At 32.7% G+C, this 60,948-nt stretch overlaps 3 protein-coding genes across 4 annotated transcripts; all 3 read right to left on the reverse strand.

Moving 5' to 3' along the window:
- Positions 1 to 21,434: 21,434 nt before the first annotated feature.
- Positions 21,435 to 24,017, reverse strand: LOC143061793 (uncharacterized). The gene has a single exon (XM_076233777.1). The coding sequence runs from the start codon at positions 24,015 to 24,017 to the stop codon at positions 21,435 to 21,437; it is 2,583 nt and encodes an 860-aa protein (XP_076089892.1).
- Positions 24,018 to 34,430: 10,413 nt separating this feature from the next.
- Positions 34,431 to 41,069, reverse strand: LOC143065057 (uncharacterized). 2 transcript variants are annotated; one of them, XM_076238374.1, is made up of 7 exons: positions 40,993 to 41,069; positions 39,724 to 39,765; positions 39,261 to 39,330; positions 37,757 to 37,891; positions 36,896 to 36,946; positions 35,612 to 35,747; positions 34,431 to 35,041 (listed from the first exon to the last, which is right to left on the reverse strand). In XM_076238374.1, exons 1-7 carry the CDS (start codon positions 41,052 to 41,054, stop codon positions 34,920 to 34,922), a joined length of 618 nt encoding a protein of 205 aa, XP_076094489.1. In that variant the 5' UTR covers positions 41,055 to 41,069; the 3' UTR covers positions 34,431 to 34,919. The 2 variants fall into 2 exon arrangements, with proteins under 2 accessions (XP_076094489.1, XP_076094494.1); XM_076238379.1 differs by lacking the exon at positions 40,993 to 41,069 and adding an exon at positions 40,729 to 40,799.
- An 8,641-nt stretch (positions 41,070 to 49,710) lies between these two features.
- On the reverse strand, positions 49,711 to 56,236 carry LOC143065077 (uncharacterized). The gene is made up of 7 exons (XM_076238416.1): positions 56,166 to 56,236; positions 55,163 to 55,204; positions 54,701 to 54,770; positions 52,978 to 53,112; positions 52,178 to 52,228; positions 50,901 to 51,036; positions 49,711 to 50,305 (listed from the first exon to the last, which is right to left on the reverse strand). The coding sequence occupies exons 1-7, from the start codon at positions 56,219 to 56,221 to the stop codon at positions 50,184 to 50,186; spliced, it is 612 nt and encodes a 203-aa protein (XP_076094531.1). The 5' UTR covers positions 56,222 to 56,236; the 3' UTR covers positions 49,711 to 50,183.
- Positions 56,237 to 60,948: the final 4,712 nt, after the last annotated feature.

A 60,948-nucleotide genomic window follows, 5' to 3' on the forward strand; every position in this document is an offset into this window, starting at 1 on the left:
AAGGAGATGTGGTATTTTATACTTATTGACTAGAAATAAGCCATAATCTCAAAGACTTCAAACTTCAGTTTAGTGTAAATACGTCAAAGAAAGAATTAAAAAGCATGACCTTGTGCAATGCTTGTTGCTGTTAAATATGCATTACTTTTAAATAGACTAGGGGCAGTTGATTTGATATGCTGTGAAGAGACCTGTTTATTATGGAAGACTGTTTGCTGCCATCTGAATGTCTCATGTTATTTTTGTGATTTTATTACATTACCATTGACGTATACCGGACATCTCTTTCTATTCATAATAGAATAGGAGAAACATTTTTATTATTTAGTTTAATTTCATCAATATCAAAACATATCTAACGAAGGCTACCATAAATACCTATCTGCTGAAGAAACTGAAATTTAGAAACATGAATGAGCAACCACCATAAACGAATAATATGTACATAAAGAAAGAAATTACAAGTATTGCATTATTCAGAAACATTCACCTATACATTCATACGTTTTTCTGTTACACAGAGTTGGAGATTCTGAAACCGAAGGCTACATGACTATTTTGGGCGATCTTATTACTGCAACTCATTTTCTTTCTGCTTTATTTAACCACAAAAAGGTTAGAACACAACAACTCACATATTTAAATATGCATATTCAATGTCAGTTGGTCTCCGGCGGAGAGTTGTCTCATTAGCATTCATACGACGTCTTCTTATGTTTACATTCAACTACTATATTTATTCTTTTCAAGTAACGCCATGTTCAAGATTCCCATGTGAACACGGTGGGAATTGTTCGGTAACAGACATTAGTTTTTCCTGTACCTGTTTAAACGGATTCTATACCTACCGTCGGTGATTAACATACGATATAGTGCTATTATATATACCGTCTATCAAGAGTTTTAGTCTATACCTACTGTTGGTAGTTAACATACAATATAGTGCTCCTGTATACCGTTTATCAACAGTATTTGTCTATACCTACTGTCGATAGTTAACATACAATATAGTGCTCCTATATACCGTCTATCAATACTTTTTTTCTCTACCTACCGTCGGTGGTTAACATATAATACAGTGCACCTATATACTGTATATCAACACTATTTTTCTATACATACCGTCGGTGGTTAACATGCCATATAGTACTCCTATATACTGTATATCAACAGTACCTGTCTATAACTACCATCGATGGTTAACAAACAATACAGTACTCCTATATACCGTATATCAACAGTATTTGTCTATACCTACCGTCTGTGGTTAACATATAATACAGTACTCCTATATACCGTATATCCACAGTATTTGTCTATACCTACCGTCGGTGGTTATCATATAATACAGTGCACCTATATACCGTATATCAACAGTACCTGTCTATACCTACCATCGGTGGTTAACAAACAATACAGTACTCCTATATACCGTATATCAACAGTATTTGTCTATACCTACCGTCGGTGATTAACATACAATACAGTACTCCTATATACCGTATATCAACAGTATTTGTCTATACCTACCGTCGGTGGTTATCATATAATACAGTGCACCTATATACCGTATATCAACAGTACCTGTCTATACCTACCATCGGTGGTTAACAAACAATACAGTACTCCTATATACCGTATATCAACAGTATGTGTCTATACCTACCGTCGGTGATTAACATACAATACAGTACTCCTATATACCGTATATCAACAGTATTTGTCTATACCTACCGTCGGTGGGTAACATACAATATAGTCCTCCTTTATACCGTCTATCGACAGTACCTGTCTATAACTACCATCGGTGGTTAACAAGCAATACAGTACTCCTATATACCGTATAACAACAGTATTTGTCTGTACCTACCGTCGGCGGTTAACATACAATACAGTCCTTCTATATACCGTCTATCAATACTATTTTTTTTCTACCTACCGTCGGTGATTAACATATAATACAGTGCACCTATATACCGGATATTAATAGTATTTGTCTATACCTACCGTCTGTGGTTAACTTACAATACAGTACTCCTATAGACCGTCTATCAACACTATTTTTCTATACCTACCGTCGGTAGTTAACATGACATATAGTACTCCGATATACCGTATATTAACAGTACCTGTCTAGACCTACCATCGGTGGTTAGCAAGCAAAACAGTACTTCTATATACCGGCCATCAACAGTATTTTTCTATACCTACCGTCGGTGGTTAACATACAATACAGTCCTCCTATATACTGTCTATCAACACTATTTTTCTCTACCTACCGTCGGTTTTTACATACAATACAGTACTCCTATATACCGTATATCAACAGTATTTTTCTATACCTACCGTCGGTGGTTAACATACAATACAGTACTCCTATATGCCGTATATCAACAGTATTTTTCTATACCTACCGTCGGTGGTTAACATGCAATACAGTACTTCTATATACCGTATATCAACAGTATTTGTCTATACCTACCGTCGGTGGTTAAAATATAATACAGTACTCCTATTTACTGTATATCAACACTATTTTTCTAAACCTGCCGTCGGTGGTTAACATGACATATGGTACTCCTATATACCGTATATCAACAGTACCTGTCTATACCTACCATCGGTGGTTAACAAGCAATACAGTACTCCTACATGTATATACCGTATATCAACAGTATTTGTCTATACCTATCGTCGGTGGTTAACATATAATACAGTACTCCTATATACCGTATATCAACAGTATTTGTCTACACCTACCGTCTTATTTTATAAAGTGCTACTTCAAGTGTGATGTACACAGTTTTAAAACTTTTACAATAAACTTATCCTGCTTTCAATCCCCCTCCTCCTGCCCGTCACGTGTGAGCAAGTGGCAGGTGGCAAAAGGCCAGAAGGAATATGTTTGATATTATATAAATAAATTCTATACATCTTATATGCCTCATGACTTGTGTTTACCTGTTAATTTGTGCAAATGAAGAAAATAAATTTGGCGCAAAGAAATAAAAACAAATAGGCGCTAATTAAGTGCAGATTGGCGCAAATGGAAAAAGCCGAAGCAAATATAATCTTTTCTCGTATCAGATCAAATTGGTGTTTTCTTTCTTTTTTCGTTCAGTTTCATCTAGTCCATTTGTTCATTTGACTCTGTCTCTCCATCACGACTAGGATGCATTTTAATTTATGATGTAAAGTCGTTCAGGTTTTTGTTTTATTATATAAAAAAAAAAGAAGATTAGCATGATTGCCAATGAGACAACTCTCTAAATGAGACAAAGTGACACCGGAATTAACTATAAAAAAACCTGTAACAGATCACGGTACGCTCACGGTACAGATGTCTGTAAATTCAGAAATTAATGCGAGGTTTTTATTATTGCGACATTAATTAAGACTCGCATTTTGAAATATTGCGTTTTTTACTGTATTGTACATATCTCAATTCCATTCCATTCAATTCAATTTTATTTATTTTTTAATTTTCAGCAGAAAACAGTATTTCTAACAATTAAATTGAATTAATTTGATATGACGTTGACACACGGTAATCACTCTCATGTTTTTATTTACATCGCTGTCAACCATCCGGTAAAGATGAATATTCATTACTACCCTCGGTAGTTAACGTCCCTCGATGGTTAACTTTAAGTGCCTACCGTATAGAGTGAACCCCCTAAATAAAATAATACTGTGTTCTTGACGACTTCCCACCGCGATGATCGATAGAAAAGATATTTTGCTATATAGTATGCTGACTATATAGTATGTTAACAACAAATTATCCACTACAAGCATTAGCCTTTCAAAAAGGCTAATCGACTCTCAGCTGATGAAAATGGAAAATGCTCTCGCTTTGTAGATTTATTCATTTACTAGAATAGCCACGTGCATCAATCAACAAATTTTACCACACACGTGAGGTCACACGTTTTGAAGTAGTATAATTATATCGTTTAACGTTGTTGTTTACGAAACTCCAGAAGATTAGACTATTTATCGATAAAAGTTACCTGTGTACCAATATCATGAATATGCATGATTAATGACCAGGCAAAATCTAATTGCTAAAATAGAGAGGACAAATCCGATACTCTACGGGATTGAAGGACATTTACTAGGTTTGGATTGTCCTAACCAATCAATAAACTTTAATTATTCACGTCTCGTAATATCTTCCAATCAGATAGCACTGACTGTCCATCGTTCAATTCTTAATATCGACTCCCAGGAGTCGATAAAAAGAGATTCTGAAGCTTTTTATGTCCCTCTCTGGAACGCGGCGTAGGAGTAGGTCCGGTAAGGACCGATTTTGGCCTCAAATGTCAGGTTTACCTGAAGAAAGATTTCGAGCACTTTTTAAGCACTTAAGTGTCTATTTCATTTGAATCAATTACGTAATGTGAAAGATTTTAACTGATTTAGTCTTTAAAAACGATCCGATTTAAGCTCAAATATGAAAAATCTACCAAATATGCCGAAAAATGTCACTTTTCAGATGTTTTTTGTCAAAAATGAAAGTGGCCGCATCCGTTTTCATCCTAAACCTTTATATATGTTATGTATTATGGTAAAATGGTATATGTTATGTATTATGGTAAAATGGTACCCGATATATGTGCATTGTATTGTCAAAAACAGCCCATATTTATGTAGCAGAAGTATTCTACTGTCCAATAAATAACTAAAATTTTACATTTTAACAATTTTGTAAAACTGCTATATTTTGGGGCCAAAAAGGGGTCTTACTGGCCCTACTCCTTTAAGTTTTACTTTTAAGGACTTATTGAAACATCCTTGGAGACAGTAAACTTTTATATGGATTGTTCATTCTGCTTGAATACTTCAATTACTCATTTATTATAACATTTCTATCATAAATGAGTGAAAGTTACCCGATAATTTTTTATTAATTGGCCTGAAAAGTTGAAATTTTGAGGAAATGAGAGGTATAAATGGACCAAAAGAGACCTTATGAAGACAAAGAGGTCAATTAGTGCTACTTATCATCCTGAAGTCATCTTTTGTATCATTTTCACCTGTTTGTATGCAGATGAGATAAATATTTGATCATTTATTGGTTCATACTATATTCTATCATGATGCGGCTTGGTTTGGATTTTTGGGAGAAATTTTGCTCAAAGCGCTGTAGATGTGGTCTTACATTGTACTATACTTTTCTCAAACTATTGAACTGATTATGGCAAAACTTGACAGGTATGCTTGAAATAACCAGTATTACAAATGAAAACAGTCACATTCAGTTTATTCAACAAAAATGTCTTCTTTAATACAAAAACTGAGTGCGTAAATTTTTGATAAACCCTCAAGTACATTAATGATGAAGTAAATGGTAAATATTCTGATTTTAGTTTTTACATTTACACATGACCTCATCAGATATTAAAGAGAAGATGCAAGGTTTTAAGAATACAATAGTTTTGAATAAGGCATTATTTTTCATAGGTGCTGCACTTGAATTTTATATATAAGCACTGGAAATTGAGATCATCATGGTCATTGAATCTAAATTTTACTTTTTTAATAATGATGGTAAAATACAACAGATTAATAAAGTTCATTACAGATACATTTAGTTGTTGTTACTAAAATACTTTGAAAGCTCATCCCCATCCTTTAATTGATTGATTGATTGTCAAAAATATGTTAGAAGAAAACAAAAGAAAAAAAATCATTAGAAAAACAATTAGGTCTTTCCTCGTGTAGGGGAAAGACCCTTAATTAAATAGACACACTTTTGGATCAGTGCTTTGTATTTACTATTAATTCATTTATGCAACAATTGTCACTTGTGAATCTGGATAACAAAACATGTGGTTCCTGGCAACGAATAAATTTTAATTGGAGTGACAGTTTAATTTGAAGTTATGGTGTTTCCTAAGTGGTGCAGATGATAAGCTCAACATCATTTTGATATGATTTCTCGGGCTTGGATGTACGACTGTATATAATTTTCCTGTTAAACAAACCGCTTATCTTGAAATGAAGTAAAATTTTGAATATTGTACAATATATTATACTTTAGATAATTGTCGAAAATGAAGAAAATTTCAGGTTATTTTAAAAACTTAAAGGTTTCTCACAGTTGACTATCTGAATTTAATACCAACTGGAAATTAAGTCTCCTTGTCACCTACTAAACTTATCCACCATAAATCTAAATGAAAACTATTTGCAATGTGTAAGATCAGTTAATAATGTAGCGTTTGGTTTGATGAAAATCCCAGATGAATTGAAGACATTGTTAATACTAGTATTTGAATTTAATCCCAAATGAAAAGTGTAGTTTTTCTTCACCTTAATTTTTTTTAAAGCGTTACAATTGAAAACAATAAACCTAGTAATTGAAAAAAATCCCATTCCAATTTGAAAATATTAAAAATATTTGGTAATGGATATACTAAAATCAAAGGTCATTTGAAAAGCTAAATACAAATTTTATAGTTGACTATCTGAATTTAATCATACCTATATCTGAATATTCTAATGTTTTCACCTATTTGTTAAGTTGATAACATTTGACAGCAAACAATCTTAATGACAATACGCTTAGCAATTTGTAAGACCAGTATATAATGAAAAAGTCAAGTGTTATGAAAATCCCATATGTTCGAAAAAGTAATGATCATTTTGAAAGATAAGAGGTTGATATTTTGTTTTTCAAATTAGGAAGCATTAATTTTATTTTACGTACTATTTTAAGTATCACCAGTCGGCTAAATCGTTTTTTTTTTTAGGTTTTGTTCTTTTTGCAACATTTTTATTCCAATTATCATCCGCATTTAAACGAAGGCAGGACCCTTGTTTCCCTCCCCTGCACCTGTTCATCCCAAATTTTAAAAAAAAAATCAAAATACAGGATGTTTTGTTATATTTTGGTATACGTAAATACATAAAACAAGCTTTTCTTCTGAGTTTTTTTTTAAACTATCATACTTTTATATATCTACTATTCTACATTCAGATATTTAAAAAATATTCAAACAAAATTACTTATCCATTCAAACTTAAAAGGATTATTTTATAACAGATTTTGAATACATGGGATCATTCATTTTATTTAAGCCCCAGTCTCACTAGACCACGATCGCACCACGCTCACCGCAATCTAAAATAAATTTAAATCGTGGCGAGGTCGCGGTATGAGCGGCATGAAAATGTAAATTTTCGTTGCTTTCACGATGTTACTACGTCCTCTCTACGCTTCTGCAAAGATCCCGCTACGATTATACCACGTTCTCACCTCGCTTATTCTCCGACCTCACTACGCTTATCAAGATCTTTCTACGCTCTTCACGTTCTCACTACGACCATACCACGACTTATCCGATTGCAACACGATCTTGCTGCGATTATAACACGTTCTTACCACGATTATACTACGTTCATTGCGCGATCTCACTACGTTCTCAGCAATAACGTCAACATCGTGTTCCATATCAATACAGTTCAATTCCTTCTGTTTCTGATTAAATCGTAGATTTCTCGGAAACAATACAGTCATGCCACCAAAATCTACCAGAACACGTGGGCATGGTGGTAGGAGTTGATGTAGAGGTAGAGGGAGCAAAGTAACGAATCCTGATCAAGCAGAGATGTCGGACCGACCAATCCAACCTAACTTACAACCTATTGCTGGTCCATATAGCTCAATGACGATATTTTAGTGAACGATAGCAGAGATGACATAGATGTATCTATATATATAGGAAGATGTGGTATGAGTGCCAATGAGACAACTCTCCATCAAAGTAACAATTTATAAAAGTAAACCATTATAGGCCAAGGTACGGCCTTCAACACAGTGCCTTGGCCCACATCAATCAGCACGTTATAAAGGACCCAAAATATTGCTAGTGTTAAACCATTTAAACGGGAAAACCAACGGTCTAATCTATATAAAAACGAGAAGCATGGTTGAGCCGTTAGAGCAAATGGATAGTTTCATTCAAACAAACAAAATCTTGGGAGCTGTTTTTATATATTTTATGAGAAAGATGGTCGTAGTGTGAACGCAGTCAGGTCGTAAGAAGAGCGTGATGAGGACGGCAAGGGCGTGCTAGAATCGTACTAGGGTCGTGAACAGCGTGGTGTAGTCGTAGTGGAAGCGTAGTTGGGTCGCAGTGAGAACGTGATGGTCGTCGTGAGGTCGTGATAACGTCGCTGTGCGATCGTAGCGCAGTCTCTCCGAATAGAATCACGTTTTCGCCACGCTCTCGCTACGATTGTACTACGATATGAGTGCGCTCTAACTACGCTTCTACTACGACCTGATTTCACCACGACCGCACCACGATTGTTTTGAACATGTTCAAAGTTGGCCACCATCTCCACGATCTTGAAGACCTCACCACGACCGTGATACGACCTTACTGCAATCTACACGATCGCACTACGATCATCAAAATTTGCATGTTTTTCACAGATCGTAGTGCGATCGTGGCCTAGTGGGACTAGGGTATAAGATAAAATAAAATTGCATGATACATAGCCCAGTAGTCATCACGTTTGTGGTGACCTGAAATAGTATTGATATGTTCGTTTTCTATAAATTTACCGTTTTTAAAATGTAAAAAATAATCGAAATACTAACTTACAGGATTATCCAAATCCAAACCCAAAGAACAGCCTCCTATCGAAAATCAAAGATATCTACCAATGCCAATTTTTTCATATTATTTTGGGCCTTATATGAAGATGTTTTAAAAAAATTTAATCAGCAAATTTAGGGCACACTCGGTATAAAACCCTAGAGAACACGTGATATATAATGCACAATTGTCTCTGCTATCAAAATGCGATTTTTTTAAATATTGACGAAACACTTAAAAGTCGTCTTTTTTTCCAAAATTAATAATGTTATCTCTATTGACGTTTTAGCTTTATCAATTTCAAGAAAAGAGAAAAAAAAATAATGTTGTGATAATTGTTTGAAAGCTAGTAATCTGAACCAGTGTTTGCAAGATTGTTCTTAGTACTGCTTCCATTTAAGTTTACACAGCCTCCATTACAACGTATACTTAGTATGACATTCAAACCTTAAAGAAAATGCATAAACATATTTTCGTTCCTAACCAATACTCTAATTAAAATTAAGTCTAACCAGATATCTTATGAAATTCATTTAAAAGTCACATCAGTAAGTGATAACCCCCCTACCCACCCCCCCTAAAAAAACCAAAAAAAAACAACAATACGTGGCGGGAGAAGGTTATCATTATTGGTGTGGATATAATAACTTGTTAGGACTAACTACTCGCTTATTTGACATAGGATACTAACTGTTCAACACAAACCCAAATAATTATTTCCGCTTGCTATACCAAGATTTTTTCATAATTATGTATTTTATTTTTATAAACAAAAGTTGTGTGCAGAAGTGATGAAGATAGTGTTGTTTGTCATCATATATTACTATGATTACATCCTAAAACAAAATACTAATTTATTGTTTGCGTTTGTTTCTTAAAATTTGATATATATTTTACAGCTCCATGTGAAAGTGGATGGTTTTATCTTCCAGGTTCAAATTGCTATTTCTTCAGCCCAACAGCCAATGACTGGGAAGATGCCCGGGTAGTACCTTTAGATAAAATATTACTGTTGTCAAATAAAATAAGTAGAATACATAGAAACGTGCTTGTATATTAATATTGCATAGTTCATTTTTACACACATATTTGTATATAGCAACATAAATAATTGCAGAACTAACCGTATTATTGACATTACAATTTATCTTGTATATGTAACGTTACCACTATGTATTAGGCCCTAACATTTATCTGTAATAGTTGATTATTATTTGGAAAGACTCTTTTGAAGAGAATTTATTGCCGTTGTAACATATGTAATCGGAATCGTTAAATTACAACCTGCTTTGTCTATTCGAGTCATAATGAAAGTATAAGAATAAAAATGAGAATGGAAATGGGGAAAGTGTCAAAGAGAGAACAACCCGACCAATTAAAGAGCAGAAAGCAGCACAAGGCCACCAATGGTTCTTCAACACAGCGAGAAAATCCCACACCCGAAGGCGGTCTTTAGCTGTCCATTAAACAATAATGTACATTAGTTCAGCGAAAATGGACGACACACTCAACTCCGAAACATATAAATAAATCAAAATGTAAAAAAACATTCAAGACTATCAACGTTCAGAAGTTCCTGATCTGGGACAGGCGCAAAAGTGCGGTGGGGTTATTTATGTTTTGTGAGATCTCAACCCTCCTCCATTCCTATACCTCGTTTGGTGGTGCGCCTGTCAGATGCGGAAAGTACAGATAAGGTAATAGGTAACAGGTGAATATACTATTGGTATCGGTAGCGGACTAGACCCGGAACTTCTTAATTATTGGCAATATTAATTACGTTGAAAACAAAAGGGCCTGGAGTGGTGTAATTTTTAATCTACACCTTTGTACTATATTAGTTATATATAAAGTTGAATTCTGTGATTCGTCGTTTTTACGTGATGACGGCTGACAAATTGGACCTCGTAATTTTAGTATTATAGATTGATAAACTATTTATCCGTTGCGTTTTTAGTATACGCACTCTTCCAAAATAATACAATATTTAATGAATTTGGCGCGCTTTGTACGTTTCAAAGAAGTACAGACAATGACGTTACGTCATAGTACATTTCATCGCATCAGAGTAGAAAAGACAATGGCTTAAAAGTGGCCCCGTGGCACTGAACGGAGTAAGAAAAAATGGCCCAAAAGTGGCCCATGACACAGAGATGGTTAAAAGAATTTCTTTTTGAATTTGCCAATTGGAAGGATAGAAAATCGGACAAACGACTATCTTCATTTTTAATTAAAACAGAACTTGAATATTTTGAACACAAACGTTAATTTTTGAACACGTCTCTAAGCATGAACATACATACGTTAATAAATAAATTTGGTGTTTTTACTGTCTTCTGATTGGTTAAAATTATTAGTTTTATTTTCAATGTTGTCAATTTTGATGGCGACACGCCCACTCTGACGTTGTGTATTCATACGCCAACATGTGTGTACGTTGTTATTGTTAATATACATAATATAAAAAGTTCGTTGAGCCTTATTTTTGATAGAAATTTATTTATAATGAATGGCAATAATTTATTTTGATTTTATTGAACCATAAAACTAATTTTTGACTCTACACATTTTACATAATCCTCTTCGCGGATTATTCAATGTGAAGAGTCAAAAATTAGTTTTATGGTTCAATAAATTCAAAATAGATAATAGCCATTCATTAAATATATTAAACATTTGGTGTACAAGTTTTGAACGCGTCAGCCGTCCGTTATATTTACAGTGCGCAGTCATTGATTTCAATTTTGATTTCATTCAAAGCTTTTTGGATCGGTGGAACAGACAAAGATGATGAAGGAACTTTCGTATTGGCGAGTGATAATAGAAATGTCACTCTATTTAATTGGGCTGATGGAGAACCAAACGATGCAAATGAGAAAGATTGTGTAAATGTGCATATCAACTTGGAGTTTTGTGGAATGATAGCGCATGTGATGAGCAATCTCGATTTGTCTGCGAAAAACAGTAGGTATAGTGTTAAGAGCAATATATTTTAATGATTAATTGTTGTTTATTGAACGTCCAGTGGCAAATGTTTCATGGATATCAAATTAACAATCAATCTCATTGTCAGATAAAGGGCGGGAATTTCGATAACAAATGAGAAATGAGCATATATGATGGATAGGAGCATTCGTTTTACTTTGCAAGAAGCCATCTATGAACCCCTCAGAGAAAGCAAGGGCTTTTTACCGTGCAGAAGGAGTGTCGTTCTACCTAAAAGACGCATCAGAATTAACTTCCCCATTCCTATCATATGTGGATGCGTAATTATGCATCCTCAACAACCAAACGGACACAGCTCTTAAAAGCCGGTTCGTGAAGTCAATGGACGACCATATTTCTATACCCTGTTTAACCTCTTCGATATGTATGAATGTAATTTTTATAAAAGATCAATTCTATTATATTTTCATATTAATATCTTATGATATGAAGTTAAAGATTTTCTTGACTGATAAATAGATGGTGCTGAGGAGGAGATACAGCAGTCTATTTTCAAAGACTTTTATTTTTGATGAGTATTTTCACCACATTTATAGCACTGCAGATGAACTTTCAATGATCTTTTCCTTAATGATTGTTCACATTTTTCATTCATTTACATTTTCTGATGTTGTAATGCTAAATACAAGGCTAATTCCTTAGCCATTCGTTTGTGTTACATTAGTCTCATTTTATATAGCACACAAACAGTGAAAAAAATGTGATTGTAAACACTCACAAATTGTGTACACTTGAATGCTGGGCGTTATGTCGTATTCCCCGGTTTTCACTAACGTGTCATGGTTTACATCTGAAAATGTGCCTGTTTAAAGTTGAAGCATATTGCTAGCTTCTTTTCATTCTTCTTCAGAAGCCCCAGTATCGCTTAATTAAATTCCTGGTGCTAAACAGTATACTCTAATAATTTTTTTAATACTAGAATATTATTTTGTTGAACCAGAAAATATTGTTGCAAATGGCATACTAGTTCATTGGTTTTTACACAAGGATTTGCCTAAAATTGGCTAATTTCCGCACTGATGGTAAATATTATAGATGTAGCCTACACATATATGTGTCTCGGTGATCACCATTTGCATAAGTGTATAAAGTGCAGTTTAAAAACAATTGAAGATTACTATTTCAAAATTTTCGTTGACGCCAAAACGACGGATGTGTTATTATCATACAAATCAAACGTACAAGAAACAAGTGTTTATTGATAAGTGTCCTGATATAATTTGGGCTTCAAATTTATAATTGGATATTCCTACCCCTTTTTCCATAAAAAACTATTATATTTAAGACGAATTTTCCTAAGGTGGTTCGTTGTTCGGCCGACGCTGAAATATTAATATCAACCAGTATGTAAGCCCAAAAAATTATACATTTTGATAATTACGAAGCTCCACCTTTAGTTCAATAGGAATTTGAGCTCAGAAGCCCAGATGGTCACCAGAAGCATGGATGTTGAGCCAATAAATCCGGATGGTAAGTCAAAAGGTTTAATCAGGTCCAAGGACTCGGATTTAAGCCAACATATCCTTAAACAGATTGAAAAAAGACTTCCTTTCAAACAATTCATGATTTTTAATACGTTTCAATACGTTTTAATGACAACTGTACAAAGCGTCTCAGTTGCAAGAATTGTGTTGTGTGAAAAATCCTAACCAAAGCTACTAGGCTTATAATTTGTTACGACAGACGCGCTATGCGTCTACATGAGACTCATCAGTGGCGCTCAAATCAGTTGGAACAACAAAATCAATGAAAACCAGAAATTTAGAAAAGTTGTGCCAAATACGACTGATGCAATGTCTGGGGTCGAAAAACCTACATGTAAGTTCGTCGCAAAATCAAAATTTAAGAGAAAGAAATTTACAGAATTTTACCGTATCAGTTCATGTCAACACAGATGTACTGACAGGTGACTCCCTAGGCAATTTCTCGTGGGACGATTGATTTTGCAGGAGTTTAACTCCATGCACAACAGTAAACGATACATGTGTCTCTTCGTGAAAGCATTCACCACAGCATAGCATTCCCCAATTTCAAATATTTCATCAGTTGAATAAGAAAATTGCGATTTTAGAAATGAATATACCTTTCGAACCGGCGACAATGACTCCACTCAAGCATAACCGGTAAAAACTCTCAAGGTTTTCTTTGCAGAACCGATTGTTCTGCTTGTATAGATTACTAGCCGTGATTAAGTTACATATGCATATTATATATCATTTATTAGTAACGATCTGATTTTATGTTTCAAGCATGTTTATCCCATCCATATTCTTAATGTTTGTCCAAAGCAAGGAGCCCCTAGTCCAGTGGGTGTCGTTGGTTGCTGTCTACGGTAGTCATTTCACATTTAATGTTATTAGTTTAACTATGGCCGTTGGTTTTCTGTGGTGATTTGTTTCCTTTTTGTTATCCTGGGTATTTTCATACTAACTACAAGTGTATATGGTATGGGTTTTGCTCGATGTTGAAGAATATGTTTGTGTACATTGCTGTATATTAGTGTTTAAATGACTTTATTCTGATGTGTCAGTTATGCCCTTGAGTGTTAGCGCACTTAGGTAGTTAATATAAACTATATCTTTAAATTTATAACTTTAAGAAAGAAGGCTCGGCATTTTTTAAGCTAAGGGACTTGACCAAAACTGTTTAAATATTAGTAAAGACTTGCTGGGAAGTAAAGATACAACCATTTAACTCACTTGTGGTTAATCAACAATTGATCAACGAGTCTGAAACGGTCGAATTGCACGAATAATCATAATTTTATTCAGTACCATTCAATGTAGAAGTAATATATATATAAGTCTGAAAATTACACCAAACAGTGTTAGAGTTCGATTTTATACTGACAAATTTTTGTTCGTCCCTCAGCGGGATTCGAACTCACACCTTTGATACACTACAGCACCAATCGCTTAGCCTCATGTCCAGCGCTCTAGACCATTCGACCACATCCGCTATATTTAAATATAACTTCAATAGTCGTAGTGTTACCTTGTCACGGAAGGTGAATCTAGAGATAGACATGAGACACGTGTTTTATAAGCGTGTGTAGATGTTATATTATTATTTTCATACACAATGCATTTATTATTTGTCAGCAATCTAACTCAACAATTTTTATATATCATATAGGATCATGATTCATTTCATCATACAGTCACTAGAAATAAGTATATTATACAAACAAGTCTAAACAAGTGACAAACCATACAATATACATGTCCACTGGATCTAAGAGTAATATAGATACAAGGTTAATGCAAATATTTATATAAGTCTGAAAATTACACCTTACAGTGTTAGAGTTAGATTTTATACTGACAAAATTTTGTCCATCCCTCAGCGGGATTCGAACTCACACCTTTGATACACTACAGCACCAATCGCTTAGCCTCATGTCCAGCGCTCTAGACCACTCGACCACATCCGCTTTATTTAAATATAACTTCAATAGTCGTAGTGTTACCTTGTCACGGAAAGTGAATCTAGAGATAGACATGAGACACGTGTTTTATAAGCGTATGTAGATGTTATATTATTATTTTCATACACAATGCATTTATACATATATATATGTAGGACTATCAAGTGCGATGGGGACGCTAAAACGCAACGATCACGATAAAGTGCGATGGCATACGCGCTAAAGTGTAATGGTTTGATACGTTAAAGTGCGATGGTCTGTGCTATTTGATGGAACACGCTAAATTCTGATGCCGCGATTTTTCCTCGAAAGTGTGTTTGTTTGCGAAAGTATGGACGTTTGCAACGTTAAAAAAGCAGTATGACGCTACAAGCCGTTTGTACAAACAGTTATTTCCCAAAAATCATCCACAGTAACAGAAATGGAAACCTTTGATCCCGGTGTGTCGGCGGGGACAAACGTGTTTCTGTCAGGATACTGGAAAAAGATATTTCTCATAAACATAGAAACTGACGGATGTAAGGAATAGGTGCAAACCGTAGAATAGAGCGAAAAGGGCAAAAAACACCAAGTGTCAAAGTATTTTAAAATTCGTCCAAATTTATTTTATTATAAACTTTCTTATTGAATTATTTTATAAAACAATTTTTTAACAATATCATCATAATGTTCGTCATGTCTGTGAAAGTGATGTATACTCGTCAACAAGACAGTAACATAACGACCAGAGGTGTAGTGTCATAATATGATTGCCAATGCGACAAGTCTCTATCCAAGGCTAAATATCATTAATGTACTTAACTATAGGTTATCGTATGGCTAACCCCTGCAGATAGTATTCTATAACGACCAAAGCGTATAAAAACGACCAGTGTAAAACAATTCAAATAGAAAAATAACGTACTGATTTATATACAAAACAATAAACAAACAAAAAACAAATAAGAAGATGTGGTGTAATTGTCAACGAAATAACTATCCACTAAAGACCAAATGTCGTTGATGTATACACCTAAAAACATTATGACTTGGCTTACGTCGCATAGCAAGCTATATAGGACCACGAAATGACTAGTGTAAAACAATTCAAAAGAGAAAGACAACGGCATGATTTATAAACAATACAATAACGAAAAACTAATATGAACACAGAAAAAAACAAAAACCATTGCCTGAACCCCATTCTAGTTACACCATCGCACTTTAGCGCGTTAAACCAACGCACGTTAGCGTGTCAGATACCATCGCACTTTAGTGTGTCGTACCATCGCACTTTAGCGTGTCATACCATCGTACTTTAGCGTGTCATACCATTGTACTTTAGCGTAGACCATCGCACTTTATCGTGACCATCGCACTTTAGAGTCCTACATATATAATATTCATATATACCAAGTCTAAAAGGGTACAACATCACCGAAAAAAATAAAATCATGAACAAATGTTAAATATTTCGGATAACTAATATCCTTCACATGTGGTAGTCAAACTGAAATAATACCTTTGATTGTTATACAAATTATACTGTACCGAACATCGGATGACCGCAAGTTCTTGTGGATGGTCACAAGCACTTGTCTCAGAAAAAAAAATCACATCTCTATACCTGAAAGTGAGGTTAATGTACAGATATAAAATAAAATTCTGAGACAAGTTAATGCGTGAATGATAAATAAATAACAGGGAATTCAACCTCACCGTAATAACTATTATATTGCAGTGATACAAATCAGTATACTCTGGTTGGTTGTTATACATTATATTAAGATTTGTATATTACAGTTACATGTATATATAACTTTCATCCATTTGTATATCATTATATTCTACTATATTACTAATAGTGTAGTGCAAATGCATGGTGGACACTCTTCTGTAATAATTCGACTTTTCTAATAGATTGGATTTGAGTAGGCATTCATATTTACGGAAAACGTTCAATCTCCCATGAAGAGTTATCGGCCCTTGAGAGAGAACAAGCACACTCTGCATGGGACATGGCAAACTTTTTTGAGATATTCTTCCGCATGCGTTAACACAATTTTTCTCTACGTGTGCATAGATATTAATGATTTTTTACTTAAATATATATATATCTATATATATGTATATGAATATATAATTTGTCCATCTGATGAGTTAATAGATATAGAAAGATGTGGTGTGAGTGCCAATGAGACAACTCTCCAGCCAAATAACAATTTATAAAAGTAAACCATTATAGGTCAATGTACGGCCTTCAACACGGAACCTTGGCTCACACCGAACAAAAAGCTAAAAAGGACCCCCAAATTACTTGTGTAAAACCATTCAAACGGGAAAACCAACGGTCTAATCTATATAAAAAAAAATTTCAACTGATTTTTATAGTTCGTTCTTATGTTGTACTGTTATACCACTGTCCCAGGTTAGGGGGGAGGTTGGGATCCCGCTAACATGTTTAACCCCGCCACATTATTTAAGTATGTGTCTGTCCCAAGTCAGGAGCCTGTAATTCAGTGGTTGTCGTTTGTTTATGTGTTACATATTTGTTTTTCGTTCATTTTGTTTATATAAATAAGGCGGTTAGTTTTCTCGTTTGAATTGTTTCACATTGCCTTTTATAGCTGACTATGCGATATGGGCTTTGCTCATTGTTGAAGGCCGTACGGTGACCTATAGTTGGTAATGTCTGTGTCATTTTGGTCTCTTGTGGTCAGTTGTCTCATTGGCAATCATTCCACATCTTCTTTTTTATATGTTACAGCCTTGGCCATATAGAGCTACCTACATGGTGTCGGGTTTCCCAGTTTGTTTCAGATCGTGTAGCGACCTATGGGTGTACTTTTCTTCTTTTTTTTTTTGGCTGGTTAACTTCTGAGATGAAATGTTGTATCCTTGACATATACCCAATATTTATTCTTGTTGTCCCCCTCAGCATGACATTGCAGCTGGGGATATATAAATGATGTTCGTTCGTCTGTCCAAGCATCGGTTCGTATTGTAAAATATCTAGTATAAATTATCTAATTTTGATAAAATTTATGCCATTACTTTCTAAAGATAAATGGTCATGGCTGAAAATGAGCCCAGTTCAAACAATTAGAAGTTGGGCGAACATTGAAAATCGGTTGTTTTATTCATATGGCAATTATTTTTGAATTTATAGAAGGTCTCTATAGTCAGTTTGTTAGATTTCCCAAATATAAACTAAGAAAAAAATGAAGATTTGATAAATAAAGGCTTTGTTTTAAAAAACCCAAGAAAAATGTAAAATTTCTTGAAAAAATGAAAAAGAACTTATTATAATACCATATCTTCTTACTTTTATATTGTATGCTTTTTTTACGACTGCAAACAATTTTTGGGATCGTATAATGGTATGATGTCGTCGTCTGCGTCGGTGTCATCGTCCGAACACACATTGGTTTGAGTGAATGGATCTCTATAATTTAAAAAAAAAGGTTCAATACCACAAAAGGAAGGTATGTATTTTAGGGATGATGATCACAACCGTTTAGGAATAAGGGGTCACAAAGGGTCCAAAACAAGTTTCAGGATAATTATTTGTGTAGTAGTATTTCTATTGTACCACAATGTTTAATATCACAAGAAGAAGGTTGGGATTCATTTTAGGGGTTATAGGGCCAACAGTTTGGGAATAAATGGCCAAAAAGGGACCAAAAACAAGCATTTTTCTAGTTGCCAGACAATAACTTGTGTGTTAGTGTATATATCTCTCTGACATTGTACCACAAGGATCCGTATAACATAGGGAAGGCTAGGATTGAGATTGGGGTTAATAACCCAAACATGGAGGAATTAGGTGCTAAAAGAGCAAAAAAAAAGCATTTTTCTGGTTTCTAGACATAACTTCTGTTAAAGTGTATGGATCTCTCTGGAAAGTACTACAAGATTATCTTATTCAATGGAGAGCATAGATGCCAACCATTACGATTTTTGCGTAGTTTTTCCGATTTTGCTATAAAAACTACGCTATTACGGTCAAAGTCGAATAGTTACGGATTACCAATCATCGCCGTTCAATTTTGTAAAACACGGAATTTTATCATTACTTTTCCGTCCTAGTCCGGTATTTAGAAAACGCCAATGTAATGCTTCCGGTTTCTCTGGAGTTATCAACCTATTGTTGAATAACTAACTGACTTCCGAATAGGCAAACTTGCATTTTATGAAGTAGCTTTCCCCCTTTCTCTACTTCTCCTTGACAAAATGAAAATGTTCGAGTCGAGAACATCTGAGCAATTAATTAATGGAATACATACTACAGACCAACATGTTAAACGACAAATTTTAGTGCACATCACCTTGCAACCACTCGTCAGTAATTTTTATTGGTAAGTGCACGTTTATGAATGATTACTGAAAACTTTTCAAAAATACGGAAAATGTCATAGTTTGTTACTGATTGTGTCAAAAGGGGGTTGGCATCTATGGGAGAGGCTGGGATTGTGTTTTGGGGTTTCAAAAAGGTAAATTCACAGAATTGCGCAATAGAATTGTAAGATCTTTGACCACATTTATTTTGTGTCAGAAACCTATATTATGTCAAAAATTTGATTTCAATCCGAATTCAGACAGTATCAAGCTTGAGTGTTGTGTCCAAATTGCCCCAACTGTTCAATGTTCGACATCAGCGATCGTATCAGGCTGTGCTCAGTGAAGCATTTTATATATAAACACAGTGGAAAAAAAAACGAAAAAGACCTTGTTATGATGGCTTTGATAGTCCGTGTCAGTGTAAAAGTGTAATTTTGACATAAAAAATCTATAAAGTATTTTCTAAAGTTTGCTTCAGACATAATCTCTTAACCATAAAAAAAAATAACATTAACAAGCTCTGTCCAAATTTCATAAAATCTTAGTTTTGACAAATTTATTGGTGTCTAAAAAAAAAGAACTATATGTTGACGCCGCTGCAACCAACAAAAGAATATAGGATCGCTATGTCTCACTTTTGCAACATAAATAGTGCGGTATCGATATAAATTATCAGCATGACAAGATATAAAAACAATTCAATGGTTAAACTTGCCAGTTTACTTCCTATTGGTGTTATTGTCCTTCAATGATGATTTTAAACATTTATTTGCGTGTTTGCGTATTATTTTGAAATGGGATAAACTGTGATAGTTTAACATTGTTTAAGATATAGGTGTATAGAAACTATAGGGATAAAAATCAAAGGACTACAAAAAAGTCTGCATGGCTCAAATCGTCAGACGACTTATAGCCTTATAATGAAGATTTTTAACCTTTTTTTTTTAATTTTTGCCTAGTATCTTGAAAACTTCAATCTAAAGATGTCAACTTTAAAAAGTAAGAAAAATGTGTTTTATAGTTATAATATTTCATAAAAAAAAACATTTAAATACATGAGATGGTTTTATAATGATGAGTTAACTCTAGTAAAAATATGACAGCACCCATTAGTTCAGAAGTCTGTTTTTATAATTTTGGATTTCTTTGTATTACCCAATTCGTCATATAAAAATCAATGTTAATTTGATTATTTTTTTTAAGTATTTACACCTTGTTAAATTATTTTTCTTTTCTTCACAAAATAGTCTTTGAAACTATATGGATATACAGATTGTTATTCTATAAATGTTTGTTATCATTTAACAACTGTAAATTTTTACATTTCTAAACAGAATCGTACAAGAAATCCTGATTGTTTTAGTCTAAACATTCTCTTATTACACCTTTGTAGGCTTTGTTTTATATTTATCTTTATGAAAAAAACGGAAGTATTGAAACGCTTAACATTTATCAAGAGCAAAACACTGAATTTGAAGAAAAATCGATTTTTTTCTTCAGATTTTTGAAAATGCATTTTTTCTCAGAATTACCTCCCTTTGTACGATAGATAATCAATATTTATGGCATTATTTATTTTGATTGTTTTGTCTCCATTGTTGGTTTAAAACATTGTTAGATATAATAATGGTTAAGAAAAGAAAAAAAAATACATTCACAAAATTGTCTACGGATTGATATATTAATTTCCTTGATTTCAGAAAAAGGCAAATTTGAATATTATTCAAGGAGAATTTTAGAAAGTACTTAAACAAGAGCCCACCATCTTATATGCTTAAATGCGTTATCAACTATGTCTCCTAATATATCCAAATAGATTACCTTGTAAACATCAAAGAAATGCTAATCCAATTCCATCATCAGGTGGGGTCCTCCTTCCTTGGCTGTTTCGGCGCTATTCCACAACAACCTCCAGAGGTGCGCCGGCTCAGGTGATCAATCTGAACCTGGAACTGGATGGCCTACACGGCTCCGATGTCTCAGCTGATGTCATTGCTGTTCTTCTGTAACTGAATGCTGTTCTGTATATCTAAATCTGTCCATTATCTACACAATAAATGTTCATTGTTCTAACACTTTGTACTTTTCCACACTTCGTCTCTTTTCCTCCAAATCCACTGTGATGCCACTTCTGCTTCTCTACACACTTCTGTAATCAGTTTCTTCCTCTCTGCTCCTACTACTCCCAAGGTCCTAAGTGCCCGCCACATTGACTGTCCTGCAAAGCCCCTGCATCCGACTTCTATTGCCAAACACCACGTCCTCCATCCCCGCTGTTTGCAATCCTCTACTAGCTGCTGGTATTTTGCCATCTTTCTTTCATAAGCTTCCTCTATTCTGTCTTCCCATGGGACTGTCAGTTCCAGCAAGACCGCCTGCCGAGTTCCCTGTGACCAAATGACTATATCTGGTCTTAGCGATGTTGCTGCTATTTCTGCTGGGAAACTCATGCGTTGATGTATGTCTGCTGTCATCTGCCAGTCTGATGCTGTTCCAAGTATCCCTAAACCTTCTGCCTGGTTATCTTTCTTTTCTCCAGCCCTCACAAAATTTACAAATGTGATGTTCTTCTGCATCTTTCTCTTCTTTCTCCTGGTGGTATCCAACTTTGCTGCTATTGTTTTCAATACACTGTCATGCCTCCATGTATATCTTCCATCTTTCAATGCGACTGGACATGCTGACAACACATGCTGTAGAGATGCTGGTTTGTCTTTGCATAATGTGCACGTTGGGTCTTCTATCAACCCCCAGGTATAGAGGTTTGATGGGCTTGGTAAAACATCATACACTGATCTTAGTAGAAAACTCAATCTGTATCCCTCCATACTCCAAATCTCGCTCCAGGTCAAAGCCCTGCTTCTCGCTCCTTGCCAATTCAACCAACTACCCTGCTGTTTCATTCCTACTGCCTTAACATTCCTACTCTCTTCTTCCATCTGTCGTATTTCCTGTTGTACCAGTTCCCTCCGTCCCTTCTCATTTGCTGTATCCCACCTTGGTTTTGTTGTCATACCAAATCCCTGTCTACCAACTGCTGTTACACCAACGATGACACTGTGCTTTAGTCTAGTCTCAGCTTCCTTAACTGCTTCCTCTGCTTTCCATTTTCTTCCTGTCCTGATCTTTACTTTGGCTCCTCTCACTTTAGCATCTTTGCTGTCTCTCAACGTCATAACCTGTCTTGTCTTTGTAACTTTATACTCTTCTGTCAATGCCTTCATTGGTAATTGTAGCTTTGTTCCTGTGCTGTACAATCCAATGCTGCTGAAACTTCTTGGCACACCCAACCATCTTCTTAGGCATGCACTGATCTTTCTCTCTAAGGCCTCAACTTTGGACAATGGGAACTCGTAAACTAGTAATGGCCACAATATCCTTGGTAAGACCCCATGTTGATATATCCAGGCCTTATATCTTCCTGGGAGCCCACTTTTGTCTATCTTCGTCAGCCATTCTACCAATTGCATTTGAACTTCACCCATGTTTACCATATCTGCTAGTGTTGCATCAAACTTTTTACCTAGGCATTTCACTGGTTTCTCTCCAACTGTTGGTATCTTTTCACCTGCTAACTCAAATGTCTCATCTTGCACTTTGCCTTTCCTCACTATCAAACTTCTAGATTTACTTGGTTTGAACTTCATCCTGGCCCACTTAATCATCCTTTCCAATTCCTCTAAAGTCCATCTTCCCTCTATGACTGTTTTTGCTGTCACTGTCATATCATCCATAAAAGCTCTTACTGGTGGTTGCCTGACCCCTGATGACAATAATGGTCCTCTACTTGGTTTTTCTACTGATTTTACAATCAAGTTCATTGCTGCTGCAAACAGGACTACTGATACTGTACACCCCGTTAGTATTCCAACCTCAAGTCTCTGCCAAGCTGTGGTGAAGTCTCCAGCTGTGAACCTCATTTCAATCTTGTCAAAATACTCTCGCAGCATAGTTCTGATAGTTGGTGGAACATGATACCTCTCCAATGTCAGGTCTACTAGTTTGTGAGGTATGGACCCATAAGCATTAGCCAGATCTAGCCAAAACACTGCTAAGTCACTTTTCTTCTCCTTTGCTTCTCTTAAAATCTGTGTAATAACGCTGGTGTGTTCGATGCAACCAGATACTTCAGGCATGCCTCCTTTCTGGACTGCGATGTCTATATATTCGTTGCCAAGCAGGTACCTCGTCGTTCTCCTTGCTAAAACTGCCAGGAATATCTTCCCCTCAATGTTCAATAGGGAGATGGTTCTAAACTGTTCAACTTTCCTGGAGTTCTCTTCTTTTGGTATAAAACATCCTTCTGCCTTGTACCATGACTCTGTCATCTTTCTCCTTCTCCAAATTACTTTTAATAGCTTCCACAACCTTCTGATCAGTCTGGGACAGTTCTTATATACCCTATATGAAATACCATTTGGTCCTGGTGCTGACCCTGCTCTTGCCTTTCTCACTACGTCCTGCACTTCTTGGAACTTCAGGTCTGACTCATCAAACTGTTCTTTTGGCTCCTCTGGTGTTAACAATTTCTCACATTCTTCCAGGTCTTCTCCTCGTCTCTCATCACTGTGGGTTTTCCTGAGATGTTCTTCCACTTCTTCCCTCGAGTTTTCCAGTTTGCCAGATCCTCTCGCTCCAAATAATCGCTTCATATACTGAAATGGGTTTGCTGTAAATGTTGTTCTCTCCTATGCCTTTTTCTTTCTATCTCTTCTATGCGTTTCTGCTCTTGTAAGTGTTTTAAGTTTCTCCCTAGTTTCCTTTCTTAACTGCTGTAATGGTAACCTTTCATTCTCATTGGCGACTTTGTACCTCTTCTTTAACCTTCTCAGGTCTCCTCTCAATTCCTTGATCTTGTTCTGTCTCCGGTTACTATGGCCTAGTTTTGTTGGTTGTTTCCCTTGTGGTACCACTCCAAATCTGTCCTTTCCTACGCTGTAAATAATGGACGTCATTGCTGTTATCTTTCTGTCTACACTGCCTGCTAATGTTGCCTCTAAGATGTTTTCCAAATCTTCGTCAAGCGCTTTCCAAGCTGCTTTGTCTGCATTCGTTGGCCATTTGATCTTCTCTTTGCGTGGCTCATTCTCTTCTCTACGGGTTGTTGGTTCTATCCCGTCTTCTTTACGGACTGTTGTTTCTATCCCGTCTTCTCTATGGACTGTTGGTTCTATCCTCTCTATCTGTTCTGCCTCGTCAAGTTGTTCTACCTCTGTAGGCTGTTCCTCGTGCTCATCCTCACCCTGGGTCACAGGGAGGCTATCATCACTGTGGTTTGCTTCCTGGATGGTCTCCTCCTCCGTCTGACCAGATCTCTCTGTGCGTTGATTGCCAGAATGGGGTTGCACACATTTCATTCTACTTTGATGGATCTTCAAACCTCTAGAATTCTTACAGACTTTACCACAAAAACATTTACATCCGTTGTTCTGGTTCGTTGTCCTATATACTTTTATGTTTAATGTACCGAGAATTGGTAAGTTTGAAAAAAGGTATTTTACGGTTTTTTTAAATCATTTTTACTGGAGTATCTCCCTTTGTACCATATAAATTCAATATATATGGCACCATAGATTGTAATTGAACTATGGTCATTGTTACTTTGAATCAATTTGTCAATTATTATACTGCTTTTGAAAAGGAAACACTTACATTCCCAAAATTATCCATAAAGTACTAGTTTAAATTCATTGATTTATAGAGAGAAAATGTAATTTAGGCATTTTTTTAGAAGAATTCTACAATGTACTTGAAAGAGACCCCAGCAAGTTAATTAGCTAAAATGTCTAATTAAGTATTTCAATTGATAAAACAAAGTGAGTTATCTTAATATTTTAAATGGACCAAAGGCTGGATAGCTTTTAAAATATGTACTTTTTTTTATTTCTGAAAATATTTTTTACTGGATTATCTCCCTTGTAATAATCAACAAACTGTTTCTTGAAAAATGTATGTACTGATGAGTTTCTAAAGCTTTAACACTTGCTTATTCAATAAATCATCATTCTCTAACGCGTTATTTTTCGCTTTTATAAGTTTCAGGGTGTTGAAATTGGTCAATTTCATAGCAAAATGCTGCCTTAAACATGGGGAAAACTGGTTCCCGGTACATTACAGCATCTCCAAGCTGAAAGACATGGGAACCAGATGAAATATTATTGATATGAACTTCTTTCATAATGTTGTTCAAGCACACAAAGTTTCAATCGTATCTGATGACCCTTCTTGTGGACTGTTTTGCTTGGTTTTATGGGAGACTGGATACATATCAGCCAGCCTTCAAAGACTTATGATGCACTGCTATTAAACTCTAACACAATAGATACAAATGCAAAAAAGATTAAAAAATATATATATGTATTTATATATTTAACGTAATTTCTGTACAGATATATATATATATAATCTAACTTTCATATGCTTATGCCATGACGTAGAAGAAATCGTATATCAAAACTGGCCTTTCGATGTAAGTACATTTATATTGTAGGGTGTTCTTGTAACAATTCATTCATTCATTCATTGAACCATAGGCTGGGCATTTGTATCCTTAGGGATAGCGAAGGTTAAAAACGGCTGCCATGGTTTTTTTTTTATTATTATTATAGGAGAAAATACAGCAACTTAGTCAACTGTACGCACAATGCTATTTTGCTGTTCTGTTTTAGAAAATTATCGTTAGATATTTCAAAATATTATCATATTTAATAATACATTCTAAAATAACTCTTAAAAATGCTTAATTTTGAGCCGATTCAATTTCGTTGAAACCCTTTCAGGGTCATTTGCTTACCCTCCTAATGCAAACGAAAACTTGACTTTATAATGTTACCCTACGGAATTTATGAAGTAATGACAAATTAATCATGAATTCAAACGTATAAGAATGCATTAACTCTGTAACAAACAGAAAAATCGGACTACTTTTAACTAAAAGTATAAAATAAATTGTTTAAGAGACCTCAATATTGTACGTGTTGAGTTGCAGTGGTGATATGCAACGATCAAATTGACAGGTTAAAATGTATAAGTCATTAAAAAAAGGTAATTTTTCTATTATTAGGTTTGAGCGTTACCATGTACAGTTTTTTCCAAAGAAAAGAACGAAAACTAATATAATAAGAGAAGCTAGATTTTATAAAATATATTGCCTTTGCTGGATATCTGAAGATTATATCTGCAGCCTAAAATAGTTACCCTCATTTTTCCGTGTTGTAGTACCAGCCAATCAGATCCTTCTGGCTTTCATATTTTAAAGACATGCTGCTATAAAGTTTTGTTCCTGATTCAATACTTAGAACAAATTTAATACATTTCATATTTTATTTACTACAAAAATCATTAAATGGAGAGGAAAAAAATGAAATATGGTTTAGATAAAATCCAGGTTTAACGTAAACTCATTAATATGCAGTATTTAGCAATAAATTACATAATCAATTACATAATAGTTATGCTCGACAAGTGACCATGTAAATACATCACACACAAGAACGGTAACGCCTCTAATCTCTAAAAGATATATATAAAAGTATAGATCAAATGATTATCCAATGCAACGCTTCATTTGAGAGTTAAATGATGTTTGAAAATAGATTTGCAACAACATTTTTAAGAACATCCGTTTATTTCTTCTATCTCTTTTAATGATGCCCTTCTTTCGACCAGTTGGACTATTATTTTAGAATGAACATTTGTTATCAATTTGTATGCCAATACTTTTATTATGAAGCAATTCATTTTTATCCTTATTTCTAACCTAGCTTTCATATGTTTATGCCATGACGTAGAAGATATCGTAAATCAAAACTGGCCTTTCGATCTAAGTACATTTGTATTGTAGGGTGTTCTTGTAACAATTCATTTATTCATTGAACCATAGGTTGGGCATTTTTATCACAAGGGATAGCGAAGGTTAAAATACGATAATAAATGTCTAATTCATTGCTAAATGAAAACAAATCTACGGTTGCCATGGGTTATTTTTGATTATTGTAGGAAAAGTACAGCAATTTAATCAGTACGTACGATGCCATTTAGCTGTTTCGTTTTAATAAAAACGTTAGATATTTTAAGATACTATCTAATTCAATAATAATTTTTAAAAAAACTCACACTCTTTTACCCCCAAAATGTTCTTTTTATCCAATGTTATCACATTCTGAGTCGAACAAGAAGATTGATATCGGCCGGTGTTTGCATTATACACCGAATGCACATATATAAGTATTCCTGTGATTCCTTGTTCATTTTGGGCCTTTTATAGCTGACTAAGCAGTTTTGAATTTCTCATTGTCGAATACATACCGTACCGTTTGACGTCCCTTTATATTGTTGTCAAAGACGAGCACATCATTCCGCGGAATTTTTGCTTAAAAAAGATGAACATCGAATAATAGTTAAATTTGACTGGTTTTTTTTATAGATATGTCATCTACATACCGGAAAAGAGAGTTAAATGAAGCTGCTAATTTGTTTACATTTTTCATTCTGAAATAATAGTCCAACTGGTCGAAAGAAGGGCAACATAATAAGAAATAGAAGAAATAGAAGAAATAAACGTATGTTCTTAAAAATGTTGATGCAAATCTATTTTCAAACATAATTAAACTCTCAAATGAAGCGTTGAATTGGATAATTATTTTATTTAACTTTATACATATCTTTTAGAGATTAGAGGCGTTAACGTTCTTGTGTGTGATGTATTTATATGGTCACTTGTCGAGCATAACTATTATGTAATTGACTATGTAATTTTATTGCAAAATGCTGTACAGTAATGAGTTTACGTTTAACCTGGATTTTATCTAAACCATATTTCATTTTTTTTTCTCCATTTAATAATTTTTGAAGTAAAGAAAATATGAAATGTATTGAGTTTTTTCTAAGTATTTGATCAGGAACAAAAATTCATTGCAGCATTTTTTTTAAAAGATGAAAGCCAGAAGGATCTGATTGGCTGGTACTACAACACGGAAAAATGAGGGTAACTATATTAGGCTGCAGATATAATCTTAAGACATCCAGCTAAGGCAATATATTTTATAAAATCTAGCTTCTCTTATTTTATTTGTTTTCATTCTTTTCTTTGGAAAATAAACTGTACATGGTATAACGCTAAAACCTAATAATAGAAAAATTACCTTTATATTAATGTCTTATACATTTTAACCTGTGAATTTGATCGTTGCATATCACCACTGCAACTCAACACGTACAATATTGAGGTCTCTCAACCAATTTTTTTTTATACTTTTGGTTAAAACTGTAGTCCGATTGTTTTGTTTGATACAGAGTTATTGCATTCTTATACGTTTGAGTTTGATATCACTGGATCGGTATAGCTACAAATGGTATCGAAATAATTTAAAACAAATCTAATTTTGAATTGTTCGAAAGGGTACAAATGCATACTATAATATGCTTGATAATCACTCATCATTTCAATTTCACGAATAAACATATGCGAACACTGTAGTTACATATACGTATAATGTTTGTTTATTTGTCAGCAAAACTGCGTCTGGTCAATTGTATGGCTATTGGTCTTCTTCCATTTATATCTTTAAAAATAATTTTAAAAAGAATTACTCATATCGAAAATTAATATTCATTTCCTTTGTTTTAGGAGTATTCTATCATCAAGTATAACGGAACCTGCAATGTTCAGTTTGAGGTAAATGTGAGTGAATGGCAAAAAATGTTAAGGAAAAATAAATTTAGCAAAAAACAAAAGAGAAAGACAACGCTCCTTGTTTTGAATTTAGCAGCAAAAGATATGAATACTTAGTATAACTATATAATATATAAATATGAATGCATGCTAAATGCCTTTTATATTTAAATCGCAGGATTCAATTCATAATTATTGCATTCAAATCAGTTGCTTATAGAATTGTGCGTGACAATTTTCTTAATTACACATCAAGCAAAATGTGCTCACGTGATTTTCACATGAGATTCACCTCAAATGAGCTTATAAATGAAACTCACGTGATCATTTTCATGTAAATTTCACGTGAATTAAGATTTATATGATTTTTCTTGGCACTCCGATGTGTGTTATATGACCAAAAAAAACTAAAATATGTATGATCTGACTACTTGATCGCAAAAAACTAAATAAAAATATATTGTAAAGGAACTGCTGGGTTTGCGTCTTTTCTTACTGACCCCACACACGTGGTATATTCTGTTCTGATTCGTTTTACTACGCTCTATTGATCATTTGTAAATCATGAAAATTATGAGACACAAGTCTCTAATTAAAATCTAGATATAAACTTTAGAAATCCTTATCTAGTTACAATAAAAATATCACTGTTACTGTATGAAGCAAAGCACAAATTAACTGTTACGTTGTATGAAAAATACAAGTTGCTTTGTAAATAATGTATCGTAGTTACATAGTTTATGAAAGAGGAATGGATGGTACTTTTATGTTGTTGTTTTTTTTTCTATCGAAGAAAGTAGATTATTTTTTCAACAAATATTCAAACGAACTATTAAGAATAACTGTTTTCTCCTTTTTTTTCTTTGACAATAGGTGTGTTTATACTCAGAATCGAGATTAAATCTTCTACCCCAGAATTACAATTGTAAAGTATGTGGTTTCATCTCTATAAAACATAAGATCATTTGGTCATCAGACAGTTGATTGCGGCTTCTTAACTTGATGAAGAATTTCACGTAATTTTAACATCCATAGACCAACGTAGGGTTTCCACTACAGCGTGAATCAATAAGATTATAAAAATCCATCTATCGAATGTCCAGCTTCATAAAAACGTGTTATGAAAGGTTTTGCATTATTCAATTCATCTTTCATAAAAGAGGGAGGAAAGATACCAAAGGGACAGTCAAAATCATCAATCGAAAATAAACTGACAACGCCATGGCTAAAAATGAAAAAGACAAACAGACAAACAATAGTACACATGACACAACATAGAAAATTAAAAAATAAACAACACGAACCCCACCAAAAACTAGGGGTGATCTGTGCCTTTTCAGTAAGACATTATTAACAAGACTTCACATCATTTATGTCGAAAGTTAAAAGTTAAAATGTGCGTCAACGGCAACGTTTATAATTTCAATAAAATAAGCACAGAAAACATTAATGATTGATTTCGATTAAATATATAAAAAAAGCTAGAAATTAAAAACTAGAACCGCATTAAGCAACAACACACGCATTACATGTTGACGTATATTATAGTTTGCATTTAAATCTTGGAAAATTTTGATGTAACACAGGTATCACCAAGGTTGTTTTTTCAAAAGAAAGACCTTAAATCTGAAGAAAAAATGTATATAGGTTGGTTTGGCAAATGTTAAGAAGAAACTTATTTTACAGTTATTTTTCCCCTTACATAAAACATAAAAAAACTTTTAAAAAAAATCTGTAACGCAAATGGCAATTTTAATTTGTATTTACTTTTTACTAGGCTGTTTTAATTGAATACCACGGTTATGTTTTTAAGATGAAATGTACAACACATGCACATAATTCGATATATATTTTTACAGTAATGTTTTGTTTCTTTGACAGCTTTGTATTTATAAATAAATAGTGTATATTCACAAGAAAATGCTAAGTTAAAGATTTTGTGAACATCATTTTCCCTTTTGATGGTAAACCACAATCTTTCAAAACTGCACTTAGTGGGTATCATAAAACAGTAAAGGTTATTTAAATAATATGTGCAAATTTAAATGTTTTTTTTATAATTTTTTCTCTTTTTTTCATATTCATTATGTATTTGAGTGCTTGGCAACTCAATGTAACTGTATGATACCTTAGATAATATACGTATGTAAAATATTATAGGCAGAAAAGTACGAACAGTTATCAATTTTAAACGTATTAGTTAAAATTTGTGAAAACTAAGATGTTTATTCTATGCACTGATAAGGGAACTTTTGAGACAAGAGTAGAATCAAAATGATATTTAAACATAATAAAATAATACAAGGAGATGTTGTATGACTGCAAATTAGTCTAAATAGTGTAGATTTAACCAATATAGGTCATCGTACGGTATAAACATTGATATGGCTTGTGGAGTGCATTTATAGGATTTGCTTTGGTAAAAATTGCGAGAAAGCGACTAGCCCTCTAGTTACTAATATCTTGGAAAGAGGTGTAACTTGATAATGGACTTTCAGATTTGAAATTGATTAGGAGTTTGTTAATTTGTTATTTTACTTTTTAGAGAAAGAAAGTCAATTTAAAAAATCATGAAGTAGCCATATACAATTAGACCCACTATTCGAGAAACAAATTAAAAAAGTATCCATAAAGAATTAGACCCACTGTTCGAAAAAAAACCAGCAAGTATCTATACACCATTATATCCACGAGAATAGGCAACATGATACGAAATGAAAAGGCCGGCAGTACTTACAGTTTTTTGAGCATAATTTTACTATTAAATAAAGAGTTACATCAGGTTTATTTTTAATCTTTATATTTTGTTACAGACGAGAAATAATAACTTCGTAATGCATAAATTATTTACACTGGCAGTTTTCAAACATTACTCACATTATGAATAAATGTAATTTTACTTTTATTGCCAAATATTGCATAGTAGGTTGACATTTATAACGTTTCAAATTTTACTTGTTTACCTAAACCATGTTGCTATCTTTTTTACAATTTAATGCGTGATAAAAAATATGTTTAGTGTATGTGTACTTGATTTTGTTAATATGTCTTTTGATTGAGTTAAGCCATTTTAATTGATTTTGTGTGTATGTGTGTCTTTCTATGTTGTGATTTTACATTCAGGTTATGGTGAACAAGGTGAAGGTTGTCGCCTGTAAAAAACGTTAAGACTCGCTGCATTTGTTTGTTGGTTATCCTGTTTGAATGGTTTACGCTAGCCATTTTGGGGCCCTTTATGATTGCTGTTCGGTATGCATCTAGGCTCTGTGTTGTATACCGTACTTATAATGGTTAACTTTTACGAATTGTTACATGGATACAATTGACACTCCTGCAACATCTTCTTATATCTATATATGCGTTTTAAAAATGAAAAGTTTTATATATTTATAAAGTCAGGCTGGTCACGTATTTAAATCGGCTATTAGATTTCGATGTTACTAGTTGCTCGAAACAGGACGGCTGATATTGATAAAAGATTCAATGTGCATGGATAAAAGATAAATTCATTTAATGTTTTTGGTGGTATGAACGGATACATAATAAACATGCCTCTGGTTTGAATTTTATTGTAATTTCAGCCCTGTTTATGGCTGTATGTTTTGTCTTGATCTTTTTTGTCTGGTGTAATTAGAAGAATTATATGGTAAATTGCAAAATGGTGGTGTATAATGTTAAAGAATAACACGAGTAAAAAAAAAGTAGTGTACGCTGATTGATACAAATAAAGGCAACAGTAGTATACCTCTGTTCGAAATTCATAAATTGAGAAAAAAAAATCTGGGTTACAAACTATAACTGAGGGAAACACATCAAATATTTGAGGAGAACTACAACACAACAGCAGAAAAACAACATTAAAATGTAACACACACAGAAACGAACTATAATATAACAATGGCCATTTTCCTAACTTAAATGGCATGCCAAAATGCTAGCTTTGAGCACATGATGTATCGGTAAGTTGTAATTGGCTTTGAAGGAGGTTGCATTAAGTGTGTGTTCTTTACTGTCCCATGATAGTGAGGTGATTGGAAGCTCTCAATCACTTTTAATCCGGCCATTACATGATTGCTGTCTTGTTTTTCTATTAAATGTCAAGTAAATTTGCATCCTTAACAACAACAAAAAAGACAAGTACTGAAGTAGTACAGATCTGAATCATTTGAGAGTACTAACTAAATGCTAGTTGACTGTTTCATATTTTGTCAAGTGAGGGTCAGTTAACATTGAAAATACGATAAAAGTGTTCCTCATCATTGACGGCTATACGGGGACCTATGGTATTCCTTACATTAACGTCATTTATTCTATGGTGGATAGTTGTTTCATTGTCAATCATACCACCTAGTTTTTTTTGTCAATGAAGTGGTCATTGTCAACTTGGTTGAGGAGTTTGAGCATAAAAGGTGTAATGTATATACATGTGTGAGTAAAATCAGATGCCAACATGAGATAATATGTCAGTTTTCATTTTTATAAATTTCCTGTTAACAAAACTTTGAATTTTTCGAAAAACTAAGGATGTTCTTATCCCAGACATAGAATACCTTAGCCGTATTTGGCACAACTTTTTGGAACTTTGAATCCTTAATGCTCTTCGACTTTGTACTTGTTTGGCTTTATAAATATTTTGATATGAGCGTCAATGATGAGTCTTATGTAGACGAAACGTGCGTCTGGCGTATTAAATTATAATCCTGGTACCTTTGATAACTATTTACACCACTGGGTCGATGCCACTGCTGGTGAACGTTTCGCCCCCGAGGGTATCACCAGCCCAGTAGTCAACACTTCGGTGTTGACATGAATATCAATAATGTGATCATTTTTATAAATTTCCTGTTAACAAAACTTTGAATTTTTCGACATTACTAAGGATGTTCTTATCCCAGGCATAAATTACCTTAGCCGTATTTGGCACAACTTTTTTGAACTATGAATCCTGAATGCTCTTCAACTTTGTACTTGTTTGGCTTGATAAATATTTTGATATGAGCGTCACTGATGAGTCTTATGAAGACGAAAAGCGCGTCTGGCGTACTAAATTATAATCCTGGTACCTTTGATAATTATTCGTCATATAAATTGTCTTGTGTTACATCATTGATAAATTCAATTCGTTGTGATTCACATGAAAATCAACAACAACAAAAAAACAACACTTATGTCTGATTTTTGCGAGCTCAAAAATGTCAAGTGAAATTTGGTTTTTTGGGTGTGATACACTCTGATCTGAACTTTTTGTACTTTATATAGTTCTAGAATCTATCAAACAGTTTTGTTTATCGTGAAATTTGCCAAAAAAAAGTTCACACAGATTTTACATTTTCTGCAAGTTTGAGTACTCCTTCTAACCCGTTGTATTTGTCAAATAAAAATGACCATAATATTATCAGTTTTAAGTATTTATTTATTAATGGTAACAATTACAGTTTGAATTAAACATTCGTCTTAGAAATGAGAGATTCGGCTAGCTATAAAACCAGGTTTAATGCGCCATACAATGAAAGGTTTCGATAGATATGAAACCAAATTTAATCAATCATTTTTACATCATTTGATTTATCACTTTTGTTTTGAATATTCCTCGGAGTTCGGTATTTTTGTTATTGCACTTTTCCTGAGTATGTTTTAAACTTGCTATAACATTTGAATACAAAATAACTTATTCATTTTAAACAAACGCAAATCAAATCTATTTTTTTTTATATAACTACCACTGCAGGCAATGAGAAACACACTGACAACACACTTTCATATATATTGCATAATATACCATACAGAAGTGTCTAAAATATCTTGATGCAAAAATTAAAAAAAGAAAAGTTGCGATGATACAAAAGTACTAAAGTATGAAGAGGCACTTCTATTGTCCAAATCAATAGCATCTAATGGTTCTGTACCAACAGATATAACAGCTGTATTTGTTCCACCATCTCCTTCTGCAACATCGACCAATGTAGTAATAATAATAACATGCTCTTTTTTGGATGCCGTGTTCTGCAAGTATCAGAAAAATGGCTTAAATAGATACTGATCATTCATGTAATATTGTCAATTTAGCAGTATATTTAGTTGCAATAAAGTGCTAGGTTTTGCTAGCCACCAGACCAGACTCACTAAATTTCATCAATATAATCGAACTATTAACAACCGTTATACAAGTTTAGCTAGCTTTATAAATAGGTTAACCTATCAATTTCTGCGAAAATACCTATACCAACTTCGGAAAAGACAGTTGTTTTCAATTGGTTGATAAAGTTTGATTTGTAGCTCCCCTATTTTGGGTTAACCAAGGAGTTGTTTTTGTTATACTTTTTTATAGTTAATTTGTATTTAGCTTTTGCTGATATATTGTATCTAAATAATCCAAGTCCGAAGAACCTAAACGAGTTTTGTATTTTTTTTATTTTAACTTTCTTTGCGGGACTGCACGATTGAGGAGTTGTTTGTTGTTTGCCACACATATTTTGTAAATATTTTATGCATCTTAGGACAATATTTAACACCTTCTTTTCTTGGGAAACTCTTCCATAAAGTTATCATTAAATTGGAACTTAAAAAGCATACCTGTGTTACAATGAACAGCCTTAACATAAGCAATATCTAAATCTCCACACTCTTCTTTGATTTCTGCTTTAGTGTCATTCGGGATGCTTTCGTCATCTTCAAAAGCTTCGTGGCATGTTTTGGAATCTGAAGGGTCCTGTGAAGGAAAATCAATTAACAAGGTTAATGATATATATTTAGTATCGTCTCACATAATATGAAATAAGAATTTCTAAGATAACTAAGTTATTTTTGAAAACTAAATTTGTAGACTTTAGATAGTCTAGAAATATGCATGCTTGCGTCAGTACTATTTTCTTCATTTATAGTCAATAACAATTTTCAATATATGGTTGTGAAAAGCAAGACATTTCTACAAACTCTGAATATTGACACCAAAGCAATCCTTTAGTATTTTAAATGAATTTTAATTTACAATAGTTTCCACACCAGATGCTTGTGTTTTTTTTTATCAACAGTCATTGATTTTAAGGTCTCGTATCAACTTAGTTTAAATACTAAATGTAGTAACCGACACCTTTGCCTCCTTTTCAATTTATTTTTTATTAACGGAGGGCCTGTAAGAGTAGGACGAAAGATACCAGAGGGACAGTCAAACTCATGAATTAAAAATAAACAGACAACGTCTGGCTAAAAATGAAAAAAGACAAATAGACAAACAATACAACACTCGAAACAGCACATGTAGAAAACTAACGAATAAGCAACACGAACCCAACAAAAGACTTATCTAAATGAACCCTAAGCTCATTATCATTTCAATGTTAAAATCCTAACTTTAAATGATTGTATAGTTGTATACTTCTATTCTTATGATTTCATTCATAAGAAATTGACAAACAACTGTACTTATGATTTTATTTTGGCTCTTTTCCCTTTGAAATTGCCTTGAGGATCATACACTTCTATAGAGCAGTTCAAAGCTTTCACTTGCATAAATTCAGCTACAATGTTCGGCCATTCATGGTTAGCATTTTACAGTGCATGGAAAGCCATGTAATTTGAAGTTTTAAATAATGATTTTCCATTAGACGAGAATCGGTGCTTTGGATGAAGAGATGTCTCATTTGAACTCATACAACATCTTCTTATATATAAATTATTTATAACAAAAACTCTGGTTGCAAATATATGGTTCTTATATAAATGTCACAATTGAATCATTAGAGAATTGTCATGCAAAGTTCTGTAAAAACTGGTTTTGAAGGGATTTAATTATGTGAATCCTTGTTTGGTCAGTTTCATTTCCCTTGAAAACATTTGTTGACATTTATTTGCATTTACCTCATAAAACTGAACATTGCAGGTTCCGTTGTACTTGATGATTGAATACTCCTAAAAAAAACCAAAGGAAAATGAATAAGAATGCTCGATATAAGTGACCATTTTAACATTATTACATCAATGAAAGAAGATTATAAGCCATGTCGTCTAAAAGACTCAGTTTTGTTGACACATAAATAATTGTTTTAAGTATATGTAGCTACAGTGTTCACGTATGTTTGTTCATAAAATTGAAATGAAGACTGAGTATTGAGAATATAATCATTTTCATGTGTATGCTTAGTTTTAATATTCCATTACATGATGGTGATGGTAGTAAACTATAAATAGCTTTGATACATTAAGGTTAAGGTACGATAATAGCTGTAATATTGACAATGTGTAAAAAAGCCCGTTGGAATTAAACGAAAGAAATTAAACTTTTTATAAGAGAAGATATAACAGTTAAAAAAATTGGTATAATTCAATTGTATACATCTGGTTCTATGAACTTTAAAAATTTACTAAAGATGCATAATTCAGGATATTTTGAATCTCGTATGCGTGTTTTTACTTACTTGACAGTATGGAGCCTCAATATATTTGTAGATTTTGAAATATAGACATATTCGAATAGAACAGTCGATTGTACGTGCAGTAATTCTGCAGAAAAAACTCAACAGAAAGATAGAAGATTGAATCTGCATCTCTGCCCCTTACCGACAGTTTTGTTGTTTTTAATTAAATCTAAAAAATGGGCAATAATTTCATCGAAAAGAGAAATTGGAGTTTATCATTTCATGTTCGGTCCTGTTTAAATTGATTTTCTTTCTTGAAAACATATAAAACAAAATATATTTGATACATAAATTGTCATCTTACTTTGTCTTTACTGGTAATTTCGTCTGCCAGTATAACACCATCTTTCTTGATTATTGCAATATCTGTGTTCCCTATTTCAACATCAATGACGTCATATTCCCCACCTTTATTGTCTTTCAATACGTTTTCTGATACCTGTTAAAAATTACATCTTAATTAGTTACTGTTCAATTTTTCACAGAGTTTCATTCGTATTCAAACATATACATGAATGTGTCTTACATATGTTTTGACATGCATAATCTATCTTTAATTGTGCATCAATATGAAGGCACAAGTAGTATACCGGTGTTCAAAAGTCATAAATGGATTGATGACAGTTTACGTTCTATAATTGATTTAAACGTAACAATAAAAGATGACAATGTGAATGTTCATTCTCTCAAATCAGTTTTAATTTTCTTCGGAGTTCAGTATTTCTGTGATTTGCCCTTTTTTGTACACACAAGAATTCACATATATGAAATTTGAAATGAAAATTAAGAATGTGTCAAAGAGACAACCATCCGACCAAAAAGTATAAACAGGCCAAGGCCATCACTGGATCTTCGACATAGCGGATGCAGCTTTAGCAAAAACATACTCAAGTTAAGTGACATTTGAAGTCACACTAACTTTGCATCATTTAATGAAGTCAAATATAAAAAACCATAAAAGACTAACACATTCAAGAGGCTCCTGAATTGGGACAGGCGCAAAAATACGGCGGGGTTAAACGTATTCTGTTAGGTTGCAACTCTCTCCTACACCTGAAGCCAATGTAAAATAAACAAACACAAATCAATCTGCACATAAAAACTCAGTTTAAAAGAAATCTGATGTCAGGAAAGGAAACAGAAGAAACAAAACAAAAGACAATGATACATAAATTAACAAAGGACTACTACCAGTTACTGACATGCCAGCTCCAGACCTCTATAAAAATAATTGTATGATATGTATTCATCATATGAAAATGAAGCACACTCCGATCGGTTATAAAATCGTAGAATGTATCAGAGTATTATAACCCGAATCTGCCAACAACTGATGGTTATGTATTATCGTTAATCATTTTAACGAGATGTTTTATCTCGTTTGAGCCGCTACGTTATCGCTATATTGCCTGTGTTAAAGATGATGATTTTGTTGACATCGAAACGTGCTCACTTAGTTTCTAGCTATAATTGTTCATATAACTATACTCTGGTGCGAAAAGAAATTATCAGTCAGTAAGATAAAAGAAAATTTCTTAACATAGCGACAAATGTATTTGTTTCCAATGAAAAAATACTATGAGTGAATCAATGTTAATTCAAAAAAAAAATGCCAGCTTAAATGACCTGACAAAGTATCGTCACTATATCCATATGAAAACGTCTGTTTAAAGGTTTGGTTAACTTTTGAGGAGAATGACGACCTTTTGTGCTTTGTATAGAATATTACGATAAAGTGTGTTTATGTTATCATGGTTATTGCTAGTACTTTTAAATAACATTCAACTACAATACTAAAAACTTATTACCTTCGATGCTTCAAACATACTGGCACTCAACAAAATGAACGATAAAACTATTCCTCTATACATTTTCTCACTACAAAAGACATTTGATCATGAAATAATAAAACCTGTCATGCTTATCAATATTGTCTAAACGTAATTCACCTACAGAATGCTTAACAACTCATTGCGACTTTTGACATATCTATTGCTGGCCATTATTGTGATGTATCTTACAAAATATGTTTTAATTCGATCTACGAATGCACATATTGCATTGAAGTTAAGCCAATTGAACCTTTAGTATATATGGAATTTACAAATAATCTTTGTACTTCAATGTAGGATTGATTGCTTTTGACTAAATAATGTATTTGTTAACATACTTAGTTGTTGTGTAGATACATATGTTATCGAATTATAAACAATATATAAATAAATAAATGTACTTAAATTAAAAAAAAAGTAAAAATAATTACAAACTTACAATTTTGAATTAACAGCTGTTCTTATTTGTGGTTTAAATGACCTGTAAATTTGACAAACTATGTAAAGATGAAACGAGCGTTTAAATGCATAGTACAACAATTTTTGAATAAGGATTTGATAAACTCTGTTCAGTTTACACAAGGACACTTCAAATTCTATTGTATAACTTACTTTACACCAATCGCAAATACTTTTGATATACTAAGCTAGAGTTTATTCGCTTTTTCCAGCTAATAGAATGTTTTGTTCTTTATGAGTGAAAACAAGTTGCTTAAGTTTAAGCCGATACAATTTCGTTAAACCCTTTTCCAGGGTCAGTTGCCTTAATTCCGAATGCACTTTGACTTAATCATGTTACCCTATCACTATGAAGTTATAACTAATTGATAATAAAAAAACAATGCAATAACTCTATTACAAAAGAAATCGGACAACATGTAACCAAAATTAATATATAAGATATTTGATAAAAATACCTAAACATGTGGCGCCATTTTTTGTCTTAATTGCTCCATGTTAGAGCGGTCATGTTGATATGCCAAGATCACAAACTTAATTCTCAATTACTAAGTTATATAACGTTATACTGCTTTGTTTTAATGAAATGAACAAAAAATAATAAAAAAAGAGAAGCTAAATTTGATCAAATAAATTCAGCAAATAGGATACTTATGCATTATTCTTGTATTTTTACACAATAATGCAACTTATAATATTATATATTGTGCTTCGAAAATGTCCTCGTAGTTTCGCTAATTATATAAAGTAAGTACATTTTAATTAAAGTTAAATGAAAATTTTCTGCATTTATGAAGCAATATTTGAGGATTTGGCAAATTGATAGTTGTATTTCATCTTTTTAAAATACTAAACAAATATTTGTATGTCTTTTTTTTCTAATTTTATGAACAAACTAAACTGATCATTTGCGATTCTATAAGGCTGAAAAACAATGCGCTACTTCAGCGAGTCGTACGTATGTCAAGACATTAACAGTACAAACCTTTGTTTGAAACCTGTATTTAAATATGGCGGGAACTTGTCGTCTGCTACATTCATTCAAAAGATCTTTGGCATTGTCAAACAATGTTGTAGTTCACAAAAATTAACAAATACTATCCTATTTAAATGTCGACTAATGAATGATTTCAAAAACTTGAGCATGAATTATACAACGACATTTAAATGAGATAATCGATCAAAAACATCGCTGAAAGAAAAAACTATTTTTTTGATAATTAATCTATATAATTTTGATATAACGTACCTTTTCTTGCCTTTGCTGAATATCTGAAGATTATATGTGCAGCTTAATATAGTCACCTTCATGTGTTCCTTGTTGAAGTACAAGCCAATCAGATCCTTCTGGGTTTTCAATATTTGAAGACATGTCGCAATAGAGCTTTGTTCCTGGTTCGATACTTAGAAAAGAATTTAATAACATTCATGCTATCTTTACTATAAAAATTATTAAATGGGTGGAAAAAAATGAATAAAAGGTTAAGGTTAATACCCATTTTAACCGCAAACTTATGAATAATCATTATTTCGCAATAAAAATACAGTTAATCCTTTTTCTTCACATTGAGATTAATGCTTGACTACTGAAAGTGAAAATTCATCACACACAACGCGTCTCTAACGATAGCTTTACAGAATTATAAATCAAATGATGTGTTAATTTAACGCTTCAGTTAATAGTAAAATCATGTTTCAAAATCGATTGAATTATTTAAGATTTTTTGTTAATTTCTTATTATGTTGCCCTCCTCTCAAACATTGGGTCTCATGTTTTATAATCAACATGGTTATCAATTTGTTCCCCGATACTTTAATAATGTATCAATTTAATTTTATCCTTATTTCTAACCGTAGATTCATATGTTTTAATCATGACGAGAAGATAGTGTATATCTAAACTGGCCATTCGATCTATGCACATTTATATTTTAGGCTGTTTTTGTACATACATAATCAATTGCAACATTCTGAATATTGCGATCTGGAACCAGTCAAACCTCAAATGAATTAAGGAACAAGTCGACAAAAAATAGAATACAGTTACTTTCCATGGAAAAATTCTTATTCCAAAAGTAACAAATATGTTGTCAATCAAGAAATCAAGTCAGTTTCAAATAAACAAATTGTTTTAATCAGATTGATTTGTATTTTACAAAATACGATGTTTTCTTCCCTAAGGCATGGTACTCGTAGGCATAAATCGTGCATTAAAAAACAAACTCAATCCGATTAAAAATAATAACTCTGAAACTGACTTGATTTCTTGATTGACCACATATTTTTACGTATGGAGGACGTGTTTTCAACACACACTCTGTAAACAAATTAGCAGCTTCATTTAACTCTCTTTTTCGGTATGTAGATGACATATCTATATAAAAAAAACAGCCAATTTTAGCTATTATTCGATGTTAATATTTTTGAAGCGAAAATTCCGCGGAATGATGTGCTCGTCTTTGACAATAATACAAAGTGACGTCAAACGTTACGGTATCTTTTCGACAATGAGAAATCCAAAACTGCTTATATAATTAGTCAGCTATAAAAGGCTCAAAATTACCAAGGAATCACATACTTTAAGTATAACTTTAAACCATAATAAGTGTGAGTTTTTTTTTTAACTTTTTATTGAATTAGATAATATATTAAAATATCTAACGTTTTTATTAAAACGAAACATCAAAATAGCATCGTACGTACTGATTAAGTTGCTGTATTTGTCCTACAATAATAAAAAATAACCCATGGCAGCCGTAGGTTTGTTTTCATTTAGCAATGAATTAGACATTTATAATCGTATTTTAACTTTCGCTATCCCTTGTGATAAAAATGCCTAACCTATGGTTCAATGAATGTATGAACCAATTGTTACAAGAACACCCTAAAATATAAATGTACTTAGATCGAAATACCAGTTTTGATTTACGATATCTTCTACGTCATGGCATAAACATATGAAAGTTGGGTTAGAAATGAGGATAAAAATGAATTGCTTCATAATTGTGTGTGATGTATTTACATGGTCACTTGTCGAGCATAACTATTATGTAATTGACTATGTAATTTTATTGCAAAATGCTGCATATTAATGAGTTTACGTTTAACCTGGATTTTATCTAAACCATATTTCATTTTTTTTTCTCTCCATTTAATAATTAGGTACTGAGTGTTTTCTAAGTATTGGATCAGGAACAAAACTTTATTGCAGTATGTCTTTAAAATATGAAAGCCAGAAGGATCTGATTGGCTGTTACTACAACACGGAACAAATGAGGGTAACTAGTATATTAGGCTACAGATATAATCTTCAGACATCCAGCAAAGGCAAAATAGTCTATAAAACCTAGCTCTTCCCATTTTATTAGTTTTCGTTCTTTTTTTTTGGAAAAAAACTGTACATGGTATAACGCTCAAACCTAATAATAGAAAAATTACCTTTATATAAATGGCTTATACATTTTAACCTGTGAATAAAGTTGTTACATCTTTGATCGTTGCATATCACCACTGCAACTCAATACGCAAAATATTGAGGTCTTTTAAACAATTTTTTTTATACTTTTGGTTAAATAAAGGCAACAGTAGTATACCGCTGTTCAAAACTCATAAATCCATGTACAAAAAACACAATCGGGGTAACAAACTAAAACCGAGGGAAACGCATTAAATATAAAACTAGTCCGATTTTTTTGTTTTTTATAGAGCTATAGCATTCTTATACGTTTTAATTCATGATTAATTTGTCATAACTTCATAAATTCCGTAGGGTAGCATTATAAAGTCAAGGTTTCGTCTGCATTAGGATGGTAAGCAAATGAACCTGAAAAGGGTTCAACGAAATTGTATCGGCTCAAAATTAAGCATTTTTAAGAATTTTTTAGAATTTATTATTGCATAAGATAATATTTTAAAATATCTAACGATAATATTTTAAAACAGAACAGCAAAATAGTATCGTAAGTACTGTTGACTAAGTTGCTGAATTTTCTTCTACAATAATAAAAAAGAACCAACCATGGCAGCCGCTTTTAACCTTCGCTATCCCTTAGGATACAAATGTCCAACCTATGGTTCAATGAAACAAATGAATCAATTGTTCATAGAAAACCCTAAAATATAAATGTACTTAGATAGAAAGGCCAGTTTTGATTTGATTTACGATATCATGGCATAAACATATGAAAGTTAAGTAAGAAATAAGGATAAAAATAAAATGCTTCATAATTAAAGTATCGGTATACAAATTGATAAACATGTTCGTCTTTTCGTTTTCTTCACAAGCTTCATACCACGTTTTGGAGTCTGAAGGGTCCTGTGAAGACAATGAACTAGTTAAAAAAATATATATTCGGTAAAGTCTACAATTCTCGTTTAGTTATTTTCATAAAACTTAAAATAACTCACTATTTAAATCTTAGTAAATGCTTCAGAGTATGCTTTGATTTATCACAATGTATACAAAAAATAGTGACTTTAAATCAATCTAACAAGCTTTTTACGAATGATTGTTTAAATTTTTTCTGATGGTGTGACTGTACTGACGAATTGGGTTCGATGTTGGCGACTTTACAGCACTTACAATTGCCCCTTCTGCATGGTTTATAACCTCCGATTGTTGATATTTCCTGTTTCGATACTTTGGATGTTACTAGAATATCTTTGAGGTTTTTGGGTCTGCGGTAAGCCATAACGGGAGGTGATGGAAAAATCTCTTTTAAGGAAGGATCATTTTCAATAAGACGCCAGTGTTTGTGGACAATTGATGAAAGATTTGTCAGGTGAGGATGAAAGCTAACAACAAACGGGATTTTATTTGTCTGGGCCGTCTTTTCTTTGTATTCAAGTAGGTTTGTTCGGTCTTTTTCTTTTGCTTTACCGAAAGCTTTTGAAACATGTTTGTTCTTATAACCTCTTGATTTGAGTTGCTGTCTGAGTTGCCCCAAACGATGGTTTAATTTTGATTCCGATGAACAAATCCGTTTTAACCGGATGGCTTGGCTGTACGGAATGCTCCGGGAGCAGTGTTTCGGGTGACAACTCTTCGGAGAGAGAAATTGGTGTTTATCAGTTTTTTTGGTGTGAAGGTCGGTTGTCAAGACTCCGTTTTCTAAAGTTATGGTGGTGTCGAGAAACGTAATTTTCTCATTTGAAACTTCAGATGTGAACTTTATCGATTGATGAAAGTTGTTACAGAAATCGAGAAATTCTTGCAGACGTTCTGCAGTTTCGTTCCATTTGATGTCGATGTCATCAATGTGACGGAGCCAAGACAAGGGTTTGTATGGTACATTCGAAAGGATACGTTCTTCGAGACTCCCCATGAAAATGTTGGCTGCAAAGTCGCAAACATCGAAACCCAATTCGTCAGTACAGTCACAAAGAAAAAATACAACATATTTATAACATCAAATTGCAAAACGCAAAATTGCATTTATGTTCTAACGTGTGGAACTTGCAAATTACAATATGTTGGTGAAACAGAAACACCATTTAACGACTAAATAACCATTGGTCATTTTATACAAAAGAAAGGAACTGCCCAATTACAAGACACCTTTTAAGAGCAGGACATCATTTTTAAAACGTCACATTTCAAATCATTGAGAAAAATCAAAATTGGGATACACAAGGAAGACAAAAAAAAGAGAGAGATTTTGGATGCACCAGTTACGAACTCTTGAACCTGATGGACTCAATGAGAGAGACGAAAAAAGATTTAAAAGCAAATCAAACCCATAATTATCTTGAAATCATTCAAATTAATTTATAGAAATTCATACAACTAATCGAACATCTATAAATGTGTTAAACTTTTATTCCAACTTTATGTAGTTGTAGCTACAAACATATTTTCTGCAACATCAATCAATATATTACACTTTTCCTCAAATCTTGTATAGATTAAGCTACAAAAATATTTTTTGTCATGTATCCGATTTCACCTTGAGAGATGTACACGTGTACGCCTGATGAAGCTAATTTGTTTAGCGAAATATTGCGTATTTCTATTTAAAATCTAATAGAACTTTTAATGTATTAATTAGCGTGTTTAAGTTATATTCTTAGACATTTATATAATTTTAATTCAGTAACTGTATCAGTTTATTTTCCCAAACTGATCTACGCTCCACGCTTAAATATATTGAATGTTGATTGTTGCTATTTTTAGACATTATATATATATATATATATATTTTATCGTATGTTTTTCTTTGTTGTGATGTTATGCTATTGTTTCAGAAAAAGGGAGAAGGTTTGGATCCATTAAAACGTTTAATCCCGCTGCAAATGTTTGCAACTGTCCTAAGTCAGGAATCTGATGTACAGTAGTTGTCGTTTGTTTATGTAATATATACGTGTTTCTCGTTTCTCGTTTTGTTGATATAGATTAGACCGATGGTTTTCCCGTTTGAATGGTTTTACACTAGTAATTTTGGGGCCCTTTATAGCTTGTTGTTCGGTGTGAGCCAGGGCTCCGTGTTGAAGGCCGTACTTTAACCTATAAGTCAGGAATCTGATGTACAGTAGTTGTCGTTTGTTTATGTAATATATACGTGTTTCTCGTTTCTCGTTTTGTTGATATAGATTAGACCGTTGGTTTTCCCGTTTGAATGGTTTTACACTAGTAATTTTGGGGCCCTTTATAGCTTGTTGTTCGGTGTGAGCCAAGGCTCCGTGTTGAAGGCCGTACTTTAACCTATAATGGTTTACTTTTTAAATTGTTATTTGTATGGAGAGTTGTCTCATTGGCACTCACACCACGTATTCCTATATCTATATATGTCACGATATCACAGTAGCATGGGTTCGAATCCCGGCGAGGGAAGAACCAAAAATTTGCGAAAGCAAATTTACAGATCTAACATTGTTGGGTTGATGTTTAGACGAGTTGTATATATATATATATATATATATATATATATATATATATATATATATATATATATATATATATGCATACAGATTTTGTTATCAAACCTTGAAATTTTCAGAAGTTACTTTGGAAACAATTGTCAGTAACATTACTGTTTCTTTTCTTCTTTTTTTTTCTTCTGTGTATATTTTGAAATTAGCGTCACTGATAAGTCTTGGGTAGACGAAACGCACGTTTGATGTACTAAATTAAAATCCTGGTACCTTTGATTACTATTTAGAGTGAACAATTCAAATTACTAGTAGATAAATTGTAGTCTTAAACGGTCATTTTGATCCTACCATGATCGACAGAGGCGACTGGTACTGTTCAGAAACTTTGCTTGCAATCAGTACTGTTCATTTTCTTTTCAGACAAGTCCGTATGATGTTGATGTGTACATGTTAATATCAATGATAACTGAACAGTCTGAATATAAACTGAATATATCTTATTTATCTGTAATCAATCTGTCTGAACAATACTGAATTAACCGCATGGGATGAATTTTACAATTAAGTTAAAGACTGAAAATAAAAATCTGATCAAAATCACAGTTTCAGATCAGAATTGATTGGCTTGAAGGGGACATTCACATAGTCGCAAATTATATAATTCAGTGCTAGAATTTCATTTGTTCACTTCTCATTTTCAAAATATGGTTTTGACATTTCATTGAACATATACACCTTTGGTTAATCCAGTGTGTAATCTACGTTATCCTTCTTTTTGAATTTACAAAAAAAATGGCTCCATCTATCTATGTGCATATGTCCGTGTTACATGTAATTTAGTGGCTTAGATACAGTTTATCAGAAAAAACATGAATTAGATAATTTCTATTTTGTAATTTGTAATAAGAAACAAATGGTGATCAAAAACAGTACATTGCAAAGATTTTTTTAAATGTTCAACTAAAGAATACAAAGTAAATGTATATTTCCTTTTAAACGAGTCCACAAGCCGTATGCCATATTTCTACGTAATACTATGTATATTGTGTGTTAAGTTATGATATTTATGAAGTCAGGCTGGTCACGTATTTAAATCGGCTATTAGATTTCGATGTTACTAGTTGCTCGAAACAGGACGGCTGATATTGATAAAAGATTCAATGTGCATGGATAAAATATAAATTCATTTAACGTTTTTGGTGGTATGAACGGATACATAATAAACATGCCTCTGGTTTGAATTTTATTGTAATTTCAGCCCTGTTTATGGCTGTATGTTTTGTCTTGATCTTTTTTGTCTGGTGTAATTAGAAGAATTATATGGTAAATTGCAAAATGGTGGTGTATAATTTTAAAGAATTACACGAGTAAAAAAAAAGTAGTGTTCGCTGATTGATACAAATAAAGGCAAAAGTAGTATACCGCTGTTCGAAATTCATAAATTGAGAAAAAAAAAAGAAATCTGGGTTACAAACTATAACTGAGGGAAACACATCAAATATTTGAGGAGAACTACAACACAACAGCAGAAAAACAACATTTAAATGTAACACACACAGAAACGAACTATAATATAACAATGGACATTTTCCTAACTTGTACAGGATATTCTAATAAAAAAAACAAATGAAAGGTTGAACCTGATTAAATGGCATGCCAAAGGGCTAGCTTTGAGAACATGATGTATCGGTAAGTTGTAATTGGCTTTATATGAGGTTGCAGTAAATGTGTGTTCTTTACTGTCCCATGATAGTGAGGTGATTGGAAGCTCTCAATCACTTTTAACCCGGCCATTAAATGATTGCTGTCTTGTTTTTCTATTAACTGTCAAGTAAATTTGCATCCTTAACAACAACAAAAAAGACAAGTACTGAAGTAATACAGATCTGAATCATTTGAGAGTACTAACTAAATGCTAGTTGACTGTTTCATATTTTGTCAAGTGAGGGTCAGTTAACATTGAACATACGATAGAAGTGTTCTTCATCATTGACGGCTATACGGGGACCTATGGTATTCCTTACATTAACGTCATTTATACTATGGTGGATAGTTGTTTCATTGTCAATCATACCACCTAGTTTTTTTGGTCAATGAAGTGGTCATTGTCAACTTGGTTTAGGAGTTTGAGCATAAAAGGTGCAATGTATAAACATGTGTGAGTAAAATCAGATGCCAACATGAGATAATATGCCAGTTTTCATTTTTATAAATTTCCTGTTAACAAAACTTTGAATTTTTCGAAAAAAACTAAGGATGTTTTTATCACAGGCATAGATTACCTTAGCCGTATTTGGCACAACTTTTTGGAACTTTGAATCCTTAATGCTCTTCAACTTTGTACTTGTTTGGCTTTATAAATATTTTTATATGAGCGTCACTGATGAGTCTTATGTAGACGAAACGTGCGTCTGGCGTACTAAATTATAATCCTGGTACCTTTGATAACTATTTACACCACTGGGTCGATGCCACTGCTGGTGGACGTTTCGCCCTCGAGGGTATCGCCAGCCCAGTAGTCAACACTTCGGTGTTGACATGAATATCAATAATGTGATCATTTTTATAAATTTCCTGTTAACAAAACTTTGAATTTTTCGAAAAACTAAGGATGTTCTTATCCCAGGCATAAATTACCTTACCGTATTTGGCACAACTTTTTGGAACTTTGAATCCTTAATGCTTCAACTTTGTACTTGTTTGGCTTTATAGATATTTTGATATGAGCGTCACTGATGAGTCTTATGAAGACAAACCACGCGTCTGGCGTACTAAATTATAATCCTGGTACCTTTGATAACTATTCGTCATATAAATTGTCTTGAGTTACATCATTGATGAATTTAATACGTTGTAATTCACATGAAAATCAACAACAAAAAAACAACACTTATGTCTGATTTTTGAGAGCTCAAAATGTCAAGTTTTTTGGGTGGGGTATACTCTGATCTGACCTTTTTGTACTTTATACAGTTCTAGAATCTATCAAACAGTAAGTTTATCGTGAAATTTGCCAAAAAAAAAGATTTTCCATTTTCTGCAAGTTTGAGTACTCCTTCTAACCCGTTATATTTGTCAAATAAAAATGACCATAATATTATCAGTGTTAAGTATTTATTTGTTAATGGTAACAATTACAGTTTGAATTAAACATTCGTCTTAGAAATGAGAGGTTCAGCTAGCTATAAAACCAGGTTTAATGCGCCATACAAATGAAACTTTTCGATTGATATAACACCAAATTTTATCAACCATTTTTACATCATTTGATTTATCACTTCTGTTTTGAATATTCCTCGGAGTTCGGTATTTTTGTTATTGCACTTGTCCTGAGTATGTTTTAAACTTGCTATAAAATTTGAGAACAAAAAACTTATTCATTTTAAACAAACGCAAATCAAATCTAAAAACTTTTCTTATCTAACTTACACTGAAGGCCATGAGAAACGCACTGACAAACACACTTTCATATCTATTGCAAAATATACCATACAGAAGTGTCTAAAATATCTTGATGTAAAAATTAAAGAAAGAAAAGTTGCGATGAAATAAAAGTACTAAAGTATGAAATCAATAGCATCTAATGGTTCTGTACCAACAGATATAACAGCTGTATTTGTTCCACCATCTCCTTCTGCAACATCGACCAATGTAGTAATAATAATAACATGCTCTTTTTTGGATGCCGTGTTCTGCAAGTATAAGAAAAATGGCTTAAATAGATACTGATCATTCCTGTAATATTGTCAATCTAGAAGTATATTTAACATTGCAGTAAAGTGCTAGGTTTTACTAGCCACCAGACCAGGCTCACTGAATTTCATCAATATAATCGAACTATAAACAACCGTTTTACAAGTGAGAAGTTTAGCTAGCTTTATAAACAGGTTAACCTATCAAATTCTGCGGAAATACCTGTACCAACTTCGGAAAAGACAGTTGTTTTCAATTGGTGTTTTTGGTTGATAAAGTATAAAGTTTGATTTGTAGCTCCCCTATTTGGGTTTACCAAGGAGTTGTTTTTGTTATACTTTTTTATAGTCAATTTGTATTAAGCTTTTGCTGATATATTGTATCTAAAAACTTCAAGTCCGAAGAACCTAAACGAGTCTTGTATTTGTTTTATTTTAACTTTTTTTGCGGGACTGCACGATTGAGGAGTTGTTTGTTGTTTGCCACACATTTGTTGTAAATATTTTATGCATCTAAGGAGAATATTCAACAACTTCATTTCTTGGGAAACTCTTCCATAAAGTTATCGATTAAATTGAAACTAAAAAAGCATACCTTTGTTACAATGAACAGCCTTAACATAAGCAATATCTAAATCTCCACACTCTTCTTTGATTTCTGCTTTGGTGTCATTCGGGATGTTTTCGTCATCTTCAAAAGCTTCATGGCATGTTTTGGAATCTGAAGGGTCCTGTGTAGACAATTCAATTATCAAAGTTAATGATATATATTTAGTATCGTCTCACATAATATGAAACAAGAATTTCTAAGATAACTAAGTTATTTTTGAAAACTAAATTTGTAGAGTTTAGATAGTCTAGAATTATGCATGCTTGCGTAAGTACTATTTTCTTCATTCATAGTCAATAACAGTTTTTAATATATGGTTGTGAAAAGCAAGACATTTCTACAAACTCTGAATATTGACACCAAAGCAATCCTTTAGAATTTTAAATGAATTTTAATTTACGATAGTTTCCAATCCAGATGCTTGTGTTTTTTATCAACAGTCATTGATTTTAAGGTCTCGTGTCAATTTAGTGTAAATACTAAATGTAGTAACCGACACCTTTGCCTCCTTTTCAATTTATTTCTTTAGTAACGGAGGGCCTGTAAGACAATGACGAAATATACCAGAGAGACAGTCAAACTCATAAATTGAAAATAAACAGACAACGTCTGGCTAAAAATGAAAAAAGACAAATAGTCAAACAATAGAACACTCGAAACAACACATGTAGAAAACTAACGAATAAGCAACACGAACCCCACAAAAGACTATGTAAATGAACCCTAGCCTCATTATCATTTCAATGTTAAAATCCTAATTTTAAATGATTGTATAGTTGTATACTTCTATTCTTATGATTATTTCATAAAAAATTGACAAACAACTGTACTTATGATTTTATTTTGGCTCTTTTCCCTTTGAAATTGCCTTGCGGATCTCACACTTCTATAGAGCAGTTCAAAGCTTTTCAAAGCATAAATTTAGCTACAATAATGTTCGGCCATTCATGAATAGCATTTTACAGTGCATGGAAAGCCATGTAATTTGAAATTTTAAATAATGATTTTCCATTAGACGAGAATCGGTGCTTTGGATGAAGAGATGTCTCATCTGCACTCATACAACATCTTCTTATATATAAATTATTTATAACAAAAACTCTGGTTGCAAACCAATAACATAAATGTCACAATTGAATCATTAGAGAATTGTCATGCAAAGTTCTGTAAAAACTGGTTTTAAAGGGATTTAATTATGTGAATCCTTGTTTGGTCAGTTTCATTTCCCTTGAAAACATTTGTTAACATTTATTTGCATTTACCTCATAAAACTGAACATTGCAGTTTCCATTGTACTTGATGATTGAATACTCCTAAAACAACCAAAGGAAAATGAATAAGAATGCTTGATATAAGTGACCATTTTAACATTATTACATCAATGAAAGAAGATTATAAGCCATGTCGTCTAAAAGACTCAGTTTTGTTGACACATAGATAATTGTTTTAAGTATATGTAGCTACAGTGTTCACGTATGTTTGTTCATAAAATTGAAATGAAGACTGAGTATTGAGAATATAATCATTTGCATGTGTATGCTTAGTTTTATATTACATATAAGTTAAGGTACGAGAATAGCTGTAATATTCACAATGTGTAAGATAACCCGTTGGAATTAAACGAAAGAAATTAAACTTTTTATAAGAGAAGATATAACAGTTAAACAAATTGGTATAATTCAATTGTATACATCTGGTTCTATGAACTTTAAAATTTTACTAAAGATGCATAATTCCGGATATTTTGCATCTCGTATGCGTGTTTTCACTAACTTGACAGTATGGGGCCTCGATTTATTTGTAGATTTTAAAATATAGACATATTCGAATAGAACAGTCGATTGTACGTGCAGCAATTCTGCAGAAAAAAAACTCAACAGATAGACAGAAGATTGAATCTGCAGCTCTGCCCCTTACCGACAGTTTTGTTTGTTTTAATAAAATCTGAAAAAATGGGCAATAATTTATACATATCATTTCACGTTCGGTCCTATTTAAATTGATTTCCTTTCTTGAAAATATATAAAACAAAATATAATTGATACATAAATTGTTATCTTACTTTGTTTTTACTGGTAATTTCGTCTGCCAGTATAACACCATCTTTCTTGATTATTGCAATATCTGTATTCCCAATTTGAACATCAATGACGTCATATTCCCCACCTTTATTGTCTTTCAATACGTTTTCTGATACCTGTTTAAAACTACATCTTAACTAGTTACTGTTCAATTTTTCACAGAGTTTCATTCGTATTCAAACATATACATGAATGTGTCTTACATGTGTTTTCACATGCATAATCTATCTTTAATTTTGCATCAATATGAAGGCAAAAGTAGTATACCGGTGTTCAAAAGTCTTAAATCGATTGATGACAGTTTACGTTCTATAATTGATTTAAACGTAACAATAAAAGATGACCATGTGAATGTTCATTCTCTCAAATCAGTTTTAATTTTCTTCGGAGTTCAGTTTTTCCGTGATTTGCCCTTTTTTGTACACACAAGAATTCATATATATGAAATTTGAAATGAAAATTAAGAATGTGTCAAAGAGACAACCATCCGACCAAAAAGTATAAACAGGCCAAGGCCATCACTGGATCTTCGACATAGCGGATGCAGCTTTAGCAAAAACATACTCAAGTTAAGTGACATTTGAAGTCAAACTAACTTTGAATCATATTAATGAAGTAAAATATAAAAAAAGAACATACAAGACAAACAAAATCAAGAGGCTCCTGAATTGGGATAGGCGCAAATATACGGCGGGGTTAAACGTATTCTGTTAGGTTGCAACCCTCTCCTACACCTGACGCCAATGTAAAATAAACAAACACAAAGCAATCTACACATAAAAACTCAGTTTAAAAGAAATCTGATGTCAGGACAGGAAACAGAAGAAACAAAACAAAGGACAATGATACATAAATTAACAAAGGACTACTACCTGTTACTGACATGCCAGCTCCAGACCTCTATAGAAATAATTGTATGATATGTATTCATCATATGAAAATAGGTTATGAAATCGTAGAATGTATCAGAGTATTATAACTCGAATCTGCCAACAACTGATGGTTATGTATTATCGTTAATCATTTTAACGAGCTGTTTTTATCTCGATTGAGCCGCTACGGTATCGCTATATTGCCTGTGTTAGGGACGACATCAAAAGTTCAATGAAGGATAAAAAACTTAATTCAAATAGTTTTTTTACTGACCCCCGTACCCCCCTCTTAACTTAATTTGGGAAAAATTGATTGACCCATATAGATATATGTAAAATCGATGTAGGATAAACAAAACTTACAGAAAGTTTAACCCCCCCACCCCCAAACTATTTGAATGAAGTTTTTTATCCTTCATTGATCTTTTGATGTCGTCCCTTAAAGATGATGATTTTATTGACATCGAAACGTGCTCACTTAGTTTCTAGCTATAATTGTTCATATAACTATACTGTGGTGCGAAAAGAAATTATCAGTCAGTAAGATAAAAGAAAATTTCTTAACATAGCGACAAATGTATTTGTTTCTTATGAAAAAATACTATGAGTGAATCAATGTTAATTCCAAAATAAATGTCAGCTTAAATGACCTGACAAAGTATCGTCACTATATCCATATGAAAACGTCTGTTTAAAGGTTTGGTTAACTTTCGAGGAGAATGACGACCTTTTGTGCTTTGTATAGAATATTACCATCAAGTTTGTTTATGTTATCATGGTTATTGCTAGTACTTTTACATAACATTCAACTACAATACTAAAAACTCATTACCTTCGATGCTTCAAACATACTGGCACTCAACAAAATGAACGATAAAACTATCCCTTTATACATTTTCTCACTACAAAAGACATTTGATCATGAAATAATAAAACCTGTCATGCTTATCAATATTTTCTAAACGTAATTCACCTACAGAACGCTTAACAATTCATTACGACTTTTGACATATCTATTGCTGGCCATTATTGTGATGTATCTTACAAAATATGTTTTAATTCGATCTACAAATGCACATATTGGATTGAAGTTAAGCCAATTGAACCTTTAGTATATATAGAATTTACAAATAATCTTTGTACTTTAATGTAGGATTGATTGCTTTTGACTAAATAATGTATTTGTTAACATACTTAGTTGATGTGTAGATACATATGTTATCGAATTATAAACAATATATCAATAAATAAATGTACTTAAATAAAAAAAAAGTGAAAATAATTACAAACTTACAATTTTGAATTAACAGCTGTTCTTATTTGTGGTTTAAATGACCTGTAAATTTGAGAAACTATGTTAAAGATGAAACGAGCGTTTAAAAGCATAGTACAACAATTTTTGAATAAGGATTTGATAAACTCTGTTCAGTTTACACAAGGACACTTCAAATTATATTGTTTAACTTACTTTACACCAATCGCAAATACTTTTGATATACTAAGGTAGAGTTTATTCGCTTTTTCCAGCTAATAGAATGTTTTGTTCTTTATAAGTGAAAACAAGTTGCTTAAGTTTTAGCCGATACAATTTCGTTAAACCCTTTTCCAAGGTCAGTTGCCTTAATTCCGAATGCACTTTGACTTAATCATGTTACCCTATCACTATGAAGTTATAACTAATTGATAATAAAAAAACAATGCAATAACTCTATTACAAAAGAAATCGGACAACATGTAACCAAAATTAATATATAAGATATTTGATAAAAATACCTAAACATGTGGCGCCATTTTTTGTCTTAACTGCTCCGTGTGAGAGCGGTCATGTTGATATGCCAAGATCAGAAACTTAATTCTCAATTATAAAGTTAAAACGTTATACTGCTTTGTTTTAATGAAATGAACAAAAACTATTAAAATAAGAGAAGCTAAATTTGATCAAATAAATTCAGCAAATAGGATACTTATGCATTATTCTTCTATTTTTACACAATAATGCAACTTATAATATTATATATTGTGCTTCGAAAATGTCCTCGTAGTTTCGCTAATTATATAAAGTAAGTACATTTTAATTAAAGTCAAATGAAGATTTTCTGCATTTAGGAAGCAATATTTGAGGATTTGGCAAATTGATAGTTGTCTTTAATCTTTTTAAAATACTAAACAAATATTTGTATGTCTTTTTTTCTAATTTTATGAACAAACTAAACTGATCATTTGCGATTCTATAAGGCTGAAAAACAATGCGCTACTTCAGCGAGTCGTACGTATGTCAAGACATTAACAGTACAAACCTTTGTTTGAAACCTGTATTTAAATATAGCGGGAACTTGTCGTCTGCTACATTCATTCAAAAGATCTTTGGCATTGTCAAAAAATGTTGTAGTTCACAAAAGTTAACAAATACTATTTGAAGACATGTCGCAATAAAGTTTTGTTCCTGGTTCGATTCTTCGAAAAGAATTTACTACCTTTCATATCATCTTTACAATAAAATTTATTAAATGGGAGGAACAAATGAACAAATGGTTTAGGTAGATACCCATTTTAACCGCAAACTTATGAATAATCATCATTTCGCAATACAAATACAGTTAATCCTTTTTCTTCACATTGAGATTAATGCTTGACTACTAAAAGTGAAAATTCATCACACACAACGCGTCTTTAACGATACCTTTAAAAAATTATAAACCAAATGATGTGTTAATTTAACGCTTCAGTTGATAGAAAAATTATGTTTCAAAATCGATTGAATTATTTAAGATTTTTTCTTAATTTCTTATTATGTTGCCCTCCTCTCAAACCTTGGGTCTCATGTTTTATAATCAACATGGTTATCAATTTGTACCCCGATACTTTAATAATGTATCAATTTAATTTTATCCTTATTTCTAACCGTAGAAACATATGTTTGCTTCATGACGAGAAAATAGTGTATACCTTTACTGGCCATTCGATCTATGCACATCGCAGATTCATATGTTTGTGTCATGACGAGAAGATATTGTATACCTAAACTGGCCATTTGATCTATGCACATTTATATTTTAGGCTGTTCTTGTACCCCGATACTTTAATAATGTATCAATTTAATTTTATCCTTATTTCTAACCGTAGAAACATATGTTTGCTTCATGACGAGAAAATAGTGTATACCTTTACTGGCCATTCGATCTATGCACATCGCAGATTCATATGTTTGAATCATGACGAGAAGATAGTGTATACCTAAACTGTCCATTTGATCTATGCACATCGCAGATTCATATGTTTGAATCATGACGGGAAGATATTGTAAACCTAAACTGGCCATTCGATCTATGCACATCGCAGATTCATATGTTTGTGCCATGACGGGCAGATATTGTATACCTAAACTGGCCATTTGATCTATGCACATCGCAGATTCATATGTTTGTGTTATGACGAAAAGATATTGTATACCTAAAACGGCCATTTGATCTATGCACATTTATATTTTAGGCTGTTCTTGTACATACGTAATCAATTGCAACATTCTGAATATTGCGATCTGGGACCAGTCAGGACTCAAATGAATTAAGGAGCAAGTCGACAAAAGTGGTTAGTTTCCATGGGAAAATTCTTACTCCAAACGTAACAAATATGTTGTCAATCAAGAAATTAAGTCAGTTTCAAATAAACAAATTGTTTTAATCGGATTGATTTTTATTTTACACAGTACGATGTTTTCTTCCCTAAGGCATGGTACTCGTAGGCATAAATCGTGCTTTAAAAACAAAAACTCAATCTGATTAAAAATAATAATTCTGAAACTGACTTGATTTCTTGATTGACCACATATTTTTTACGTATGGAGGACGTGATTTCAAAACACACTCTGTATTCGCATGGGAACCAACGGTATTCCGCTTTCTGCCGAATTGTTCCTTAATTCTAAGAGGCTAGATTGGTTACCGATAATGATATTCAGTATACTACACATATCAATATAACTATCAACTAATACATAGAACGTAGTACCGGGTACCAACATAATATGAGTCTGACTTCATACAGAAATTTCGTAGAAAAATGTAAACAAATTAACACCTTCATTTAACTCTCTTTTCCAGTATGTATTCGTAGATGACATATCTATAGAAAAAAAAACTCAGCCAATTTTAGCTATTATTCGATGTTCATTTTTTTTAAGCGAAAATTTCGCGGAATGATGTGCTCGTCTTTGACAACAATACAAAGTGACGTCAAACGGTACGGTATATATTCGACAATGAGAAATCAAAAACTGCTTAGTTAGCTACATTGTATAAAAGGCCCAAAATGACCAAGGACTCGCAGGCATACTTATATATATGCATTCGGTGTATCATGTAAACACCGGCCAATATCAATCTTCTTGTTCGACTCAGAATGTGATAACATTTGATAAAAAGAACATGTTGTGGGTAAAAAAGTGTGAGTTTTTTTTTTAAACTTATTATTGAATTAGATGATATGTTAAAATATCTAACGTTTTTAATAAAACGAAACAGCAAAATAGCATAGTACGTTCTGATTAAGTTGCGGTATTTGTCCTACAATAATCAAAGATAACCCGTAGCAGCCGTAGATTTGTTTTCATTTAGCAATGAATTAGACATTTATAATCATATTTTAACCTTCGCTATTCCTTGTGAAAAAAATGCCCAACCTATGGTTCAATGAATGAATGAATGAATGAATTGTTACAAGAACACCCTAAAATATAAATGTATTTATCTGAAAGGCCAGTTTTGATTTACGATATCTTCTACGTCATGGTGATAGAAATAAGGATAAAAATGAATTGCTTCATAATTTAAGTATTGGTATACAAATTAATAAACATGCTCATTCTGAAATAATAGTCCAACTGGTCGAAAGAAGGGCAACATAATAAGAAATAGAAGAAATAGAAGAAATAAACGTATGTTCTTAAAAATGTTAATTCAAATCTTTTTTCAGATATAATTAAACTCTCAAAAGAAGCGTTGTATTGGAAAATCATTTGATTCATAATTTTATACAGTTAGTTTTCAAAGTGTGTTTTGAAAACACGTCCTCCATACATAAAAAATGTGTGGTCAATCAAGAAATCAAGTCAATGTTAGAATTATTATTTTTAATCAGATTGAGTTTTTGTTTTTAAAAGCACGATTTATGCCTACGAGTACCATGCCTTAGGGAAGAAAACATCGTACTTTGTAAAATAAAAATCAATCTGATTAAAACAATTTGTTTATTTGAAACTGACTGAATTTCTTGATTGACAACATATTTGTTACGTTTGGAGTAAGACTTTTACCTTGGAAACTAACTGTATTCCACTTTTTGTCGACTTGTTCCTTAATTCATTTGAATATTGACTGGTTCCAGATCGCAATATTCAGAATGTTGCAATTGATTACGTATGTACAAGAACAGCCTAAAATATAAATGTGCATAGATCAAATGGCCGTTTTAGGTATACAATATCTTTTCGTCATAACACAAACATATGAATCTGCGATGTGCATAGATCAAATGGCCAGTTTAGGTATACAATATCTGCCCGTCATGGCACAAACATATGAATCTGCGATGTGCATAAATCGAATGGCCAGTTTAGGTTTACAATATCTTCCCGTCATGATTCAAACATATGAATCTGCGATGTGCATAGATCAAATGGACAGTTTAGGTATACACTATCTTCTCGTCATGATTCAAATATATGAATCTGCGGTTAGAAATAAGGATAAAATTAAATTGATACATTATTAAAGTATCGGGGTACAAATTTATAACCCTGTTGATTCTAAAACATGAGACCCAATGTTTGAGGGGAGGTCAACATAATAAGAAATAAAGAAAAAATCTTAAATAATTCAAATCCATTTTGAAACACAATGTTACTATTCACTGAAGCGTTAAGGTGAGAGGTACGTAAGTGAACGCCTCTAGCGGAAAACGGGATAATAGGCGTTTGTTGCTATGGGAGATTTCTCCCGTACACTATAAAAAATATTTTAAAAATGTCGGAATATATTCCGTTTCGTCGGAATAATGGTCAATTTGGTGGAAGAGTATTGAATGCATCTCATCAAAAATATAGCTAAAATTGAAGAATGTAAAATGAAATATATTGTAACAGTTAAACCGTGCTTTCCTCCCATGAAAATGAAAGAAACTTGGCATGTCGTGATGGCCGTAGAGCGACTGAGTTGGGTTTACTAATAGCTGACCAACTTAAAGCTTGCATATAAATTAATATATGTTTCTACAAAACTGTTTAAAGTACAAATAATGGATCTCGGAACTATTTTGTTTATACCTTGGGGTAACTGTCCATACATGAACTTACAATACGCCGATAATCGGCAAAGATCAGAGACATAAAAAATCGGACGTAAAAACGAAATATAGTATATTGATAACAATATCATAAACACGTACATGCATTACACACATAAACTCCCAAAATAACAAATTAAAGCTTACACTATATATTGTCGTTTTATTTATTGAAATTCCAAAGCAAACTTTGTCACAGACTTATATTCAGTCATTTGCATTCAAAGAAATCATTTTCCCCAAACCACTGTCAACGTGAGTGAAAACGGCTTGGACGTATTCAATCCTCGAAACAAAAATTAAAAAAGAGGTTAATACTAATACTTTTTTAATTTGGTATTCCTGTTATAACTGTTTTACAACCATTTTCTCATATAAATATAAACATAAATCCTCCAGCATAAATCTTTCTTTACAGGGCTTTCTTTCAGCGATATGGTCTATAAATAGAATTTAAAAATGAAAGTACTAGTGCTATTAAAAACAAATAATTTATATTCAGTAAAAATAAATATTGAAAACCAAGAGTTTAAATGCTTTCTGTGTGACATGAAATTTGTAAAATATAATGTCGGAAATTACTTCAGACGGGTAAGCAAGAGAAAGTGACAATAGACTTGAACGAGAAAATCATATTGACTAAAGGTGATATGAGACCTTCCGCATAAACAAACGGGAACTCCGAAGTAAAACTGTCTTTCAAAATGAAATTTAAAAGAAATGAATACACGTTTCTTTTCA

Source organism: Mytilus galloprovincialis, chromosome 1, assembly GCF_965363235.1.
Source record: "Mytilus galloprovincialis chromosome 1, xbMytGall1.hap1.1, whole genome shotgun sequence".
In the NCBI taxonomy this organism is placed as follows: Eukaryota; Metazoa; Mollusca; class Bivalvia; order Mytilida; family Mytilidae; genus Mytilus; species Mytilus galloprovincialis.

Excerpts from the sequence above, each read along its gene's own strand:
- LOC143061793 (XM_076233777.1), bottom strand. The coding sequence starts at position 24,017 with ATGAAGCGATTATTTGGAGCGAGAGGATCTGGCAAACTGGAAAACTCG.
- LOC143065057 (XM_076238374.1), bottom strand. The coding sequence starts at position 41,054 with ATGAAGGTGACTATATTAAGCTGCACATATAATCTTCAGATATTCAGC. Across the intron at positions 37,892-39,260 it reads GTATGTTTGAAGCATCGAAG|GTATCAGAAAACGTATTGAA; the intron begins GTAATAAGTTTT and ends AATTTTTAACAG. Across the intron at positions 36,947-37,756 it reads AAATTACCAGTAAAGACAAA|GAGTATTCAATCATCAAGTA; the intron begins GTAAGATGACAA and ends GGTTTTTTTTAG.
- LOC143065077 (XM_076238416.1), bottom strand. The coding sequence starts at position 56,221 with ATGAATGTAGCAGACGACAAGTTCCCGCTATATTTAAATACAGGTTTC. Across the intron at positions 53,113-54,700 it reads GTATGTTTGAAGCATCGAAG|GTATCAGAAAACGTATTGAA; the intron begins GTAATGAGTTTT and ends AGTTTTAAACAG. Across the intron at positions 50,306-50,900 it reads GGCTGTTCATTGTAACAAAG|AACACGGCATCCAAAAAAGA; the intron begins GTATGCTTTTTT and ends TTATACTTGCAG.